The 72089-nt window shown below is 40.6% G+C and overlaps 1 protein-coding gene across 1 annotated transcript; it reads left to right on the forward strand.

The window, feature by feature from the left end:
• The first annotated feature begins 28950 nt into the window (after positions 1-28950).
• Positions 28951-49113, forward strand: LOC133367898 (transmembrane protein 170B). Its single transcript, XM_061591988.1, has 3 exons — positions 28951-29617; positions 40797-40967; positions 45101-49113. The coding sequence occupies exons 1-3, from the start codon at positions 29353-29355 to the stop codon at positions 45229-45231; spliced, it is 567 nt and encodes a 188-aa protein (XP_061447972.1). The 5' UTR covers positions 28951-29352; the 3' UTR covers positions 45232-49113.
• Positions 49114-72089: the final 22976 nt, after the last annotated feature.

A 72089-nucleotide genomic window follows, 5' to 3' on the forward strand; every position in this document is an offset into this window, starting at 1 on the left:
TGCAAAATGTGTAAACTTTGCAGAGACGCTTAAATATCTCTCCTGCTGTGCAGGAGCCGATGTCCAGGCACTCATTAAAACTTTACTGTATCGTTAGCTTGTTGTACAATGGTATTATGTGTCTACTTCAGAAGTCTCTTAGGCGTTTAATGGGGCTTACTGCTGGGTGTGTGGGTACAGGATGACAGGCTAGGCTTTGCATTAGGATTGGTACTGGGGAAAACAGGGTTCATGTGCATTTAACAGCTGTATCTCCAAAACCAGGACATAGCTGACTTCCCACAGTAAACACGAGGTTGTCGGGGGGGAGGGGAAAGGAAGTAGCAATGACTGGACTCTCTCTAATTTAGTGTTATGCCATGCCCCCCATGGCAGCCATTTTGTGGCTGCCCCCCCTCAGCACACTCAACATTCAAAATGTGTCCCTTGGTCCAAAAAGGTTGGCAATCCCTGATGTATATGAAAATTGGAAACCCCATAGCATGAACTGGAGGAACACCTTCCCACAACTTTCAAATACATTTGGATGCTCTGGTCTTTTGCTCTCCTTGAATGTGGAAACAGCTCTTCACTTCACCATTCAGGTTATACAGAACAAGAACTCCATAGCAACAGAAATTGCAATAGAATTCCTTGCCAAAATATCTGGGAGTATGCATTGTTCCCCTTCCTTTCTCTGGTTCCTTGGTCCTTCACTCTATCAAAGCCGATTAGAACAAAGCAATGGTTTTCACCCCACTTTTTTATTAGCTAAATCCCAGGACCCCCCTTTCCGCTAAAGCCAACAGGTTTCATAATGTACTTGCACAGAACCAGGGCTTACTATATTAATTGTGAAGTGATTAATACAACCATAAAAAAGAGGAAAAAACCCAAGCCCTTGGAACAAATCCTTGCCTGTGCTTTCTGTAAAGATGGAAAAAGATTTAAAGCAGAGATTTTTCCACATAATGAATACCAGAAGAAGGATGCTATTTAAAGTGAAGAAAGCAATGTGTGTGTTTTTTTAAAGAAAAGCTCAGCATAGATGTTGGTAATTGCTATAGAATGTAAAGCACTGCCATCTACTGGCACAGTTTGTCAGTGCTCATAAAACCATGCAACGGAAGTTCCATCCTATGATGTATACTCAGAAATCCCACTTACTTCTGATTTGGATTTCTAGCAGCTATGTTCATAGGACTGCAGCCTTACTTTGTCATCATATGTAATTTTAATACTGCTTAATGTACAAATTTGTTTCATATTCTTCCTATATGTTAAGACTGGAAGTGTATGGTAACATCGGAGGTGCATGGTCTAGCAGTGCAAGAAAATTCCATCTCCATGGCAGCACCTCTCCTCTAGAATTTGTCCGGGTGGCAAATGCTGCATTTTGGGTCAACCTGAAATTTTGGTGTGCCAAATATATTTTCATTGTTTTTATATCTCCTTTATGTGCAGATGCCAAAACCATATGATGCCACTCTGTAACCTTTACACAATAAGGAAATCAGCAATTTGATTAATAGTGCACTAAACAATTTCATCTTCTTCATCCTCTGGACAAGGTTTATGCTGCAACAAGTGTATGCCATGGGGCTGCATCCAGCATTAGTCATACTCAAAGAAGACCCATTCAAATGAATGAACATGACCTCAGGCTCTTTGGGGGGAAAGGTGGGATACAAATGGAATGAATGAATTAATCTCCTATGTGGATGCACCTGGAGAGAGAAAGGAGGAAATGAAAGGAGGGAATGAAAGGAGGGAGAGAGAGAAAATGAGTGGAGAAGAAAGCAGGACAGACAGGAAGGAAGTGGATGGGGGTCACATCCAGGTGGAAGGGAGTAATCCTAATCCTTCCCTTATTTGCTACAAATTCTGGCTGCTTTGTTACAATTTTTAATTTTTTTTACTATTATTATACAGTAGGGCCCCGCTAATACAGTGGCTTTCAATTAGAGTAAGGCCCCACTCATACGGCGCTTGTTCCACTTTTACAGCATTTTTCGGGCATCAGGCACCATTTTATTGACAGAGTTCCGCTTTTCGGCGGGGGTCCGGAACATAACCCACCGTATGAGTGGGCCCCTACTGTAAATGCTAATAATAATTAATAAGTATCCCACATTTCCCCCAAGGAACTCAAGGTGGCATACATGTCTCTCCCTCTCCCCCTTGTATCCTCACAACAATCCTGTGATATAGGTTAGACTAAGAGACAGAAACTGTGCAGCTGCCCAGTCAGCTTCACAGGTGAGTGGGATTTGAACTCTCAGCTCCCAGGTCCTATTCCAATACTCTTAACGAAGGGGTCACCAACCTTTTGCGGCTGTGGGTGTCAAGAACACCTGGGTTGTTAAGGTTGTTAACTAAAATGGTTCTGTGGCAAGGAATTGTGGGGGGAACATCTTGCCTGAATTAGGGCCTTTGGAAGGCCATGAGACACTTGGTTCTCACAGCTGTTAATCAGACAGTGAGTACGCACACTTGCTTATCAGCCTGAGAGTGGTACCTCAGAGCCGCATGCCTGGGAAGGTTGGAGAAGTACGTGACCATTAGGTGCGAAAGCTCTGGAAGATTTCATCCCGATTGGCTAATTAATTCCTGGCTGTTGCTGGGCTTTTCCCCATAAAAGTAGAACAAAGAGCCTGGGTTTGTTCCCCAGTGTTCCTTGGTACTACCTGACGTTGGGGTTCCATCTTCCAGCTGCTCTCCAGGCTATACATCTCTAGGGAAATGTGGAACCATCTGCTTGCCTTCCTATAATGTGTGAGTATAGGTTAGGCTAGACAGATTGGTAATTTTTGCTTGTGTCTTGAACTCTCTGCATTTTGTATTTTACCTAATCCTAGGAGTGTTTGATTTAAATAATTATTTTGCTGCTACATTTTTGCACTTATATTTTATTCTAATAAAGCTACCTCTTATTTACCAGTGTGCATTCATTTCAGGGGAAATTTGGCTCTGAATCCAGCACCTTGGCCAATTAGCCACAGATTACCATATAGTTGGGTATTTTGCCTTAAGGTTCCAAGACACGGAGTGCATCCTTGGCTCTCATCTTTTGGAATTCTTGGCAGATCTATTTCTGGCACTTCGAGTTTCCCCTGGGCTCAGAGTGGGTAACCAGGTTTAAGGGGTGGTGGCAGTCTACCTGCTTTGCAGGGTTGGTGTTGGTTTAACTCAGCCCTGAGTACGGGAGGCACAGATTGTGCCTGGCTGGGATCAATTGCTCTGAGCTTGGGAGCTGACCTCCAGGCGAGAATTCTTGACAATGGGTACATTTGCAAACTGCAGAAACTGTTGTGAGCACAGCACAGCACCAGATTTCTGTTGGCTACAATAGAATGCTTGTTTTAATTTTAGCAGGGGGAGGGCTGGGGAGGCAGGCCCCAGAGAAGGCCTCTGCAGGCATATGTGCATCTCTGGGTGCCACACTGGGGACCCCTGCTCTAACTACTGTACCACACAGACTGAGGGCTCATCCAGACGACTGCAAAATGTGTGACACGACCGCTATGTGTGTTCATTATTTTTCAGTTGTCCAAATTACGTCTTGCGCTGTTACGCATTTTCGCGGGTTAAATCCACTCCTTGCCATACCGGCAAAAATGCAATTTGCTGTTTAAAATCGGGAATCATCCGCTGTGCCTTCAGGAGTTAGGATGCAATACCACGGACTTTACAGCTGATGGGTGGTTCTTGGGCGTTTCCCCTTGCCCCTTCTCCTCATTCCGGCCAATCACGTATCTGCACTTTTGCGCATGTGCGAGAATAAGCCCGGGAAAATTGAACCAATCATCACAATGGTGGGGTGTTGGGGGGGGTCTGCAACTACTGCACAGATGCATTTCATTTTTTGCCAGCCTGCAAACTGGGCGGCTGCTCTGGGTGAGATCTGCAATGCACAGCAAGCAAGAAAGGGGGGGTGGTCAGTTTCAGCCTGCCTCCAAAAGCCTTGTCAATTTCATTCTACTTGCTGGGGTTTTTGCTTCAAATCAGAAAAGCATCCATTCCTTTAAGTGTAATATCGCAAATACAAACTTAGAAAAGGGCTGCTGGTCGGTTTCAAGCCTGCTCCAGAAAGCTTTGTCAATTTCATTCTCCTGGGAAGGAAAGGGAGAAGGAGGGTGTGTGTGACACTTTCTTGCTTTTTTGGAGAAATAAGTGCATTGCCAGCGTGTGTATCTCCTTAAATATCAATAAAGGCAGAAAAGCATACATTCATTTAAGTGTAATATCGCAAATGCAAACAAGAAAAGGCTTCTCCTGGGTTTCAAGCCTGCACCAAAGCTTTGTCAATTTCATTCTCAGTGGGAAGGCAGGCCTGAAACCAACTAGCAGCTTTTCCTTCAGAGGCAAGAACTCCTTTACAGCCATATTGTGCTTCGTTGCAAATGGGGAGAGGAGCATACGTAATTTTTTTGCTGACCAATTGGTTGATAGGGGGAGGTTTTAGAGGCGGAGCTTGGAAAAAGCGAAAAGAATGTAGGGGTCTTACCGCTGCGTGTGCGGGTGCAAAAAAGCGTTTTTTTTAATTGGGAAAGAGCGAATTAAAAGGCAAAGTGAGGACTATCAGATGACAAACCGAATATGGAAACCGTGGATTATCCCGCTCTGTTTGGATAAGCCCTAAGTGGCAGGATTCCACTTCAAAAGCAGCAAGGGTTACCTTTTCTCCAGGCATTAAGATGGTTGATGCCTTTTATGGCTGGTTTGTTCTCTTGTCCCTTCAGGGGAAAATGAAGAGATGAATCAAGCAATCCTGTTCTGAAGTCTTCTTGAATCAGAGATATGCCTCCTCCTTGCCCAGTTAGGCAGATTCTTATTTATTCTTATTCTTATTTATTTATTTATTTATTCAATTTGTATCCCGCCCTTCCTCCCAGCAGGAGCCCAGGGCGGCAAACAAAGCACTAAAACACTCTAAAATATCATAAAAACAGGTCTTAAAATACATTAAAACAAAACAGCATTAAAAACATTTTTTAAAAAAACAACTTTAAAAAAGGGTTTAAAACATTATTAAAATAACATATTAAACAATTCTGACACAGATGCAGACTGGGATTCTTGTGGGCCTCACAACAATACCCCATCAACATAGGTCTTTTCCTCACCTAAAGAATAAGAGGCAGTCCTATCCATCCCAGGGCACTGGGTCTTTGAGAGTTAGAGAAAGAGAATTACAGAGGGAGGGAGAGAGGGAGAGGGAGGGGATTACAGAGCATATTAGGGAGCTCATATTTTCAGGCCAGGGGATGGACTTTACACTTTCAGCAGCAATGTCAGAAAAGGATTTTCTTCTCCACCTTTGCAGAGCTCTTTTCTAGGAAGAAACAAATCAAGTTTTGGAGGACTTACCCTTGGTATGTCTCTTTGTTAAGAGGTTAAGAGGTTCTAAAGAATAGAATAGAATAGAATAGAATAGAATAGAATAGAATAGAATGGGAAGGTGAGAAACTGAGTTTGTAGGATCTTCATGCTCGATATCATTGCACTGAACTTGGGGCACCTGAGAGCTCCAGGTTTGACATAAGCTTACTGTCGTGAGCATCTTGTGGAGAATGCAGCAAAGAGTTGGACACAGTAAGAACATCTTGTCAAAAGACCCTCTGAAACTGGGAGATGGCCTTGTTCTAAATATGCCCACAAAAGAAAAGCCAGACCATTTCACTTGAAGCATTTAAACTGGTCCTGAGGACAACGTTTTGAAAATAATTTAGCCATGACAGGAGAGGAATGTCCCTTTCTGATTCTGAATCTTCGTGGATAGTGATAGAACCAGAAAACAGAAAGCACTAAGAAATCCTACTTTCATTTTAAAAGATGTAATGATTTTCTGTATCACTTTCTCTGACACCACAACTCCCTAACTAATGCTCTAGCTAATAAAATGACTCTCTAACTAATGCTACACTGCTGTAAATAACATAGCAATTCTCTAACGCAATAACTCAACCGATAGCACCCTAACTTGCTCTGTAACTCCCTAACTTGCTCTGTAACTCCCTCACTCCCTCTGTAACTCACTTTCTGTCTCTAACTCCCCTCAAAGATCTGTTCTTACCAAAGACCTCTGGCAAGTCATGCAGCAGGAGGACGTGTCACAATGGAGGATATGTCATTGTTACTTAGCAACCTTCCTTAACAATGGGCATTGCTCCTCTTAATATTAGTTTTTTATAGCTTGTAAATGGATTAAGCCATTTTATTTTATTTCTTTAAAAAAAAATAGACTACCCTATCTCCAGAGAATTCCGGTGCAGTGTCCAGTAATAAAAACACAATATAAGAAAACAACATAATATCCTTCAAACAAAAATTAGATTGAAAAGCAACAAAAATATATAACTATTGAAGCAGAACAGCAGCCACACAATCCTTGGGCAAATAAAATTTTGTAACCTAGTGTTAGAAAGCTTGTAGTGTAGTTGTAGCCAGCAGAACTGTTGTGTATTCCAAATGTGTTTTACCACATGACTACCAACTTTATTTGCCTTTTAGTGTCAGTTAAAGATGGCATCTTTTTTTCACAGGCTATTGGATGAGATGAGGTAATGTGGCCTGGTGTGGTCGTATGCTCCACAAATTGCACCTAAATTGTTTTTTTAAGGTTTGTTTTTGTCTACTTTTTTATGATAAAGGGAGGGTTCTGTGCGTGTGTGTCCAAAACAAATTGTCATACGCTGCTAACAGCATGTTATGAGTTTGCCTGAAGTGTCACTAGATGGGAGTCAGGAATTTATTAAAAATATATTATTTTTCTCTCAATAATTGCAGATGTTTTCCTGAATGGGCAGGAGCAGGTTCTAAGAGCCATGCAGTTTTGAATTAGGAGAGACAGAGAGATCAATAGGTTGGCTAAAGCATCTTGACGGTGCAGTAGCTCCCTTTAGGAATCTAATGCAAGTTCAGTTGTGATGGGTGTCTGCTGTAAGAGTGCCTAGGTGCTTTCAATAGCCTTTGTCAGTATATTTGTAAACAAAACAAATGTTACAAAATGAAATCATAAGCCTCCAGTGCTCTCTGATGCAAAGAAATCTAAATCACTGGGCCGGTCATCTCTCGCCACTTAGTGAAATGGGGAGTATTTAACAAGGGAACAGAATGTCAAAACCCCTTGCTCCCTAACCAAACCATTAATTCAGTGATGGTGAAGAAATGGGGGCAGGAAGTTCCTTCCACATAGCTTGGACTTCCTACAGCAGTTGCTCTATGGCAGTGTTCTCCAACCTTGGGTCCCCAGATGTTGGACTACAACTCCCATCACCCTGACCACTGGATAAGCTGGCTATGGGGATAACTGCCACAAGAGGGTTAAAGTATTTTTAGGGATGGAATGGCAACTTTTTGATAAATTTGCCATCTGAGATAGAATTGTTTTTCCATCTCATTTAGGTACATTCTTTTAGATGAAAACATGGCTGTTATGCATAGGGTGCTTCCTGGTGTGGACTTAATACTGTAAACAGGATGTTCAGATATCTCAAATGGGTTGTTTATTAATTTATATTATTTTAAAGTATTTATACACCACTTAATATTTCAAAAATATATAGCCAGTGTTGGCAATATTTTCTTTAATTTATCAGATTTTCCACAGAAAGGGTAAAGTCTAGATTAAATAGGAAAAATATGGGCTGATATTTTGATGCCAATGACATTATATGGATGCTACAAAAACTTGCATGCATAAGCATTACAGGTTCCACAATAAATATTCACCCTGGTGATTCCAGACTGGGGCTTAATATTGCAAATGGGTCATTCAGATATTGCAAGTGAGATGTTGGCAACAGTGGTTTTTTTAATTTATCAGATTTTTTTGTTGAAAGAGTAAATCCAGATTAAATGGAGAAAATACAGGCTGGTATTTTACTGCAGACAACATCACATGGATGCTGCAAAGGCTTGCATGAATCAGCAGAACTGCTCCCACAATAAATACCTGCCTGGAAGTGAAGAAGGAAAAGAAGCACAAACTTCTCTTTGAAATGGGATATATATCTCTACCCCTCAACTTTTTTTCATGTGAATGGGCTTGTTTACATGGGACCCCAGATCCACATTATAAATGCTGCTTTTCCCATCGCGATTGATTTTGACAGTTCACATACTTCCGCCCCCGCTACGAATAAATTGGCTGTTGTTCTTTGTAGCATTCACACGCATGTGCGTTTATTGCTATCAGCGTTTCCTTGTTGCCATGCCCACACATTAGCATGTTAACTGCGGAGGCGGGGAAGGGGAGGTGTTTCCCTAAACCAGTGGTTCTCAAACTTTTTTGGTTCCCGGCACACTGTAAAACATAAAAATTTTCTAGCGCATTTCGTATACAAAATTAAAAATATGTTAATATATTTTAAACTATGAATAAAAATAACAATAATAATATACTTTCATAATATTCGTAGCACACCTAGCCACCTCTTGCGGCGCACCAGTGTGCCCCAGCACACCATTTGAGAATCACTGCCCTAAACTAAGGGATAGGCGCTTGAAAGACAGGGAATTGCTCCCACCTGTGGCTGTTGGGCTGTCCCTGCACGAGATTGCTGTGCCTTTGGCACCCCGGGACAAGCCTCAGCATGCGTTCTGGGAAACATAAAACCCCCCCAAACAATTATCTTTAGAGAGACATTAAAAGCAGCTACTAAAGGAAGCATTGACCGTTTAATATTATCGTTCTCCGTGAGTGGAGCAGATGCTGGGATGAGTTGCTAAGGCAGCTCCCCTTTCCCCTTACCCCAGTGGCGCCTTCACCAGCCTCCTCTCGCCATGGCTGCGAATAGGGCGCATGCATCAGCCCAGGGGGGGAGAGATACAGCTTTGGGGGGGGAGCGGAGGGATGCTATGAGGCAGAAGAGGTCCTCCACACACACACTTTCTCACTCTCTCTCACACACACACACGCTAGACATAAACAACAGCGCCAAAACCACAGCTCCGAGGAAGGAGTTTTACGAGTTCCAGCCCTGCTACCCTCGATGAAGGGGTGGGGAATGCAATTTTATTTAAAGGAGTGGGGGAGGAAATGTATTGGGAGGGAAGCGGGAGTAAAAGGGAGAACCAGAAGTTGCTTCATCAACCGCAGGAAACAAAATGACGCCCCGAGACAGTGAAAGGGGAGGAGAAAAGGGAGGATCTAATGGTGAAAAAACTGTGCAGCCAGAAAAGGCGCTTAAAAGGTAATACACGGTAGAAGCAGGTGCGGATTTTAAAAGCAAATGCTGGTTTTTATCGCATCCATTTAATCCGGAGTTAAAGGCAAAAGCAGTAGTTTGCATGCACGCTGGGTAAAACGTCAAGTAAACGATCCAAATTAAAAGGATCTGCAAAAAGCAGCGGATGCACATTTTTGGGGCATGTAAACAGGCCCAATGTTACTTGCTTCACACCTCACTTCGGGTCTCTGAAACCCAAAGGAATAGGAGCCTTGATCATTCCCTCCTTCTAGAGAGCAGACCCAGCACCAAAAACTAGGTGAGACATGAGAGATCCAGGACTAGATCTCCTTAGAAGCTCCTCTTTGCTTAACAGCAGCGATGTCCCACATTGCATTTATTTATTATTAAATTTATATCCTGCCCTTTCTTCCAGAAAGAGCCCAGGGCACCAAACAAAACCACTAAAAGCACTTTAAAACATATTAAAATAGAACATCTTAAAAACATCTTTGAAAAAAAGTTAAAAACATCTTGAAAAGCAATTCCAGCACAGGCGCAGACTGGGATAAGGTCTCTACTTAAAAGGCTTGTTGAAAGAGGAAAGTCTTCAGTAGGCACTGAAAATATAACAGAGATGGAGCCTGCCTAATACTTAAGGCGAGGGAATTACAGAGTGTTGGCACCACAACACTTTCATTTGAGATTATGGCAATAGGGGAAGGGTGCCTTTAGCCCTTGCATCTACATTGCTGTCTCAGGGCTTATCCAAACGGAGCGGGATAATCCACGGTTTCCATATTCGGTTTGTCATCTGATAGTCCTCACTTTGCCTTTTAATTCGCCCTTTCCCAATTTAAAAAAAACGCTTTTTTGCACCCGCACCCGCAGCGGTAAGACCCCTACATTCTTTTCGCTTTTTCCAAGCTCCGCCTCTAAAACCTCCCCCTATCAACCAATTGGTCAGCAAAAAAATTACGTATGCTCCTCTCCCCATTTGCAACGAAGCACAATATGGCTGTAAAGGAGTTCTTGCCTCTGAAGGAAAAGCTGCTAGTTGGTTTCAGGCCTGCCTTCCCACTGAGAATGAAATTGACAAAGCTTTGGTGCAGGCTTGAAACCCAGGAGAAGCCTTTTCTTGTTTGCATTTGCGATATTACACTTAAATGAATGTATGCTTTTCTGCCTTTATTGATATTTAAGGAGATACACACGCTGGCAATGCACTTATTTCTCCAAAAAAAGCAAGAAATGTGTCACACACACCCTCCTTCTCCCTTTCCTTCCCAGGAGAATGAAATTGACAAAGCTTTCTGGAGCAGGCTTGAAAGGACCAGCAGCCCTTTTCTAAGTTTGTATTTGTGATATTACACTTAAAGGAATGTATGCTTTTCTGATTTGAAACAAAACCCCCAGCAAGTAGAATGAAATTGACAAGGCTTTTGGAGGCAGGCTGAAACTGACCACCCCCCTTTCTTGCTTGCTGTGCACTGCAGATCTCACTCAGAGCAGCTGCCCAGTTTGTAGGCTGGCAAAAAATAAAATGCATCTGTGCAGTAGTTGCAGACCCCCCCCCAACACCCCACCATTGTGATGATTGGTTCAATTTTCCCAGGCTTATTCTCGCACATGCACAAAACTGCAGATACGTGATTGGCCGGAATGAGGAGAAGAGGCAAGGGGAAATGCCCAAGAACCACCCATCAGCTGTAAAGTCCGCGGTATTGCATCCTAACTCCTGAAGGCACAGCGGATGATTCCCGATTTTAAACAGCAAATTGCATTTTTGCCGGTATTGCAAGGAGCGGATTTAACCCGCGAAAATGCATAACAGCACGAGACGTCATTTGGACAACCGAAAAATAATGAACACACACAGCGGGCGTGTCACACATTTTGCAGTCGTCTGGATGAGCCCTCAGTTTGAATCACTTCCATCCCAAGCTGCTATTAGTGTGGAGCTAGTATCTCCTTCCACACCAATATCAGTTTGTAGGGAGGCATTAAACTGGGGAAATATTATAAATCCCCCTCCCCCAGTGCAACAAGCCTAATTTAAAAGTCCTTTGCAGGCTGCTTTTAAGAAAAGAGACAATGGACACTGGATAATGACAGTAGATTACTCCTCTGAGAATTCCCATTGTCTTGGAAAGAGACAAGGAGAAGGTCTCCAGCATCCTCTCGGGAATCATCCTCACATACTTTGGTTCCAGACCACTAAAAATGAATTATTCTTCTCCATTGCCTTATGCTTTGGAGATGCCTGTGATCCTGCAGAAAAAAGAGGCTTCAGCCACCCAAATGAAATTTCCAAAATTGGCTTCCCAAGCACTAGAAATGTTTGCCCCAAAGGTTTTACAGAGCATATGCTCAGTGTTTCTTCTGTCATTTTCCTACCCACTCAACCCACCACAAACAGTGTGGAGGAGCTATGTACTTCTGTGGCACTTGGGAGCAATGAATGACAATCTGAGATGTACATTTGTACTCGTTGTGGTTGCTGTGTGGAATATGATTGCCTGACTTTTACAGGCACCTGTTGGGTGTTCTCTGCTCATAACAGTGAACACAATTTACAAAATGTGTGAAATGATTTTTAAAAGTGAGGATGCATAACATATCTTCAAAGGGAACAAGAGCGTGGTGTGAAATTTTTCTTACAGTATCCAAAACATTTCAACAATCTATTCCCAGTTCTAATAATTAGTACAATTTATCTTCTCCCTGATTTTGTTTGGGAGCTGTTTGTTTATTGTTTGTGTCTCAGTGGGGATCATTAACTGCCTAACTCTACCCTTCACAAACTCTTTATGCATTTGCTTCAGATAAGCTGTTTTCTTTTCACTACCTAGCAGAGCAGTCAACTTGGTGCTCTCCTCATGTTATTGGATTACAACTCCTGTTATCTCTGACCGCTGGCAATGTTGGCTGAGGCTGATGGGAGATGGAACCCAACAATATCTGGAGGGTGTCACATTGGCTATCCCATGGAAATATGTTAATGTACTCTTGCCTCCAGACTGGACATGGACTGCTAAAGAATGTTTATGGAAATTAATCTTCATGGCCCTCTCATAGAAGCTCATGTTTCAAGTTCCAGGTTACATTTTAAAGAGACAGAAAATGACCTTCTCTGTCTCTGTAGCCTCTTGTGCAACCTGAGATCTTTCTGCACCAACCATAGCCTAAACTGACTGAGTCTGCATGAAACGTCTCTCATTCCATTTTAAGACTATCACAGTCTGTAGACATGGGCTTTGCTATCTTCCCTTTATATTTTTTCTTTCACCCCTCCTTTTTATCTGTTTTATATGTAACATCCACCCTAATTAAGAGTTATGATAAACTCAAACAGTTGATCACTTCCTTGTGACCTTTTAGTTGATTGCACAACTTGGAGTTGCCAGGTCAGAAGCATCCCAAACCCTAGAGATGTCATTAAGCATGCTACATTAAGCATCAAGTACAGTTGCTTGGAGCATACCATTCAAACAAACAAACAATTCTGATTGGAAATTAAGATAGAAATCTTAGCTAAAAGAGGGTGTTCCCAGGTCCAGCTAAAGTGACAGGATCATTCCTCCTCATCTGCTTAGGGAGCTGGATAGTGAACATTTAATCTAACCTACCTGCCTCTGGCAAGAAGGGTTTAAGTGCTCTCAGGCCAAGCCAGTCACCAGAAGGCCACTGTAGGAAGAAGGGAGCCTAGTGTTGCTGATATGTTAGATGAGAGTGCTCAGGACTAAAGATGGATGTCCCTGAAGGCTGCAATTCTAAACACACCAAGGGACTAAGTCCCACAGAACTCAATAGGTCTAATTTCTGAGTAGATATGGTTAGGATTGTGCTGTTGGTAAAGATTGACTAGGGATCCTCTGCAAAGATATCCATATCAAAGCAGGGTTGGCAACCCCCTACTTGGAATGCCCTGCCCCTGCCTTTTAACGTGACTTCTCCAAACATCTTTACAGATTTGACACTTCAATGCAGAGAAAGGTTTGAGAAATGAGTTAAGAAGATTATCTTTTCCTGCCTACCCTCCGGGCTGCTATAAATTCACTTTGGCAGCCAACCCAGTTGCAGTGAGTAAATTGACAGAGAGAAAACGTGCATGGTGTGGTCTACCTTCAAAGGCAGTTGCTTGGGAAAAACAGCAACTGCAGTGCAGCCACACTTCTCAGTGTGTGAATTATTTTTTACCACTATTGGACAAGAAACAGTCATGCAAACAACAAAGTGCATCATCACTGGGTTTAAGGGGGTTGAGCTGAGTGCATGGAATCACTGTTGCTGCTTCTGTGGATGTAAGGGAGTGAGGCAAGAGGTAAATGAAATGCAAACAGAAAAACAAAAGATAGTGATGATTTTCTAAATGCAATGCCATACCAAACCCAACAAGATTCCTATGAATAAGGCAGAAAATAGTATCCCACAACCAATCAGGATTCCTAAACAAAACTAAAAAAATCCTGGCAGTCAGTCAGCCAAGGTCAGCACAACCTGATCCATGGGCAGCAACTAATGCAGAATGCTGTGGCATGATTGCTGACATGAGCGAGACCCTATCAGTACATAATATCTCTGCTGTGAAATCTGCACTGGTTGCTGATTTGCTACCAGGCCAAGTTCAAGGTGTGCTTTCCCTGTGGTATGCTCCAAGCAACTGTACTTGATGCTTAATGTAGCATGCTTAATGACATCTCTAGGGTTTGGGATGCTTCTGACCTGGCAACTCCAAGTTGTGCAATCAACTAAAAGGTCACAAGGAAGTGATCAACTGTTTGAGTTTATCATAACTCTTAATCAGGGTGGATGTCACATTGTAGTTGTTCTGCTCTTGTAAGAAAGCAGTCCTTTAGTGTGGCAGCACGTATGCTTTGGAACTCCCTGCCAATTGACATTAGGTAGGCACCTTCATTGAACTCTTTTTGGCACCTGCTAAAACCCAGGCATGTAGAAGCTATTATGTTTTTTATCTGATTTTAGCTCATTGTTGGTTTTATTATTTTGAATGTTTTTAAATACCTGTCTTCAGCTGTTTTTGCCAATAATTTTATTGTTTTAATTTCTTCTGTAAACCACTCTGAGTTTTTTTTACAATAAAGTGGTATAAAAATGTTGTAAGTAAAATACATAAATAAATTTCAGAGTCACTGTGGCCCTTGGGTCTCTTTCCTCTTTTAGGAACAAAGGAATCCGCCTTATACCGACTCAGGCCATGTGGTATCATCTAGCTCAATATTGATGACATGGACTAGCATTGGCTCTCCAGGATTCCAGGCAATAGTCTTTTCTAGAAATTAAATTTTGTTCCTTTGCATGCAAAGTGTGTGCTCTACCACTAGGCTACAGCCCTTCCCGTTTCAAAATATATCTTTTAATATTGTTCTTTTCAGTTCACTAATGAATGCACAGCATATCTCGGGCAGATCCACACCATGCATTTAAAGAATATTCAACACACATTTGAAGCACATAAATCCTACCAGAGAATCATGGAAACTGTTGTTTCTTAAGGGTGGTAGGAAGTATAACTGTGAGGGGGAAATTTCCCAGGGTTCGTTAGGGGAAAGTCATGCACTTTAAATGCAATTTGGATGCGTTTTAAATGTATTGTGTGGATCTACTTCATAAACTTTGCCTGCATGTAAATAATTTTAATTAATTTTAAAAAAATGGAAATCAACTACAAAATTTACTGGGTGACCATGGGCTATTCACAATCTCTCAGCCACATCTGCTCGTCAGGGTGAAAACAAAGGGGGACCATGACCACTCCAAGGAAGAATGGCACACTTAAAATGTAGAGGAAATAATAATGTACAACCATAGTGTGAGATGAGGTACTTATTGAGACATAGTATGAAGAAATATTTATATAAGCATGACTATCAAAAATGTTTATTATTTATACAACCTGTAACAATATTTATAGCACAATCATATGCATGTTTACTCAGAAGCAAGTCCCAATGTATTCAGTGGGGCTTACTCAAACCGGGAAGTATGTCCAGGACTGCAACATCAAGTGATAAGGAACTTCACTCGCAGAACCCAAAATTCAGAATGATGCCACTTTAAGCTGTTTTGCAACTGTTTTATTCTTGTTTTTATGGTTGCTGGATTTTAAAGGGATTTATTTCTTATTGTGAGCTGCCTTGGTTTCCAATCAGCAACCCGACCTTACAGGGTTGTTGGAAAGACTCCATATACACACACAATGGAGATGTAAAAATAGATACACCCCATATAATAGCTTAATGTCAAAACTAGTTGGTCATTGCAGAACTTAAAAAAAAATCAGTATTAGTTTCCTACCAAATACAAGTATTGTTACTGAAGTAAGCCCTGCCTAATTACTTTAAAAATAGGATTGGAAGGGGAGAGAAAGATCTACAACACAATCCTTTGCTACATTCACTCAAAAGTCCAATTGATTTACAGCACAATCCTAACCATGTCTACTCAAAAGTCCTATTGAATTCCATAGGGTTTACTTCCAGGTATGTGGGATTAGCATTGCAGCTTTACTCCCAGAAAATTGAGTACAGGATTAAAGCTTCATATTGGGAAGGTTTGGAAACAGGCTATGAATTAAACAAATAAACTACACTCTTCAGTAGCCCAGGAAAATTTAAATTTATTTGACTCCTTTTAATTAAACAAGCAAGCAAAAGCAACTATTTTCAGGACATGCAATGGATTCTAGGTATTGCCTGGAGGTCAATAAATCCTCATCAATCACAATCCCAACTTCACTTATTGGCTAAAAACCTGAAAGGGCAGGGATTAGAGGAGCCAGCAACTAGCTCATTTAACAGAAGTTCCAGTGGGGGAGCTGCCATTTTGGTGTATATCTCTCTTGAACCCAACCACCTAGGAACTTTTTTTTAAAATGAAAGCTAAGAGTATGGAGACTGGGGTGACTTACCTGGAGAATACCCCCCAAAACTGGAATATCTGGGCAAAAAACAGAGACCTGGTAACCTCATCTCAACTGTTTGATACTTTTTTAAAAAAATTAACTAAATACAGCAAAAATATCAACCAAACATATATACTGATTAAAATTAAAAGGTATCAATAATGTAAGACATTATTATTCATCTAACACAAGGAATGGGGAGTCTGAGGCCCCCCAGTTGTTGCTGGACTACAGCTCCTATCAGCCCCATCCAGCATGGTCAAAAGCTAGGAACAATGGAAGCTGTAGTCCAGCAGCATGAGCAGAGTCACAGATTCTCCACCCTGCTGTAACAGATCAGCCATCACATCAAATACTCTGCCAACTAATATTCCTTTAAAGATCTCACATATATTCACATTTTTAAAAATTACACCACTGAATTATTAACAGAGTAATCCTAAGTATGTGCACTCTGGAGGAAGCCCCACTGACTTCAGTAAGACTTACTCCCAGGGAAGTGTGTATGGGATTGCAGCCTGAATCTAAACCCTCAAACAATAGTATTCCTTTTCTCAGTCTTGGAAGTAACTATCCAATGTCTTTATATTATCAAAGTATCTAATCCTTCCTTCTCTATAATGCAGCATATAGATCAATTTTAAACATCTTAATGCTGACCAGAACTTGTCTCCCTATTGACTTATTGATGACATTTCTGCTCTCTTCTAAAAGCAACAGAATTCTAGCCACCGTGATCAAGTGAAATGTATGCTCAATCTCATATTCTGAGCCTAACTCGTATCCCAGCATATCCCTTTATAGAATCTTTGGCAGCGGCAAATTTCCAACATATGCCAGTGCATAGGCAGTTGCAATAAGCCCATTCCAGTTGGAGCCAGAAGAGCATAAGATTGCATTGTAAAGGGCACAGGTATGATAACAGTAACTATACACAAATAGAGGAAGGATTTGGATCTTTGAATATCTCACCTTTTTGCCTGCAGGAGTAGAATATAAAGTCTTGGGTTATGGGGTCACACTGCTGACAGTAAAAGACACCTTATCACACTATTGAAGCACTATGAATTGACTTTTGATCCTGTGTTGAAACAAAAGCCATTCACCAAGCACAGGTGAACAGTCTTTAACATGCCATAGCAGCTGACCAAGAATTATTCTCTCTCTCTCTCTCTCCAGTCAAAGAAAAAGGGACCATGTGGCCCTCCAGACATCCCTGTACAATTCCCATTATCCCTGACCATTGGCCATGCTGGTAGAGCTCATGGGACTTAAGAGTCAACAACATGTGGAGAACCACAGGCTCCGAGCCCCTGCTTCTACTTCTGCCAGAGCCCGTCCCCTCAAGGCCACTAAGGTCCTATGAGCTCTCTGCTAGATGACCAGGGATGAGATGTAGGCGATCACTTGACCAAAGGAGAGAGATTTGGGTTTGTTCTGGCCTGACTAACCTGCATAGCACTCAAAAAACCAACACACTCACAGGCATACTTGGCACTAATACTGAAAAAGCATTACCACTGTTGTTCACCTCTGTGATACTGCTCAGTGTCTGAGTTCACATTCACAGTGCACATGTGCATTCCATACTACAAGTGATATCACCAACCCAGTGCTATAACAGATCACAAATCTGCAGTAAAAGCAAAAATTTATTGGTTGGGTTTATTTTCTGTCTTTGCCCCTTCAGTTTTGGCAACCAGACAAACAGGTAACATTCCGATTAGACCTATAAAATTCTGACTAAAATGTCCGTGTGCTTTTAAAAAATAAGCATCTATGGTGTGAAGATGCATGGAGAAACAATCTCATCATTACGTTTCACCTTTGCCCCAGCTTAACTCACAGGCAAAGAAAAGGAAATATTTCTTATGGAATTGTTTACTTCAGCTTGCAGAGATGGCAAGTAGCTAAGATGTTTTCAAAAACTGGACAAATTGATGGAATGTAAGCCTATCAACAGACTATTTAATCGGTTAGTAAAAAAAAATCTGTTCACTCAGGCCTTCCAGGGGTTTTGATATGTGATGAAACTTTTGATAGTATCTTAAATATGGCAGATGTAAACTTTTATACTATGATGGTGTTTAAAGCATTTTAGTGGATTGCTTTATTATGTTGTACACAACTATGGTAACTTCTGATAGTATATACATTGTTTTAATAAATCCATAAGTAATAGTAATTTGATTAACCACATGGAGCCTCCGTGATTAGAGGTAATGTACCTGATAGCTGGATACTTAGGACAACAAGATAGCATTCTTTTATTATTATTATTATATTATATTTATTAGTTGCCCATCTGGCTGGTTGACCAGCCACTCTGGGCGACGTACAAGATAAAATACATTGAACATTAAAAAATTAAAATTTAAGAACCCAACAGTAAAGCTTAATCCATTCCAAAGGCCTGCCGGAAAAGCCAAGTCTTCAAAGTCCGGCGGAAGCTCATCATAGAAGGGGCATGGCAGAGATCATTTGGGAGAGAATTCCATAGGGTGGGGGCCACCATTATTCTTATAACATAAGGCACTATTTTCAAAGCATCTGCCTGGATGGTCACTGCTGGGATACAAAGTACTGGATAAATGGATCTTTGTGGTTCTGCGGTCTGTGAAATGGTTCACCTTATGATGATGGACTTGGGAACCTGATCTTTGATGCTGATTGGGTGAATAACCTGATGGTTACTGAGGGGCACTATAGCCATTTTAGTGATTTTTCCCACTAAATCTAGTATTTTAGGCCTGTGCCTGGTGGTGAATTTTCTTGGCTAGGGGCTAGTGGGAAATCTAGTGGGAAGTCAAACATTTTATGGTCAGAATCTGGTGGCTTTTATAAATACTTCAATCTCATTTTTTCCCCTTTATTATGTATTTCATGAAACTGTCTAGCCAAAATCTAGCCTCTTTTTTTAATTTTCTACTTTTGGATAAGATATTTTCTTGTATTATTCACTGTTTGCATTTCTGTTACTATGAACAGTCTCTAAAGTGTTACTTGACTTTTATTTCATTTCTACTGTAAGCCATGGCTAGTTGGCTACCCCTTTGATTGAAAGAATACTAGAGTAATGAGCCAGGGACAGAGTGGAGGATTTTTAAGTTTATTTATTTATTAATTATTTTTATTTATTACATTTGATTTATATCCCGCCCTTCCTCCCAGTAGGAGCCCAGAGCAGCAAGTTGTTGTTGTTGTTGTTGTTATTAACATTTGTATACCGCCCCATAGCCGAAAGCTAAGTTAAATCTCCAGATCCTCTGGTATGCTTGTTTTTAAAGGTATAAAGACAAGGAGGTTGTCAGTTGGTTTACTGAGAAGGAAAATGTGCAGGCAATATTCTCCCCAAAGTGTGGTGCAACCTAAACATCACCAACTCCTCTGCACAAATCACAGTGTCTGTGACAGACATGAACAGAGGAGCCATGATGATTAGGAACATTAAGACTTAGAAATAAATGGCAAGAGCATGCACAGAGTGCACCTGTCTCACCAATGAGGAGCCTTTGTATTTAATAAGATGATTCCACAACAGGTATCCTTTGTATAAACAGTACATCTAATAATCATCACAGGAAGAGCCTGCTGGATCAGGCCAAAGCCCATCTCATCCAGCATCTTGTTCTCAGGGTAACCAGCCAAACAAACACACACCATTTTAAAAAAAGTCCAGGAATGCAAACGCTCTATACTTCTCTCAAATCTAAATTTGAGAGCTGTCCGCTCCACAGTAGTTTTACCCCCGACCAATAGTTGCTAGCACTTTTGAATTCTATTATCCACCTTGTTGAGCAGTTCCTCATAAAGACCATCTTACCCCTTATATATCCAGTCGATCACTGCTCTCTGTAGGTGAGGGCCTCCTGCAGATACCATCTTAGCAGGAGATCTGTTCCGCACAACATAGGAAGTGGATCTTTAGTGTAGTGGTGCCTATCCTTTGGAATTCCCTCCCCTTAGACAGTTCTCTATCATCTTTTCAGCACCTACTGAAGACCTTCCTCTTTCAACAAGTCATTTAAGTAGAGACTTTATCCCAGTCTACATCTGTGTTGGAATTGCTTTTTAAAATGTCTTTAAAGCTTTTTAAAAATATTTTAAAAACTTTTTTTAAAAGATGTTTTGTTTTAGTATGATTTTGAGGATGTTTTGTTGTAATATATTTTAAAGTCCGTTTTTATTTTATTTATTTATTAGATTTATATCCCACCCTTTCTCCCAGTAGGAACCAAGGGCGGCAATTTTTATGAAGTTTTAGAGAGTGTTTTTAGTGCTTTTGTTTGCCGCCCTGGGCTCCTATGGCAGGAAGGGCGGGATATAAATCCAATAAATAGTAACAGTGTTTCACAATTAACACAAAAATGTTATCAGACATGATGTCTAGCAGGTTACGGTCAGATTTTGGTGGATTTGGGGCGTGGGTCTGGTGGGGGAAAATGGTCGATATCCCAGTCACCACAAGCGCTTAAGAGATTTACATCAGGCGGGGTCAAATGACAGCAAATATAGGCACGCAAAATGTTAAACATGAAAATGGTGACGACCATTGTCGACAGCCGCACAACCCCTGATCAAAGATAATAGCCAATGAGAGGAAAACTGAAACTCGTCCTCCCCCTCCCCCTCCCCCTCCCCATATACTGTAACGAATACCCCTGGCTTGCTTCACCCCGTAACGTCGATGCGCCTTCTCGCTCATTGGCGAGTGCGCATGCGTCCTTCTCGCCTCCTTCGTGAGGGCGGGGGAGAAGGGGCGCTCGGGCGCTTTTGGGGCAGCTGCTGTTCGATTAAGTGGTCCGCGAGCGCGCGTTCACCCGTGGAGTCTCGTGCGCAACCACGCAGGAGCTAGCCGTTAGTCGGCTAACCGGCCGGTGGGAAAAGGCGGCGGTTGCTCTCTGTATCTTACGGGTGCTTCCCCCCCCCCGCCCGCCCGCAGTTGAGGTTGGCGGCTGAGGGGGCCATGAGAAGGCGACTTCGAAAGGGGGCGGTGATGGCCGTTGTTGCCGCCGCCTGGCATCTACCTCTGTCTCCCTTCCTCTTCTCGGCCCCAAACCACGGGGCTCTCCGCGCCTGCCAGCCCTGAGGAAGGCCTGAGACCCACCATCACCGGTGGGAAGCGGACAGCGAGCGAGCGTGCGCCTCCTCCTCCTGGCTTCTACCTCTGTTGTCCTCAATGTCTCCCCCGCTGCGGGGAGCCCACCCCATCCGCGCCCCTTCGGCCCACAGCAGCCCCGTGGGAGCCCGGCCTCCCCTTCGAGACTGGTGGCGGAGTCAGCCACGACTTCCCGGGGGGCGGCCCAGCAACGACGGAGCCGGCCAGGCCGCCTCCACCGCGGCGACAATGAAGGCGGAGGCGGGGGACAGCAGCATGATCAACCTGTCGGTCCAGCAGGTGCTGAGTCTCTGGGCGCACGGTACCTCGCTCCGGCATCTCACTGGTAAAGACCGGGCAGGCGCAGCGCAGGGGGAGGCTACGGCGACCTGTCTTATATGGTGACTAGGGAGCACATGCTGGGGGTGTAGGACATGCTCCATCTCTGGTGTCGCCAGCTGAAAGAATCTCGGTGGGAAAAACCCTAGAGGGCCGCTACAGGGCAGAGCAGAGAATACTAGGACAGATGGTTCAACGGTATAGTTGTATCCAGCAGTATGTGGGTGTAAGGTAGCTCCTGGGTCAAAAGGGCAGGTAAAAACGTGTGATCATAAATGGGGAGTACTATACAAGATTGGAGGCTAGATGTACTTTCTGAACTCTTGTCTCTGTAGTATGGAGTGCTTTCAGGTCCCTTGCTTTCTATAGGATCATAGATGTAACGAGACTTTCTGTGTCTGGCTTCCTTTGCTAGGATGTCCCTGAGGGTACGTTTAATATGTTGTTTTCTGCAGTCCAGATCTGTGGGATCTGACTCCTCTATTTCCTCTAGGACTAGGTGCCCAACACGCACAGAGTATATGTTGTCTGATGAAACGTTGCCTCAGTTTAAGAATTTTTGGGGTGACTAAAAAGGCATCTCCCACATCAGTGAAGCAACAGGCTTCTTAAAAATATAAATTACCTTTAATACAAGCAATTACAAAAACTACAGTTGGCAAGCAGAACCTTAGAAGAGCCATCCTCCCTTCATTACACAACAGGGGAAGCCTCTTTTAAGATGAGATATTCCACTTCATGTACGTGTCACCAAACTATGTCTTTTTCTTCACAACTGCCATTTTATTCTTACTAAAATGTAAGGTTTAATAATTATGTAGATTTAATAAGTAATTGCTTATTCAACTCAGTTTCCTTTAATTTGGTAACATCCCTCTTACTATGGTGCTGCCAAGTAGAGAAGGTACATGCCTTTGGCTAGGACAGTTTTCATGGCCCTAGCTCTTGTTCGGTATTATAAAAATACCAGAGAGAGAAGAGATCTAAGTCTCCTTTCAGAAATCCCATTCTTCTCTGGAGTATGACTGAAAGTGCTCCTGTGCAAAATGCCTTGTTCCTCCAGGAAACTTTGTGTTTGGTGCAATATAAACTTTGTAGTGCTTTCGGCTTCCTTTCAAATTTTGTGCTCACCATGGAGATATATTTCTTCAGCATCTCATGCGCTTGACTCTTGTCCTTCAATAAGTAAGTCACACAGTACCTTGAAAACTCATCCACAAAAATTAGAACATATCTATTCTTCCCAAGTGAGGGTACATTAAATGGTCCACAAAGGTCACTGTGTATGAGATCTAGCACCTTGGTGCTTCTCTTTTCAGTCCTTGGTGGAAATGAGGGCCTAACACCCTTTTCCTCAATGCAATTTACGCACCTGCTTCCTTTATAATGGTTCTGTTGGTTTACCTTGATACCTGTGGCAAGGTTCTGCTTTTGTAGCTGTAGGATCTCCTTTGGATCGCGATGTCCCAGTCGTCTGTGCCAAAGTTCTAGGCTGGTTTGTTCCTTGTCCACCATGGCTGTGTTTGCTTGTTCAGCTGTAAGACTCAGTTTATAAACACCATCGTTTTCATAAGCTAGTGCAAGCAATTCATCATCTTTGGTCACTGTACACTTTCCATCCTGGAAATGTATTGCAAATCCTTTCTTGTCTAAAGCTGAGACGCTCAGCATATTGCAATTTAAGTCTGGGACATATAAAACATGATCTGCCACATTTACTATGGTTTGATCAGATACCTTGCACCTAAGAGCAATGGATCCAGATCCATTAATGTTCATATATTGACCATTGGCAGTCTGGATTCTTCCTTCAGTATCACTGTTTATTTCATCAAATAAATCTTCATTATAACAACTGTGGTTTGTACATCCACTGTCTAAAATCCAGTTGTTTGATTTTTGCTTATAATTATTAGCAACAAGACTCTTATGAGTTAAAAGGAAATTTCTTCCTCTCTGAGGTTCCTGCTTTTCCTTTGAGAAAGCATGCTGCCTTTGTTCTCTTTGTTTAAAATTGGGAGAGCTGCCATTGGCTGTTCAACTTTTGGGTGAGTCACAGTCCCTAGCCAGGTTTGTTTGTTTATTAATAATAATCTGTATATAGCCATTGGCTGTTACAGAAGCATTACAATTATATATACATAAAAACATAAGAAAATAACAACTCAGAATTGAAATTAAGAACATGATTAAAACATTATTTATGTTAACCATTTTTAACATAACTGGCTCTAAGCTTCTTTGCTGGCAGCGCGAAATTAGCTATTGAAATTATTATGTGTGGTTGAGCTGATGATAATAAAAAAACCACTGTCTGGGGCCCACTTAGGTCTTTATTCTTATGGAGCATAGGAAATAAAATTTTGTTCTCGGGAGATGGAATAATGGACAATCTAACATATAATGAATCAAGTCTTCAGGAACCTTGCAACCTGATACACAAAGACGTTCGACAAAAGGAATACCCAGATATCTGCCTTGTAAATTCGCAGACGGCATGACCTGAAATCTCAATTCTGTATAGGCTCTGTGAAGGGGGGCCTGTGACGCCCTTCCCTGGCTCTCCCTGTCAGGTTCCTACCTGCTCGTGGCTACTGCCTGTCACTAGGCACCACCAGGGACTCCACCAGTCTGGACTGTCCTTTTTTATGGTTTCTCTCCCTGCTCTAGCACAGATCTCAACAGATCCCCCTGCTAGGCATCACCACCAGTCACGTCCTAATACCAGTATTCCCAGAGACTCTGAATACTTGTATTGTTATTCTCTTCACCACTGCCACCATTTGTTACAGTTTCCCTTCAGCCTTGGTCATTACCTTACCCTCCCTTCTGGTCTGTGAAACCCCAGCCAAGGATCAGGCCTTTGGTAAACCAAATTAAGTATTTATTAAATATAACAAAGATAACAAGATTTCTTCATAAGGCACATAAGCATATGGTTTTATCTAATACTAATACGAACTCCACCCCCCTCCTTCTCCACGCTCTCCTGGCAAACAACTCTCTAAAACCCACCAAAACAACCCACTCACTTTCATCACATCACATCCACCCAGATTCCACTGTCACTCTTCCTTTTATACGCTCAGCCATTTTAAACACTCAGCCAATCATCCAGCATTCTGCTGCCCATTCACTCCCCCTCCTCTTTCACTCCACTTACCATGTATCTTCTATTCAAACAGAACTTACCCTATTTACACTAATACAGGATCATCACAGGGCCCTCGTCAGTATATCCAGATACGGGGGCCACACGTGATTGGGTTTAATAAGGGGGAACCAGCTGGAAAAAGACGATGTGGCGATCACTGCTCTGTCATGTTCTGCGTCATGATCAAAAATCTGATTGCGCAGTGCCTTAGAATTAAGATTTCTAAGCAAATTAGCTGTTAGATGGTAAGTTGGGCCTAAAACAGAGAAGTTAGCCGCTCAACCCTCATTCTCCAGCTGGTCCTCCCAACATAGTTTAACAAGAGAACGTGAGTTGGCTGCTGAAAGTTTCCTCCAATAGCGTAAAAACGCTAGATCTATCCTGGCCGCTAAGGAAGGAGAATTGAGTTCAGCTCTCAGATGGGCTGCCGGAGTTCCTTTGGGCAAGCCCAGGATTTGCTTAAAAAAGGAATTTTGAATTGGCTCGAGGGCTGAACGTAAGGAAGGGCCCCAGATCTCAGATCCATACATAATTGTTGGAAGAATTTTTACTACATAGAGTTTGGACAATGGTCTTACCAATTGTCCGCCCCTGGAATAAAAAAAAAAATTCAGTTGCCCAAGGGCCCTGAGAGCTTGTAATTTGATGTATGCTAAATGATGGGACCAAGTCAAATTGTTATTAATATGGATTCCCAAATATTTGAAGGTATATACCTGTTCTATACTATGGCCATTTAAATGCCAAGTGATTTTGGATCTGCTGTATTTCCCACAGACCATTATTTTGGATTTGGTATAATTAATTTGCAGGAGTTGTGAATCACTATATTCTTGGAGACGGAGGAGCATACGTCTAAGGCCTATCCTGTTCGGAGACAGCAGGACTAGGTCATCTGCATAGAGAAGGATCGGGATTTTCCTCTCCTTAATCGACGGTGGGAAGAAAGCAGGAGAGGCCATTGCTGGTACAATATCATTAATAAAAAAATAAGAATGGGGCCAAAATGCATCCTTGCTTGACTCCTTTTCTCGCTGGGATCTTTTGAGAAAGGAGACCATTTAAGCCAAGACGGACTCTTATAAAGGTATCATAATGTAATGTTTGAAGCAGCCATAAAAGTCTTTTATCAATACCGGCACTATCAAGTTTCTTCCAGAGTAGGGGGCGATCTATCGAATCGAATGCAGCTGCAAAATCGATAAATGCCAGATAAAGTGATAGAAGCGGGGCCTTTTTTTTTTTTTACTTTCCTAATGAGATGTTGTAAAATAAACACTTGATCGATCGTGCTGGTCCCTTCCCTGAAACCAGCCTGGACCTCGGCTATGATGGCATGTTCCCTTTCCCAATCTCGAAGTTTGATTAAAAGGTATCATCCATATAGCTTTGCTGCTACATCCAGAAGGCTAATAGGTCTGTAATTGGAAGGAATAGCTGGGTCACCTTTTTTAAATATCAGAATCACTATGCTTGTTCTCCATCCTTGGGGGATACAGCCCGTTTCATTGATTTTAGTAAATAAAGCTGCCAAGATAGGATGGCACCATAAGGCAAACGCTTGATATAGGTCCGGTGGAATCATAACTTGGCCTGGGGCTTTCCCCGAACTCAATGACATAATTAGGTTGTCAATTTCAGCTCCTGAAACCGGGGGCCAAAATGGACAATCAGTGGGAGGGGCTGGTGGGCAATGTCGCGATGGGGATAAATCTCCAAACATGGTTTGAAAATAGGCGATCCATGTTTCCGGTAATATCGGGGGAATTGAAATGGGCGGTCTGTCAGATAAATTACCGTGGACCAAACTCCAAAACTCCCCGTGCTTCCCTTGAAGAGCTGCTAGACCAAGGCGTTGCCAAATCATGGTAATATATGATAGTTTTTTTTGTTTTAAGAGAGTATTGTATTCCCTTTTAAGTTTTAGAAGTTTAGCAATGGCTGTTTCAGAAAAATGAAGTCTGGTAAAGCGCGTTTGGAAGCAAATTTACTTCTTTTTGGCCAGGCAAAACTTATCAAACCACGTCTTAAAGCCTGGTCGAAAACTGGTAGAAAGGGGATTAGATGTAGTAACTAACGGATGGAGCCGGGTAATAATCTGTTCAAATATCCCCCATATATCATTTGTCGGAAGGGAAGCTTTTTAACACATCTCGATCATCATGGAGGACATTAGAGTGTGTTTAACCTCTTCCAATAATGAAGGGGACCACCTTAGGCGTCTTGACCGCTGATAGACATCTAAGTCTGGCAACATCATGAATTGAATCGGCTGTATAGATGAATTGGACATTTTCAAAATCAGTGGTAAATGATCACTATCGGGCCTATCTCCTATGGAAAAATCTTTAACATAATCTATCATTTGTGGGGAAACCAGTATGTAATCCACCACACTGGCCCCTCTTTTGGTAATAAAAGTATAGAACCCTTTTGACGTGTCAAATCTTGATCTATTAAGGCACAAAAGATTTGCACTAATCAGGCTCCTAAATAGGGCATGCCCGTTTTTATTAATCAGTTGTCTCGAGAGATACGAGGTAATGATGTCATATCCGGAGTGAATAGGTCCGAAAAATCAAGGGGTCGAGGGAAACTAACGCCCATCCTAGCATTAAAATCTCCACCTATAATTAAACTATACGTGGGGTACTTTTGGTGAATTAAATCAATAAATTCCTCGTAATCCTGCCAGGCTTGAGCCCTTAACCTAGAGACATAAGGAGGGAAATAAACGTTAATGCATATGAGAGGGTGGAGTGGAGGCTTAGGTGTTATAATTAAGGCTTGGCAAGTGCCAGGAACCGGGCAGAATACCTCTGAGGCTGACACATCCATCTCAGTAGATATTAGAAATGCCAAACCTCCACTACCACGACCTTTCAGGGCCGAGCGTTTTGCAGGCTTAGTCCAACATTTAAATCCATCTACAACTAGCGTATGTTCTTCTGTTAACCAAGTCTCTTGAAGGCATAAGATGTCAAACTGCCAAAGATAGGACTGTAGCTCTAAGTCTGCAGCCTTATTATTCCAGCCAGCAATGTTCCAATATATTATGCTGGAAAAAGGAGGGGCAAAAGGTTCTAGAGGCTCAAGTAGGCCTGACAGTACTTGAGTGCAGGCATCATGAGAAGTATAATTTCAATTTTTTGAGTCATTTAAAGAGTGAATTTGGTCAAGTTCTGGTCGTATCACACTTATTTATTTATTTATTTATTTATTAGATTTATATACCGCCCGACTAGCAATAGCTCTCTGGGCAGTGAACATAAAATAGCATAAAAAATACAATAAATAACAAAATAATACTAAATAATACAATCGAAAATCCAATACAATAACATTTTTAAAAATAAATCAATTTAACTTAAAATGCTTCAGAGAATAGGAAGGTTTTGACCTGGCGCCGAAAAGAGAGCAGAGTCGGCGCCAGGCGTACTTCCTTGGGGAGACTGTTCCATAGTTCAGGGGCCACCACTGAGAAGGCCGTAGATCTCGTCACTACCCTCTGGGCCTCCCTGTGAGTTAGAACCCAGAGGAGGGCCTTCGTAGCAGAACGTAGTGTACGGGCCGGTTCATATCGGAAGAGGCGTTCCGCAAGGTATCGTGGTCCCGCACCGTATAAGGCTTACATTAGAGATGGGCAGTTTCCCCATCCGCAAGAGAGGACGGGGTAACTGTGTGGACTGAGAAGTTAGATCTATCTCATTTGAAGCCAAGTATCGCCTTTCCGTCCAAGAAGGGGAGGTTGGAACTACGACACCTGGCTGCACTAAAATACAGTCACAGCCTGAATTTAGAATAGGCCGGGAGAAAGGAGGAAAGGACAACTTTTGCTGGTGGTGTAGGTCAGCCTTCAAGCGATCGAGCCTATTAATTATTTTAGTTTGCTCTTCTAAAGTGAGATCGGGAAAAACTTCTATCAATTGGAGATCTTCTGACTCGCGGGATTCGTTATTTATACTCTTTGGAGAGCACTGATACTCTAAAATTGAAGGCTGTGAAAGAACAGCTGGCTCAATAGAGAAATTGATAGAATTACTTATAGACATTCCTGACAAAGGTGGTCTGGTAACCAGTGGAAATGGAGGGGCCACAACCCCTGATCAAAGATAATAGCCAATGAGAGGAAAACTGAAACTCGTCCTCCCCATATACTGTAACGAATACCCCTGGCTTGCTTCACCCCGTAACGTCGATGCGCCTTCTCGCTCATTGGCGAGTGCGCATGCGTCCTTCTCGCCTCCTTCGTGAGGGCGGGGGAGAAGGGGCGCTCCGGCGCTTTTTGGGCAGCTGCTGTTCGATTAAGTGGTCCGCGAGCGCGCGTTCACCCGTGGAGTCTCGTGCGCAACCACGCAGGAGCTAGCCGTTAGTCGGCTAACCGGCCGGTGGGAAAAGGCGGCGGTTGCTCTCTGTATCTTACGGGTGCTTCCCCCCCCGCCCGCAGTTGAGGTTGGCGGCTGAGGGGGCCATGAGAAGGCGACTTCGAAAGGGGGCGGTGATGGCCGTTGTTGCCGCCGCCTGGCATCTACCTCCGTCTCCCTTCCTCTTCTCCGCCCCAAACCACGGGGCTCTCTGCGCCTGCCAGCCCTGAGGAAGGCCTGAGACCCACCATCACCGGTGGGAAGCGGACAGCGAGCGAGCGCGCGCCGCCTCCTCCTGGCTTCTACCTCTGCTGTCCTCAATGTCTCCCCTGCCGCGGGGAGCCCACCCCATCCGCACCCCTTCGGCCCACAGCAGCCCCGTGGGAGCCCGGCCTCCCCTTCGAGACTGGTGGCGGAGTCAGCCACGACTTTCCGGGGGGTGGCCCAGCAACGACGGAGCCGGCCAGGCCGCCTCCACCGCGGCAACAATGAAGGCGGAGGCGGGGGACAGCAGCATGATCAACCTGTCGGTCCAGCAGGTGCTGAGTCTCTGGGCGCACGGTACCTCGCTCCGGCATCTCACTGGTAACGACCGGGCAGGCGCAGCGCAGGGGGAGGCTAAGGCGACCTGTCTTATATGGTGACTAGGGAGCACATGCTGGGGGTGTAGGACATGCTCCATCTCTGGTGTCGCCAGCTGAAAGAATCTCGTGGGAAAAACCCTAGAGGGCCGCTACAGGGCAGAGCAGAGAATACTAGGACAGATGGTTCAACGGTATAGTTGTATCCAGCAGTATGTGGGTGTAAGGTAGCTCCTGGGTCAAAAGGGCAGGTAAAAACGTGTGATCATAAATGGGGAGTACTATACAAGATTGGAGGCTAGATGTACTTTCTGAACTCTTGTCTCTGTAGTATGGAGTGCTTTCAGGTCCCTTGCTTTCTATAGGATCATAGATGTAACGAGACTTTCTGTGTCTGGCTTCCTTTGCTAGGATGTCCCTGAGGGTACGTTTAATATGTTGTTTTCTGCAGTCCAGATCTGTGGGATCTGACTCCTCTATTTCCTCTAGGACTAGGTGCCCAACACGCACAGAGTATATGTTGTCTGATGAAACGTTGCCTCAGTTTAAGAATTTTTGTGGTGACTAAAAAGGCATCTCCCACATCAGTGAAGGTACATGCCTTTGGCTAGGACAGTTTTCATGGCCCTAGCTCTTGTTCGGTATTATAAAAATACCAGAGAGAGAAGAGATCTTAAGTCTCCTTTCAGAAATCCCATTCTTCTCTGGAGTATGACTGAAAGTGCTCCTGTGCAAAATGCCTTGTTCCTCCAGGAAACTTTGTGTTTGGTGCAATATAAACTTTGTAGTGCTTTCGGCTTCCTTTCAAATTTTGTGCTCACCATGGAGATGTATTTCTTCAGCATCTCATGCGTTTGACTCTTGTCCTTCAATAAGTAAGTCACACAGTACCTTGAAAAATCATCCACAAAAATTAGAACATATCTATTCTTCCCAAGTGAGGGTACATTAAATGGTCCACAGAGGTCACTGTGTATGAGATCTAGCACCTTGGTGCTTCTCTTTTCAGTCCTTGGTGGAAATGAGGGCCTAACACCCTTTTCCTCAATGCAGTTTACGCACCTGCTTCCTTTATAATGGTTCTGTTGGTTTACCTTGATACCTGTGGCAAGGTTCTGCTTTTGTAGCTGTAGGATCTCCTTTGGATCGCGATGTCTCAGTCGTCTGTGCCAAAGTTCTAGGCTGGTCTGTTCGTTGTCCACCATGGCTGTGTTTGCTTGTTCAGCTGTAAGACTCAGTTCATAAACACCATCATTTTCATAAGCTAGTGCAAGCAATTCATCATCTTTGGTCACTGTACACTTTCCATCCTGGAAATGTATTGCAAATCCTTTCTTGTCTAAAGCTGAGACGCTCAGCATATTGCAATTTAAGTCTGGGACATATAAAACATGATCTGCCACATTTACTATGGTTTGATCAGATACCTTGCACCTAAGAGCAATGGATCCAGATCCATTAATGTTCATATATTGACCATTGGCAGTCTGGATTCTTCCTTCAGTATCACTGTTTATTTCATCAAATAAATCTTCATTATAACAACTGTGGTTTGTACATCCACTGTCTAAAATCCAGTTGTTTGATTTTTGCTTATAATTATTAGCAACAAGTCTCTTATGAGTTAAAAGGAAATTTCTTCCTCTCTGAGGTTCCTGCTTTTCCTTTGAGAAAGCATGCTGCCTTTGTTCTCTTTGTTTAAAATTGGGAGAGCTGCCATTGGCTGTTGAACTTTTGGGTGAGTCACAGTCCCTAGCCAGGTGACCGCGCCTCCCACATGAAAAACAGCATTGTGATTGGCTCTTAGGAGGGGCTTTTCCCTTCCTTTTATCTCTGCTAGTCATGTAATTTGATCCATTATCATTTGAGTCTCTTTGAATCACACATTCCTCTCTTAGTTTTGCCAGAGCTTCCTCAAACTGAATCTCAGGATTGTGGTTTAAAAGAGAAATAAAAGGATCAAATCTCTTTCCAAGAGATCCCAAAAGAACACCCAATTTCTGTTGGTGATTAAAATCAAGTCCAGCCAATTTCAATTTGTTGAAAATAAGCAACAAGGAAGTGATACGTTTTTCACAATTTTCCTTTGTCTGCAATTTTAAATTCACTATCTCTCGAATCAGCATTGTCTGACATCTAAAACTTTGAAGTCCAAAAGCTATCTGGAGTTTGTCTAGCATCTCCGAGGCAGATTTACACTCATTCACATAAACAAGCTGATCATCCTTCAGAGAATCAAATATTATAGCTTTTGCAAGAGAATCTTTGTCTTCCCAAGAAGCTTGCTTCTTGATCATTCCCTTCTGGTTTAGGATTTTCAATACAGCACCAAATTTTCTCTGGTGCTAGGATAATTCTGATTCTACTTTTCCACTGGTCAAAGTTAACAGCGGATACTTCAGGCATTCTTCTTGAAAAACCTCTGCTTTGCTGATACATGCTTCCTGGTCTGAGAATAACTTTTGTTATGCTAAAACAACTCAAGGAAGTAACAGCAGCAAAAATAGTCTCCTTTAAAGCTGGTGTCTTGATACAGAGCAAAGGGGGAAAACAAAATACGCCAAAAAATACTTAAAATAAAACCCAAAAAATCTGGTTTAATTCTCAACTATTTCTGGGCAACATAACCTGTTTGGTATTATAAAAAAATACCAGAGAGAAATAAGAACTAATTTGGTTGGTCCTATTTCTTAGCAGAGATATAAAAAAACAAGCAGCAGAATGAGAATGTAAACCAGGCCCACCTTTCTCTATGTAAATAACAACAGACACAATCTTCTTAGGTAAAAGATAAAACATTTACTCACGAATTCTTCATATGTTCAGAAACATAGGCTCTAGCTTAGATGAAAGAAAATGGTCTCAGTCCATCTTAGTCTCTAGTATTGATGCTCTCAGCAGAGAGAGCATCTGCCATGCGGCCTCTCCCAATGGTGGATAGATCAGCAATGGAGAATATGCAAGAAATCCCCCAGGACAAAGGAGGAGGAAACCACGTAACTAACCCCACCCACTAGGAAGTTACATCATGGTAAAACAGGTACATGGGATATTCCCCAAATATCCCTTAAAGGGAACGTGCAACATTTGCCTATTCCAACAGCTCTATGCTGCCATGCCAAATTAAGAGTGTGAAATCCCCATGTTCCTGGAGGACATGTTGTGACTCTTTAGGATATTTGCCTCTTGTGCTCTTATGTCCTAATCAGTTCACAAAGATTTTTGGAAATGTACCCCAAACTAAGGAATTATTGTATCTTTTGTGAAAGTCTTCAACATTTAATGAAACCTTTTTGGAAAATCATATAGTTTCAAGATTATTGATAGTGAAAGGCTGTAATGGCAGCAACTTCTGTGAGATCAGTTCTGATGTACAGTTTTTTTGAGGGGTGTTACCTGCCTGTGTTAACAAACTGGGAGTATTTTATATTTAAAGATAGTTTTATTCAAGGACAGTAAACACTTTTTTTTATATAGCTCAGTGGTACTGCTGTGTGGTTAAAAGTGTGAGGATCTAGCAAATGGCATCCTGTATTCACTGATACCTCATTGGATGATCATATAATCCTATTTTATGTCCTCTAATGACCTGAACTGTTCATTGTGTTCAGGTAAAATTATTAGTAGTTATACGAGCATGAACATTTGCTTTTCATCTTGTGGAGAAACACTATTTTGCACAGAAGCTACAAAACATTGCATCTTGAAAGTTCTGCATACTTACAACTATTCTGTTTACTCTGAAGTAAATCTTATTTTTTTCAATGTGATTTACTTCAAAATTAGTATGCATAATTGTAGGCGAAGGATTGCATTTAACACTGCTGCTGTGCAAGCAGAATGAATTCCCTCTTGCATAATAGGACTTTCTCTTCCACCCTGTAGCTTCCTGGGCACCCTCAAAATCTGATCCAGGTTTGGGGGTTCAAGCAGGTCTGCAGGAAAAGAAGAAGGAAGCCCCATGTGAGCAGAAGTCTGCTTGCACAGTGTTGGATATGATCCTGAGACTGTAATCCTAAGTGATCTTTTATAGTGTCTTTGCATGTTTATAGACAGGATTAGACAGAATTCTTGCCTCTAAATTATGCAGTGCAAAAGGCCACGTGGGCTACATGATCAAAGTTTTACTTTTCAGTGCACAAAAAAAACCTAAGGGAGATTTATGATAAAGGTTTATAAAAGTATGTATGGTAGAAAACGTGGATGAAGATTTTCTTTCCTTATGGCCATTTCATGAAAATTATTGGCAAATCAATTGATGCAGTGAATAATTAAATTTACTGCTGCAAGATGTGGTGATGGTCACTGATGAAGGGGATTAGACAAATTTATGGTGGATAAGTCCATCAAATGCAATCAACAATGATAATAAAACCTCATGGTTCAGAAGCAAGATGCCTCAGAATGTCAGGTGCCTACAGCAAATAGTAGAGAAGAGCTTGGAGTCCTCATTCCCTCTTTGTAGACTTATTGGAAGCATCTGATTGGCCATTCCCAGTAATGTGATTCATGACTAAGTGGATCCCTGGTCTTATTCAACAGGACTTTTCTTAAGTTCTCAGACTGAGCTCTCAATCTCTAATAATAATATTCTTTCTGATAGTGATGTTAGAACTGTTACTGATCTCATTTATGTGGAGCTCTTTAAGCACTTAATAAAAGTGCTGTAAAAGTAGCTGGTATAGCACAGGGGGGAGGAGAGCCTAGCTGGGAGTCCAGAGTCTGTGAGTTCAAATCCCCGCTCGTGTCTCTTGGGTGTCAAGGGCCAGCTAAAGATCATCCCCACAGCGAGTGGCTCAGGCATTACGTGCCCTGCCACCTGTGCAGTCATGGGCAAGCTGCATAGTCCCAAGGAGCCCCGTTGCCCCCCAGCTGGCAGTTGGGAAAAGGAAAGGGGCTGGCTTGTGCAGCTGTAGCAAGCTGAGCAGGCCCTAGCCAGCTGGAGAGGACTAGCTTCAGAGGGAGGCAATGGTAAACCTCTTCTGAATACCGCTTACCATGAAATCCTTATTCATAGGGTCGCCATAAGTCGGGATCGACTTGAAGGCAGTCCATTTTTTTCATAAGTATTACATTGGGAGTAAAGCACCAATGCATGTTACAAGTAACCTGAACCAGTGGGAGGCAATAGACAGAAAAGCAATCTATTCTTCCTTCTGCTGAAACCTCCTCTAAAGTGTGTGTTATTTTTACTTTGCTCCTTCCCCTCCTTAAATTCCTGTCTTTGTTCTCAGTTAGTAATAGCTCTTTGAGTGCAGGCTGCATGGTTGTTTCAGCATGTATGACTTTATCTATTTGTAGTAATAAACCTGAAGTTTTTTTTATTCTTTATTCTTTCAAATACCAGTCTTAACAGACCAGTTATTTCTGCACTTTGCTGCAGTATATATCTGCCAAAAACTCTTTTAACAGATTATGGGCCCAGCTTATTAACAGTGCAGAAAGTCTGAATGAAAGAATAATGGTGCAGACAGGTATTAATGGATGTGCCTTGATCCCAAGATTGGTACCAGAGAATTTCTGTGCATGGTTGTACAGAATTGAGACTCAGCTGGATGAAGGAGGACTTCAAGAAGTCCTGACAGAAAGATCCATGGAAGTAGCTGAGAGCATCACAGGATGGTATTCCAAAAATCGTAAGGCAAAAACCTTATTACTCCAGTGTTTGGCCAATATGCAGCTTATACATATGAAGAATGAAGGAACTGCTAGAGACATATTATTGGCCTTGAAAAATCTATATGGGAAAACTGAGGTGCAAGATCAAATTCAGATTTACAGAGAACTGTTTTCTGCTTAAGTAAAGGGGGGGACCCCTTGAAATATATGGAAAAGTTATTGTGAATCAGTTGCATGCCTCAGGAGGGAAATTTGATGATGAACAGAAAATTGCGATTTTGCTGGCATTCCTATCACAGGAATACTCTGCTTTTATTTCTGCTGTTGATGCTAAGGCAGACCCAGACTTTAAACTAGCCTTAGAGCCTAGGGAAGAGTGAGATACAGTAAACAGGCAGCTATTAGATTAAATTACACAGTCAAGGGAAGACAAAAGGAAAGGAAATTTGCATGCATGCCATCCAAGAGCCAGTCAGAAAAGGGCGCTCAGCCTGTGTTTCGACTGTGGTCAGAAAGTACTGTTTAAGTGCATGGGGTGCACAGGGGGAGGAGAGGGGGAAGTTCAGTTGCGCAAGTGGACTGTTTAACAAAAGAGACTGTTTAGCAGCCAAAGAGAGCTCTCCCTGCATGTTCCTTGACCCTGAGCTACCCATCCAATACTGGGGAGAGACTGTGATGACAGCTACCTGCAGAATCAACTATGTCAACAGGCAAAGCTCCATTTGAACCGTGGCACAGACGAAAACCAAGCGTACAGCGCATCAAAAGTATTTGGATCCAAGGCTTATGTGCATGTACCAAAGAGAAGAGGTCAAAACTGAATGACAGAGCTGCAGAAGGAATAATGGCCAGCTATGCTTCAGGGAGCAAAGGTTATAGAATATTGGCTGTAAGAACAGGCAAGATCACAGTGAGTAATATTGTCTACTCTAATGAAAGTGACAGAACCAGTACAAACCATGATGATGGAAAGTACCCAACAGAGGAAATCCACAGTCAAGAAGGGGAAATAAAATTCCAGTATGCAAAACTGAGGGTTACCTACCTGCATCACTAGCCAGAAGTGGTGATGCAAGGGCAGAAGGGAATGCAGGAAAAGCAGAAGAGAATGCAGGGCCGAAAGTCACTATGCAAGCAGATGGGGCTCCTGAGCCAGAACTCAGACTTTCATCCCGACCCAACAAAGGCATACCAGCTACACAACTATCCTACCTTGCAAAGGCAGCATGAACCCTCAGCATGGGCAGAGATTGAGAGAATGCCTGCAGTAGAAACCAGTGAGTGGAGAAAAGCTGTACAGGAAGAAATAGAGGCTCTACACAAAAACCAGACTTGCACATTCACAGAACTGCCAGCATCCAAAGGTCTGTGGGGGTTGTAAATGGGTGTTCAAAGCAAAGCAAAATGCAGAAGGGAGATGCAGAGATAAAAACCCAGACTAGTAGCCAATGGCTATTCCCAGAAATATGGGGAGGACTACAATGAAGCATTGGTTCCTGTAGTAAAGTATACCACAATAAGGACAATTTTAAGTGTGGCAGCATCAAGGAAAATGCATATTGAACACTTAGATGTGAAGACAGCTTTCTTACATGGAGAAATTGAGGAAATCTACATGAAACAACTTCCTAGATTTGAAAAATCAGGAGACAAACCACTTGTGCGCAAACTTCACTAAAACAAGCAGCAAAAACATGGAGTGAAAAACTGAATCAGATGCTCATCAGAGAAGGTTTCAAGCAAGGTAAAGCTTATCCCTGCCTCTGCGCATAATACAGAAATGGTAGATAGATGTGTATGCTAATTTATGTTGGTAATCTACTTTTGAGTTACGAAGATGAAACTGAGCATGAGGAAATTATACATCACCTGAATTGAGAGGCAGAGGTGCAGCAACTAGAAGACATTACCCACAACCTTGGGATCCAAAAAGAAAAAGAGGAAGATGGAAGCTATGCCTCAGCCAGAATGGACAGATCTCTGAAATACTAGAGTAGCTAGAACTCAAGGATGCCAATCCAGTGGCTGCATCCATGGAGTCAAATGATTTAAAAGGAGATGAGAACAGTAACTCTTCCACAGAATGACAAATACAGGTCAGCTATAGGAAAGTTGCTGTATGTGGCAACCACAGCAAGACCAGATATAGCCACAACGGTAGGAATACTGTGTAGAAAGACCAGCTCACCAAGGGAAAGACATTGGACAGCTGTAAAGAAAGTGGCCAGCGGACTGTATTTAAACGGGACTGTAAACCTGAAACTAAAGTTATAGGCCACCTATAGTCCCAGACTAGTAGTTTACACAGATGCAGATTGGGCCAGAGACATAGCAGATTGCAAATCCACCAGTGGAAACTTGTTCTCTATGGAGATGGAGCAGTTAGCTGGACAAGTAAGAAGCAGGATGTATTGGCAGCCGCATCTACTGAAGCTAACAAGGGCTTATTGCATGATTACAGATATTCTCACTAAGCCACTTCCCAGAGACCACTTTCAACATCTGAAGAGAGAAGATAAATCTTGTGGACTTGAGCACATGTTGTTGATATGGGGCGTTGGGAGTAAAGAACCAACACATGTTACAAGTGACCTGAACAAATGAAGGGCAATAGACAGAAAGTCAATCTATTCTTCCCTCTGCTGATTTCTCCTCTAAAGTGTTTGTTGTTTTGCAGGCCTGTTCCTCCCTTTCCTCCCTTATTTTCTTGTTTTTGTTCTCAGTTAATAATGGCTCCATGTGTGCAGGCAGCGTGGCTGTTTCAGTATGTATGACTTTACCTCTTTGGAGTAATAAACTTGAGTTTCTTTATTCTTTCTACTACCTGTCTTAACATACTAGTTATTTCTGTACTCCACTGCAATATATATCTATCAAAAACTCTTTAACATATTATGCATCTAGCTATTCAGCACTGTAGTTGACACAGATAAAGATTTGCTTGAGTAATAAACCATATCTGAAGTAGTCCTAAGTTACTATTGGTAAAAAGATGGTTCATTTAAACAAACATGAGTGCTGAATGCACAGAATACAGTGACCCTAATCATTAACCAAAGCAGTATCTGACTGGAATAGATGTGGAGGTGTTCAGGTGAAACTGTGTGTACAATCAAAATGTGTCATACTTTTCACTGGTAGGCTACTTAATACATTAGGTAACATCTATTCTTTGGAACTCCCTGCTCATTAATATTAACTAGTTGCCTTCACTGTATTTTTTTAGTGCCTGCTGAAAACATTTTTGCTTCAGCAAAAAAGTAACGTCATTTCACTATGCATAATTATATTAAATTGCTGAAACTATTTGTATTTAAATATTTTGTTAACTTGTTTTTAATACTTGTTTTTATTAATGTTTTAATGAATATTTTAGATTTTTCTTTGTAAACCATTTAGAGATCTTCTGTTGAGTAAGTGAAGTGATATGTACATTTTGTGAAATAAGTAATGCATCCCGTCAGCACAAGCATATCTGCTTCTGCAGTGGGACTTTCTACCCTCCTCCCCCCATGCATGCCCTCCTTAAATCTGCTCTGGAGGATTGGGAGAACCCTTTGTACAGATTTAAGGGGTGCAGAGAAGAAGAGAAGGGTTGAAGTTCAATTATACAAGTGGAAATCCTTGTGCTGATGGGACTGTGACGTAGGACTACATTGGATAAAACCCAAAATAACATTAGCCTATTGATTTATAAATAGTAAACAATAAATGTTTCTAAGTATATTACTATTTACTGGTTTATCTTAAATATTTGCTTTTCTTGAATTTTCTTCTTTTACTACTTTAGCACATTGACTGAGGTTTCCACTATAATTCCAAGATCTTTTTTGTGTGTGGGTATAATTCAGATCCCATCACTATATATGTGAAGTACCATGGTTTTTGCCCCAGTACATACTGCCTTCCATTTACTTACCCTGGCTCTCATCTTCCATTCTATCTGATAAAGTGGATGCTAGTCCACAAAATCTTAGGCTATAATAAATTTTTAATTTTAAGATGCCACAAGACTGTTATTGTTACAGCAGACAAGCAATGTTCTTTCTTTGGAAATTGTCTTCTATTCTACTGCCTAATCAACTAGTCTGAACATGTGAAGGCTGTGGCAGGGCATGCTATACCCAGGGAGAGCTATCTGCAACAAGATTAGGGTTCTAAGGAATCTGATGGATTCACTGAGTACCATTTAATTTATAAATTAAATCTCATGAATCACCATGCATTCTGTCATACAGCAAGCTAAGATCCCTGTTTAATCACTTAACCTGTAAACACTGCTCTTATAGCTTCAGTGGCTCCAGTTCGCAAAGATGAACACTTGTTAATATTTGTGGTATACCTCTGCCAACTGTGCTTGGTTGTCTCTGCTTTGGCATAGTTCATTTTTGGAAATAACTCCACAAATGTTTACTATTTGTTTACATTTTATCTGATAGTCACTTGTAGCCTAAACGGGGGGGGGGGGCAAATCAAACAGAACCAATTTTTGGAAATATTCCCAGCCTGATTGCTTGGGAAACATTCAACAAGTATGTTACTTAAATTTTGTGGATTTTATATTATTTGTTGTAAGGATCTTTGAACAAAAGGATGCAAGAGGGATATATTTAAATTACTTAAATAAACCAGGCATAGTATAAGGGATGGAAATTAATACAAGTGGTGTAATGTAATTCTGAACTTTAAGAACCACCATCTTAACATGGAATAAGTTTGTTAAAGCAGCCTTTGACGAACCTAGGTTTGCGTATGAGGCAATTGTTTCTCTGGCAAAATACGACTGCTACTATACAACTAATTCTGTTTCCTTTTGAGACCATGTGCTGCTTCATAGCAGTCCCCCATTAACTAATTTCCATTTTCATAGTTACACAACTTTCTCACAGTTTTCCTCAGAGATAGTAGCATTTAACACTAAAGAACAAAATCTTATTTTTATCCAGCATATGTACAATATGTCCTAGAAAGATGAAAGATTATTTGGGACACTGACTGATGGAAACAATTGTTGGAATTTCCCACATTTTAAAATTGGTCAGGACAGCACCATATAGCACTAATTCAGTCTTCATTTTTTCTAAACCCCCCCCCCCCACTGCTTTCAACATTGACAACATCCAGAAGCAATGTATTCATAACTAAAACGTTTTTGGCATAATCTGGGCAAAAGCTATTAGTTTGGCAGCTTGCTAATATTAGAGATGCTGACATCTTTGAAGGTGAACTACCAGTAAAATATCAGAAGGAATTAGTATTGTTCCTTCCTAGATAGTTTTCGGAAATTGGTTTAGTAGTAGCTTCATAAATATAACATAGATTAAAAAAAATGGAAACATTTTAATCTGCTAAAAATTACTAATAGGCTGACCTGAAATGTGTAGAGAAATAGGCAGTGGATATTATAATAGAAAGTGGAATAAAATAAGTTGTTGTTTGGCTAGGGTTATATCTGTGCATACTTTTGTATCTCTTTATAATTTGTCAAACCATGATAGGGATTAAATCAAATAAAGACTTTTTTCTCAGAAATGTTAACCTTCTATTTGATTGCTTTTTTCCAGAAATGTGGTACTGGGTTTTCCTATGGGCTCTCTTCTCCTCTCTCTTTGTCCACGGTGCTGCAGGAGTTTTAATGTTTGTGATGCTACAAAGGCATAGACAAGGGAGAGTAATCTCTGTCATTGTGGTCAGCATTGGATTTCTGGGTTCTGTAACTGGAGCTATGATAACCAGTAAGTCTTAAAACGTTTAAATACAGTCATGCTTTTTAAAAAATGATAATTATTAGCTATTTTAGTAACTGCTTATTTTAGTAACTGCTTATACTACTAAAAAAAACCTGCTACTGTTTTTTTTTGTTCATAACACTGGAGTTCTGGAAGGTTGTTCAGTGGTTGAGGGAAAAGGCCATATAAAATTTGCCATATTTTTCTTATGTCTCAATTTCAGAAGGAAGAGAGGGGCCTAGTACAGGATAAGAATTACTTATATTCTGTTCCCATCATTAGGAGGACTAACATCCTCTGGAGAGCTGTCTTGGAGATAACCACTCAATTTTTGTACTCTCTGGCTGTGTAGCAACATTAGGTACCCACATGCTCAGGCAATAATAATCCTTTTAGATAGGTAGTATGCCAGAACCACTGCAGAAACAGTCCTCAAGAGCAAGCAGCAGGGCATCACAGAACCAGGCACCTGGCAGCATTACTGTTCCTTACCAGGGTGATTTTCTTTCTAAGACAAGACCTCAGTACATAATGCTAAGGTTTGTTAAACTACAGTTTATTTAAACCATGGTTTGCCTGATCCTCTGAACCTAGGAGATTAACTATGGTTTGTTTATTGCCAGCTGACCACATTCTAAAGCCATGGTTTAAATTCACTTATGAATCTTGGTTTGTTTTAATGATGGCTTGGTGTTACATGCACCCTTCCTTAGCTATGATTTGTTTGGCCACCCCAACCCAGACTGTCATTCTTGTGGCTAACTCCTGGTTTGTAAAATATGGCTTAGCATTATGTGAGAACCAGACCGAGTGCTTAACTTCTCAGAATTAGAATTAAAGATGAAACATTTCAAAAAATGTTGAAACCATGAGAAAAAAGTGTGCCTTTTTTGGAAAAAACAAAAATGTTGGGGAAAATTGAAATATATATCATTGCTAGCTACTTATCAAACCTAGATTTATTTTATTGTTCTAACAATATAAAATGCATAATCTTTTAACTTAGCATTGTACTACTTGGCATATTTATGGAATTTGCAGAGTCTGTTTACTCTGTTTAGTGGATTTTACCCCCAGGTATGTCCACATAGGATTACAGCCTCAAAAGTATAAACACCTTACTTTTGAACAAGCAAAATTGTAACTATACCCAATACTAGAGATGGAGAGTTGCAAATTGCTGCACACTATGCAAAGCACATGTTTCATCGTTTTTGTCATCTGAGAAGAGGGGCAAGTTGAAAAACAAAAGACTGGTTTCTTAATTTGTGTATTATTTGGACAGAAACTATCTAATTTAGTCATAGTATTAAGGACTAGCAGCATATTTTAATATCAAGTGTAACTTAAACAATACTGAAAATACTGAACTCCAGGTGCAGAAATGGATTTGAGTGTTGTATATGTCTACAGTATACACAGTAATTATCATTCTTTAATGTCTTGCATTAAAATCTTCATACACATTTTGAGTGAATAAAATCTTGGTGATTACCTGTGACAGAGCCTTCTCGGTGGTGGCCCCCAATTTGTGGAATGCCCTCCCTAGTGAGGTGCATCAGTCTCCCTCACTATTAAATTTAGGAGAAATGTAAAAACATTTCCCTTTACCCAGGCATTTGATGGCTGAAAGTCCTGTCCTTGGCAAACCTGAAATTGTTAGTTTGAGAATAGATTATTGCTTTGAGGAGATTTTAACTGTTTTTGAAGGCTATTTTAAAACTGTTTTCAGAAGTTTTAATTGTAATGTTTTAGTATTGACATGTTTACTGCCCTGGGCTCCTTTGAAGGAAGGTGTGGGATATAAATTTAATACATAAGTGCATTTGCCATTTCACTTATTGTAAAAGAAAAAATATTATATAGGAGGCTTTTCAGTGTTCCCCAAAATGTCCTTTTTTATTTTTGTTTGAAAAAATGAGAAGAATCCTTGGGGTGGGGGAAGGAAAGATGATGTTTCTTCAATTTTTCCCATTTTTTTCTTGGGCGTTCTCATCTCTAGATTATCTTCTGTGGGGGGAGGAGGGATCATGTGATCTGCCTCTTTTTCTGAACAGAAGCAATATTTTGCCCATGACGACGTACTAAGGGCATCTTAGTACATTTAACATATTATGGATTCAGTGTGTTCTACAGCATTCCAAATGTTGTATCTTTTCAGAATTCCCTGTCCTAAGCAGCTCTGCTTAACTACAGGGTCATCTTTACACTGTTAAATACGATATAATGGAATAACATGCAATGGATTCCTCACAGGGTCTACCATTTGTAGAAGAAAACTGCTTTGAAAAGCATAATTTGCTGAGTTAATGTGGAAGCTGCAGTGAAGTGGCTTCTTCTCATACAGAGCATGCCAACACTTGCATGGGAGTTACCTGTATCAATTCCTTTCAAGATCCCTACATTATGGTACAAATGTGGTATGAGAAGGAGCCACATCTTCATGGCTGTTACACTGTGAAGAAGTGGAACCAGTCTGTTATGTGTCTGTGTCATTTTATAGATTGGTTCTATTGTAGCTGTTTCCATGAACTTACTAAATTAAATAACTTTTTGAAATGTCACTCATTTCTCTGCCATTATTTTCTACACCTTTGTAAAATAATTTATGAAGCATGGCTAAAATGTAGCATATGAAAGGTGTTTACAAGAATGTCAACTGACACTGAGTGGTCACTTTTTCAGATAATTTTCTGTTCTTTAATACATCCCTTTTTATAGAGGCACGCATGGAAATATAGAGAGTGGGCTATATCCAAAGCAGTGTGAATGGAGTTCTGCTAGCACTTCTGTTTCTTCTCATTCCCCTGCACACCCCTCAAATCTGGTCTGGATGGTCCCCCAACCCTCTGGTGCTGATTTTGAGGATGTGTGGGGGGAGAAGGGGAAAATTCTGTTCTGCAAGGCAAGTCTCTTGTGCTAGTGAAAGGAAGTGTTTGATGCCACCCAGTATTCCCAGATTACAATTTGGGCAAACCTCTAACATGCCTTCATTAGATCACAATATTTTCCATTACCCAGCCTTTTCATCATTGACTGTGGCAGTATCTTGGCTCAATAAGCTGAGATATAAATGAGCTCTATACCCACAAATGCAGCTCCTTTCCTCCTCCCTTTGCAGCACATTGAATATAATGTGTGGATTGCCTTTTATTCACAGTTTACTGTTTTGTCGAAACCATGAAACTGTGGATACCAGCTTCATCACAAGCTAGGATCTTAAACCATGGTCTGAAGTTGGCTTAATAGCCTGGCTTGTTACAAAGCTGGTAACAATAGCTTCATGGTGTGGACAAAACGAGAAACTCTGGTTAATTGGCTACTTCCATACTGCATTCAAGTGTGCTATGAAGAGAATAGGGAAACAGCTGTACCTGCAGGTGCAAGGCTTGTTCCTGTTTGAACTTACTACGCCTTGATTGTCTGAATTGGGTCAAAATCCTGTTTATTCCTAAGCATATCTAGCAACTAAAAGGTATGCTTGCCATAATATCCCAGTTGATGGTGTTTGATAAAGGTGTGTTCCCATGCCCAGGTCTCCTTAATAGAGTAGCTTGGCAAGATTGTTTTGAAGAAGTTGAGGGTGGAGAAATAGATTAGGCTTCAAGGGAGTTTAGACTAGTTCAACAAAAACCATGCAATGTGATTAATATCTATTTCTGAATGTTTAGGGTATCTAAATTTAGTTATACCACATCAGCAGTGGTCATTGTAGAACTGAGTTCTCTCTTAGGAAAATTCAGGCTGAACCAAATCCAACACATTGTCAATTAGCTTATTGTGTCAGCCTTGTAATACTGATTTTTTTGAATAGGGCATGTAAACTACTAATTAATTTTATCATTTATTATTTATTTGTTATATAGCCACCCATCAATAAATATTTCCTGGGTGGCTTACAATGAAGTATTAGATGTAGTCTAGACAAAGATAAGCAACCCCATTAATTTGAATGGGAGAGTCAAGCATATGTGTCTCCCAGTGAGATGAGCGGACTTTATATTATTGGACCATGCCTAATGTGGTGTAATAGAACATTAACATTTGAGAATTTGGATGCTGAAATGTCTTCTAAATAAAAATATATTTTAGTATTTCTTGTTTTAACCTCTTTTTCCCCTCTCCTTGTGACTCTCTAGGTGCAGCAGTGGCTGGAATTTACAGAGTAGCTGGGAAAAGCATGGCTCCTTTAGAAGCACTGGTGTTTGGAGTTGGCCAGACTGTACTGACACTAATTATATCCTTTTCAAGGATTCTTGCTACACTTTGAAACTTCTGTGAAAATTTGGTTTTTTTTATAAAAAGGAAACAGTCTGCAGTGACGCTTTCCAGAAGTCATTTCAGTAGCTGATGGATTTGAATTGCAAGGAGAAATGTATGGTATGTGGACTTCAAAGCTAGAGGTCCTGTCCTTTTAGAAAGGAGTTCCCTCTAGAGTCCAAAAATGACGCACTACTGCACTGCACCTAATGTGCCTCTGTCACAGGCAAGGTGTGATCAGTTTAGGAGAAGCTGCAAGATAAAGCACCTTGTGGAACTGCTAATCAGGCAAATAGTGATGTGATCATTGTTCATAACAGTATTGAAGAAAATACAGGGGCATATCTGAAGAATGGATAAATGTGCCAAATGCAAAATTGATTTGTTTTTTAAAAAAATATAAATATATATATATTGATAGTGTGACCATTTAAATGTGTAGTATTTGAGTGCTGCAAACATAGTTTTAAAAATTCAGATATACCAAAAAGGCACTTGTTTAATATTATAATAACTGAATCCAACCCAACACAGAATATTAACAAGCCTATGGAAGAAAAGTTGCTTGAGTATTAAATTTACATATGAGCATTGCTGGGATTCAGTGACTGAAACAAAAGTCTAGTAAGGATGTGAATGTGGCTGACCCAGTATAGGAACTCTTTTGAAGAAATTTAAGATATATCACATTCACTACAACCAGCCTTTTAGTAACATCATTTCTGTGCTTTTGATACTTTTATCAAGTTATATACATGTCTCAAATTCATGGTCACAGATTGGAATAAAAGCTGGATCAGTTGACTAAAACTAGCTTACAAAATGAAACCTAAATTATTCTGAAGACTTAATTGCATTGATAATGACTGTTGAAACATCCAGTAATGTTATTTTAAGACCAGGAAGAGCCATCAGTCTTGAAAAGCACACGTTTACAGTATTGTCTGATCTAAAGTAAGACAAAAATAGTGTGGAAACAAAAAGGGAGGTAGTTTTTCTATGTGATTATGCCCGAATTCTGAACAAAACATTTATTCTGGTACATTATCTGTTTACAAAAAAAGGAGAGAACTTAAAATATTTCTATTCTTCCAACCTTGAGCTAATTTGGAGATGATTATATGTGTCTTTCATATGCTTAGCTTCTAGTAGACATGTTCTGTGTGTGTTGTTTCAGCAAGAGCAGTGGTGGTGTGACTAATGTCTTTACTGTAAAATGTTATGAAGTGACTACAAAAACGACAAGACACTATCTAAATCAACAAATGTAAGTACTGGTAAGGAGTGAATAAATCATATCTTTGGGCTGATTCACACACTGTCTACTCAGTGAGGATGCACATGAAATCAGCACGCACACATAGTCTGCATTAGAATGTGAAAAAAGGGAGCAGGCTCCCTACTTCTGAATACCGGTACAGGTGGCAGTAGCTTGAGAACCCACATGAGCATTTACCAGAGATTGCTAGATACTGTCACTGCCCAACCACTGCACCCTTTTCAATAGCACCTCATTCACTCTGGCTGCAGCTGCTCTTCCCTGAGTTAGAGTAGCAATATCCAAGAATCTCCTTATTGGGAATTTGGGAAAAACAAGGCATATGCAGAAGAGAGGAGGGCTCTAGCTGACACTGCCTTTACTACTACTTCTGCTCTATTTCTGGTTGCTGTAATATTGGTGGTGGTAGGGCTTGATTCCATGTATTCCTTCACTAAGAGCGTAATGTCTGAATTAGCCCTTAGTTTCTGTTTAAAATTGGCGGCCTGTGCATGTCTACCTTCCTTCTAGGTGTATGACCACAGGTTGTCATGACAGCAGAAGTTAATGCCTACAGAAATCATAACTGCAGCAATAACACTTTGACAGCACAGTGCTTTGTTCCATAGCCTTTCTAAATATTGTGGTAAAATCACTATTTATAGTTGTATATATTAATAAATTACCACTAGAGGTTATTTTGCCTACTTTGGTCTAGAGATAACACTTTTAGATGACGTTCATTTTTATTCTGTCTTCATCTTTAATATTTGTAGTGATAGACTGCTATCCTGCAGGGACCTATGTCTATAACTGGAGCTTCTTCATTGTTGTGTGACTGCAGAATTTTGTTTACCATACCCACAAATGGAAGCTTCTTGTTTACCCAAAGCTCTAAATCAAAGTCATAGGGGAATGAAAATAGTATTAATACTAGGTATTTAAAGAAACATTGGCATATTTTGTTCTTTGTTTCAAGTAATTTAATTTAAATACCAAGGTACATTCTAACACTAGTATAAAATGATACATAATGTATAGTGCCTTGAGTATACGTTAGAATGCTTTTTTTGGCCCATTGTCAAATTTATTGCTGTTCTGTTTTTGCCATTAGGTTAACTGTTTGATGATAGCTTGTGGTAGGGGTGTTAACATTAAAGTAGGAAAAAAGTTGGAAACAATTGCTAGTGCTACCCCAGTTCAAGTCAGTGCAGAAAGGTTCTTGATTTTTTTTTAAATAGTCTTAGTTGGCAGAAGTATTAAGCACTGTATATCTTTAAGACTTTAGAGTTAGAAAACTCTTAACTTGTTTCATATTTTATTGAGGATCAGAACATGCTGTATGTGATACTGTTGTGAATGTTGTATGTAATGTTGTCTCTCGTGTTGTATGTAGTAATTTAATGAAGCTACGAAGCAAGCATTTCTCCAGCCCTGGTACTGAAGGTAGTTATGAAGACTGGATATGTAAATTTCTAAGTCTATTGACTTTAGGGCTATATGAAGAAATGTATTTCTGTACTTGAGGCTCAGATGCTTCCTATGTTTTCGGCTGCCTCATTCTGACAAAACTCTTATACTTGTCACATGAAACAAATCCCATCAGTATTAAGGCCAGGTTGGGAACAATTTATAGGCTAGATATGCACTTAAAATATTGCAACATGTTTATTTGGCAACAACAATATAAAGGGGTCTGCCCAGAAGAACTAAGCAGAACTGTTTTGCAACAGGAAGCAATTGTAGATCATGCCTTGTAACATTCAGAAAATGAGTTGTGTTCTAGGGTAAATCAATGTATACAATGACTTTTTCTATGAAATATGGTGAAGAAAATCTTCTCTTTCAGGCAGTGTTCAGAAATGGATATTAAAAGTACTGTATATGTTTTAAGAAACAGTGAATACATTTCTGGCATTATGGCTTTGAACAGAGTACATGAAATTTGTATTTTGAAGTGACTGCAGAGTTAGTTGTTTGTTGCATTTAAAAAAAAATAATATAATAAAACAGTAATGAAGTAACCAAGGAAAAGTGTTCATGATAGCAATATTCTGTATTCTGTTTTGAAAGTAATGTGTAAGGAGTAATGTTACTAGGGCATATTTTTTTTATCTGCTAAAAAGCGTGAGTTTCTTTGTAAGTAGATTCTTTCTTGCAAGCGTATAGTGAAATGTCTTTGTATGAATGGCATTAAAATTATACCTTCAGCTGCTATAGGAGATCTACACCAATACTCAAAACTTCATCTGAGGAAATGGCTGAACATGCTACTTTTGAGAAGTGTTCTCAAAAGCGTCCAGTGTAAAGTTTATGCAATACCAGTATTTGACCATGAACTGAATTAGTTTTTGAGGGGCATTGAAAATTTCATATTATTTAAGAAAAATTCTTCCAGATAATCTTCAGTTTCTTAACAACAGTTTAAGTTTCATGAACTGTTCTCTAACATACTTAGCAATTAAATTGTAAATTTTACTTACACAGAGCCACAAGTAACATTATGTTGGTTTAATTTATGAACATATGGACCAAAGAGGTGGTTAAGTATTAATTGTATTTATCTGTAATATAGCATTTTAAATATATTTTTCTTGATTAAATCTGAGGAAAGTAGTAGCTATTCCTCTTCAGTTTTGCACTTTGCTATATTTTGTTTCAGTATGATAAACTTATTTCTACTTGAAGCTTGCATATTTTTGTTGTATTGTAGTATAATCAAGCAATCATGTTTTCGGTATGATTAAACTGATTTTTAAAATTAGTTATGTTTGGATTTTGTTATCTATTTGAATGGATAGGTCAGTTTTCTTAAGTCTTTCCCCAAAATATGTTTAAGCCTAATATTTTAAGGCATTACTTTTTAGCTTGTCATCCAAATTCTTGCATAATTGTATACAGTGGATTGGATCCAGACTTAATCATGTTTAAAGTAGACACATTTAATTTCCGTGGGTCTACAGTAAGCATGCCTATGCATGGATGCAACTCAATAGTGAATATGAGAAATGTAGATCCTGATCTAACAAGCACAATGGTCTTTTTACTACTTTAAAATATGCTCCTTCAGGCTTTCATGTTTACTGTTATTGGGGGTAGGGAAGAGACTTTTAAACCTCTCTGCTATATGGTTCTTTCCTTTTGACCTTGGCTAGATTGCAGCCTTAAAAAAGTGTTCAATATTTCTGTTTGAGATCAAAAGTGAGATACACAAGTTGGTTCTGTAGAAACTGCTATGCAGAGCATCAGCTCCTAAACCAGCATTGTCATACAGAGCAATGGTCTTCAGTTGTGGCTGCAGGTCCCAGAAAGTGAATAGTGGCCACAACTTTGAAAACTAGCATTTTGTATGGATCCTGGGGCAACTGTGTTCCTCTTCCATTCAGGTTAATGGAGTTGAACTAGTGAAGGGGTGACAAGGGAAAAAAAGGAAATTAGTTAATTTGCCCTTTACTACAAAGCCTCAAGATAAAAGAATGTGGACAAATCTCCCAACATTTAACAAATTGCAGTCCTTCCTCTACAAGTCAAGTTAGTACATTTACTTCAAAGAGATGTGTGAGAGAAATGTTTGGCCACCTTTGAGAAATGACAGGTTTGACTAATGCAGTTTAAAGCTAGGCCACTGCTGTTAAAATGTCTTCATACATAGCTTTATTTCCTATTTTGTGCACATTCGTTTTCAAGAACATGAAAATGTCACTTTGCTCCTTCTATACTTACATCTTCAGTCTCTTAAATTTGCCTGATGTGGGGGTGGAGACATCACATTGGAGCTCTTCCTTGGAGGGAAAGAAATGAAAACCTTTTATCCTTTCTCTTTAGAGATGCATTGTTCTAAGTGACCTCACATGTTGTTGGTCAGGTGCAGCATAGTAATGGAAAATTGCTTCATTGGATCATCGGACAGCCTCTGCATGTGAAATGGAATTCTGGTTGGAGGCCATTTTAAATTCCTCCCTGTTCTGTATGTGGTTACTCAGCGCAATGATCAGGTGATTTTCTCTACACAGCTGCCGTAAATGTTTGCAATGTGAGGAGAAAATACTCTTAAGTTATTGAGTTAATGGTTCAATCATGGAGGAACAATGTAATATTTTCACTAAATTCTAAATGTCTGAAAGTGGTTTGAAAAAAATTATTCCCGAAAAAAGCTGAGCAGGGTGACTTCCGGGAAGGATTGCTTTGCTTGTCCCTGCCTCTGAGACGAGCTCTCGTCTCAGAGGAAGCTTTTTCAGTTTTAAAACCAGTCAAAAGGTTTTTTTTGACTGGTAAAAACTTTCTCCCAGGCAAGGGAGAAACGAAGAGATCATCCACAAGCTTCATTGTGTTTGTTGGGGGACTTGAATTCATTAGGATCGCCTATGAACAAAGGACCAGCCAGCAACGTCGGACGGAGCCAGGGAATTTCAAGCAAGCTCAAACTGATTAAGCGAGACGTTTTTCTTTTCTTCAAAGAAAAACAGATTTTAACAGGCAAGCATTCTTCTGTCTATCCCTATCATTTGGCTTAAATTGTTGCAGTAAAAGAGATTTGTTAAAAGAATCAGCAGTAAAGAATCCCTGGGGGAGTTATAACTTTTCTCTTTTATACACAGAATTAAGGTGGAAGGAAATCGAAATAGCTTATCTTTGTTTTTATTGCAAAAAGCTGGCCTGGAATTGAGCATTATAAAGATACAAACGGATGAGGGGCATCTAATCTGAGCAGAAAATTTTTGATTTATATGAACTTTTGAGTATTATATGTCTGGGACTATTTTTTCTGGTCTACTTCATTTTGACAAATCTGCTTGTTCTTTATGCCACTAACTATTTGGATGCTGTGAACTAAATTTGTTTTGCATTCTTGGACACATAAGAGATAAGGCAGTTTGTGCTGTCTACATTATGATGTCATCAGGTTTGGAATATTAACTCCTTTGTTGCTGGAAAAAGAAATAAATTGTTCTTTGCTTGGGAATAGTGCTATATTGGAAATTGAAGGGGTTTTTTTCTTCTTGGTTTTAAGAATGACAATTAAGAAAGTGGCTGAGACCCTGGATGTAAATATGTTTCAGAAAATAATGGATGAGATTGAGATAACGAAACAAGAACTGAGACATGGCAAACGAGATGAAAATTGAATTTGGCAAAATGAAGCAGGAGCTGAAAGAAATAGGGGATTTTATGAGAGAGGAGGTTGATGAGATCAAAGATATAACTAGACAAGCAACAGAAGAAGAAAGAAAAATTAAAGGGAAGATGCAAGTCCTGGAGATTGGAACAGATATATCAAATGTGGAACTGGAAAAAGATTTGGAGTTTATGGACCCTAGAGATAAAGATTACTGTTTGGAATTCAGCGGTGTCCCTGAAGAAATTGATGAAGATATCAGAGATAAAGCTATCAATGTTTCAAAAAAATTTCTGGACTGGAATGATGTGATGGAGCTTGAAATAGAGAAAATTTATAGAATTAATTACAGATATGTGACAATGGAAAAATTCTCAAGAGATGTGCTAGTGCAGAGATATGACTTTACAACAACATTTCAGTAACGCATTCAGAATTGATGGCAAGGAAATATTTGTGAGGAAGGAACCCATCAGACTCTTTATTATATGACTATGACTATGACAGCAAGATTATTATGGGTGCAAGGATGGAAGATGGAAGATGGAATTAACACTGATAATGGAAGAATGGCTATCGAAATTACTGGACCTAGCAGACTTGATGAGATGGATTAATTGACATGTTTATTTGGAGAAAAATCGATGGATATATTTCTCAAGGAGTGGAAACCTCTCTTTGACCTTTTGCGGAAAGAATAAAGTGATGTTAATGAGATTTGATGATTAATTAAGATAACTACTGGAGGAAAGTGATTTTGTAATATATTAAGAGACAGGTTTGTTATATATTATAGACCTATAACTGATCTGTGACAAATCGGAAGTCAACATTTTATTTTATTGTATTAGTTATTAATTTGTTTTTTTTTTTGAAACTTTGAATAAAAATTAATGATAAAAAAAAAATTATTCCCATAATCTATATCAGGTTTATTTTCCACTAGCTCTGAAATGAATAGCAGTTTGAAAATATGATGAATTTATACTAAATACTATAGCACAAATTGTTTTACATGGTTTGTGATGGTTAAACTTGTTCCTATGCACTGTTGCCTCTGTTCTAGAACAGGATTCCATCTTTGGCTTTTTTGTGAAAAATATTTTTTGTCATTTTCTAAATGTCCACTAATGTTTGACCACCTGCTTCCAGAAATATTTTAATTTCACACATCCTAATTTATCCTTGGCAGAAACCAACTTGCTCGCCCTGGTGGATTATCTATCCTGGGGAATGAACAGGAGAGCAGGGGAGATAGTATGAGCCTTTTGGTTCTCCTGGAATTCTTGGTGGCTTTCAGTACCACTGGCCATGGTATCCTTCTGGATCTCCTCTTTAGAATGGGTCTTGGAGGCACAGTGTTACAGTGGCTTCAGTTCATTTTGGAGGGATGGGACCATAAGGTGTGTCTGGAAGACATCTGTTTCCATCTCATGACCACTAGCCTTTGGGGTGCCTCAAGGGTGTATCTGATCCCCCATGCTTTTCAACATGTAAATGAAAATGCTGGGAGAAGTCCTCTGGAGGTCTGGGCTGCAGTATAGTTGGCATGCAGATGACATGCAGTTCTACTTCTTTTTCATCATCTAATCCCAGAGAAGTGGAAAGTTCTGAATGTGTGTGTTTGGAGACAGTTTTGGGATTGATGAGGGCAAACAAACTGAAGCTTAATCCTGACAAGACATAGATTGGGAAATCTGCTGATCTTAATGAAGGTTTGAAGCTGGTCTTGGACAGGGTTGTACTCCCTGCAGGTATGCATTCTGGGGTTTTCCTGGACTATGCACCCTCAGTAGAGGCTTAGATGGTAACCGTGGCCAATAATGGTTTTCAACAGCTTTGACTGTTTGTTAGCTTTTGAAAGTAAACCTTGTCTCAGTGACACATGATCTGGTTGCATCCAGGCGAGATTACTGTAATATGGTCTACTTCAGGCTTTAAGACAATTTCAAAACTTCAGCTGGTATGAAATGCAAGAGCAAAATCACTGGGGGAGAGGCAGGTGGTCAGAGCACATTACATCAGTTCTTTTCAGACTACACTGAGTGCCTCATCTTCTGCCCAGTTTCAAGTGCTGGTTTTGACCTTTGAACCTCTAAGCACTTTGGAACATTACCTGAAGGATAAGATCAGCTACACTCTGGGCTGTTGGTTTGTTTATTTATATTATTTAGTTTATATCCTGCCCTTCCTCCCAGCAGCAGCCCACTGCAGCGAACAAAAGCGCTAAAAACACTTTAAAACATCATAAAAACACTTTAAAATACATTAAAACAAAACATATTTAAAAACATATTTTAAAAAAGCTTTGAAGACATCTTGAAAAAGAAACAAGGTTAAAAATATTGTTTTTTTTAAAAAAGGTTACAAACTATTTAAAAAGCAATTCCAACAGACTGGAATAAGGTCTCAACTTAAGACTTGTTGAAAGAGGCAGGTCTTCAATAGGCGCCGAAAAGATAACAGAGATGGCACCTGTCTAATATTTAAGGGTAGGGAGTTATCAATTATGTTGATAATGCCAAATTGATGGGTATGAGGGTCAAGATTTTTATGGTGGTGGCCCCATATTTGTGGCATTGTCTTCTCCAGGAAATACATGTGGCTCCTTCATTATTAAGACATTTTTATTTCACTCGGCATTTATTAACTGCTGTGCCATGGACTAATTGTTACTATTCATTTTTAAGGGAATATAATGTTTTATTGTGTGTTTCCTATATAATTTGTAAACTGCCATACCAGGGCAATGTGCCCTTAAAGGCAGTTTAGAAATCTTGTAATACATTTAAAATGTGTTAACTTACGCATTTAATTGGAGGCATTAGGCGACATTCTAAGCAAACTTACTTGTAACTAGGTTCATTCAAAATAATGAAATTTATGTGTAATTATGTGCACTCTGAAGTGTACATCTGCAAGGCCTGGTCCTATTCTGAAGGAATGTGTGCATAATTCTATAGCTTTCAGTGGGGGCATCCCTTGTCGGTGTGGGAGCATCATGTGCATTGGGATAACTGCTTGCTCAGGTTTACCTTGTTTTTTGGATAAGGTATTCATTCAGTCATTTGAAGGAAATATTTTGGATTATGCTTAAAAATCTTATACAGAAGTGTTCCATAATGTGGAAGCCTGAACTTGCTTCAGCAACAAGCAGACCCATTCTCTTCAGTGATTCAAAGAAGGCATAAAAACAGTTCCTAACGTGTAATATTATAATGGAAAATAACTTGCAAATAGCTTGATTTTGTGAGAATAACTTCTGAAATGCATCTATTTAATCAAAATAAAATCATTGCTGGTGAGGATCCACTGCAATCTGTGTTCTCCGTTTTGTATGATTCTTGGGCTTTTTTCCAAACAGTAGCTGTTTTGTTAGCTAAATGATATGTTCAGTTTGATGCTTCACTGAAAGTTAACACAAGGAGTTGTAGTCCATACCATATCATGGGATCACTCTCTGTTCCTCGCTTTCCTAATGGGGTGTGTGCAATACAAAAAACTGCCTCTCATTAAAGAGGTTTACAAGGCTTTCTGAATCTATATGTACAACTCAACACTTAGTCTTTATTTAATTGACATCTTGCCATCAATGACCATCAATGGGTGATGTGTGAATGAGGGAATGCAAATATGTTGTACATGCAACTGTTTCATATACTTGGATCACTTCTGTGTATACATTGTATGAAGTGTCACATTATGAGTGCATGTATTTTATTTGCTATATGTACATGCCACAAAATATTTAAGCATTTGCCGCTTATACTCTACACATTTTGGTATAGTGGATGCATCTGTAAAATTGATTTGTAAAGCAGGCATTAGACCATCAGCTGTACGAAGAGCCTCAGGGAGCTTGGAAACTGCTGTTTGTCCTTTACAATTTAAACAGTTCACAAAGTGTAATCCAGCTAATGATCATGCTTCTATTCTGCTTCACCTGTTAATCCCACAAAATGGGGACACAAAAACGGGGGTGGGGGTGACTTCTAGGAGAACTTTTAAAAAAATAGCAGTGCGTCTAGTAATAGTGAAATGAATGAAGGTGTTTCTCTTGCCTTTGCTCCAGTTGGGAAAAAAAGACATGAATGAAACTTCATTTGCATTTGTAAAATCTAGATAAATTAGTGTGGGTCTGATCCAATGGAAGGAGCTCTTCCATTGAAATGAATGGAGGTGCTGATGTGTACATGTAAGTTTTGTCTATATAAGGTCTAACCTATGTGTACTGAAGTGCATGCAGTATGTGGTTTTTGTTTGTTTACCCCAATTGAGAACCATGGAGTCAGTCTGAAGGTAAGAACTCTTAAAGTGGGAAAGTCATTTTAAAGTATAAAGAAGTTCATACTCTAGAATAATATATTGTACAAACGTAATGCTTTCATTATCCTTTTCAGCTATATGTTACCTAGTGTGTTGTCCTACATTGCATGTTTATATAATAGTTTAGATCTAAAGAAAAAGGGATAAAATGTTTTTGTGTATAATGTAAATGTATATTTTTTTTATTAAAGCAGCTTTTTAAATTTTTCAGTCTGTACAAACTACTATATAAATAACTTCCTGTAAATAATTTGTTGAACAATAAATGTTTTCCATTGAAATGCTTGGCTTTTTTTTAATTAGGTATTTTCCATAATGATGTGTCTTGAAACTTCATACAGTATTGAAAGTTAATTATTTTAAACTTTTTTAAAAAAATCAAAATCTTCCTAAAAATTGGTGCTCAAGGGGACTTCATGCTACCCCACCTTTAAAAGTTATGCAATAAACTCTATAAAGCCAAGAAGCCATGGAGAATTGATATACAGAAGAGGAAAACAATGGGTCGTATTCCAGAAAGGTCTTTGCCTACCACTAAAATATTTATTCTGGGACAAAGAGTTCTACAAAGTAGATACCATGAGAGAAAATCTCAACCTGCATTGTGACCAATCCATTATTGTATTTATTGTATTTGTTAGTTAACCTGTAACTATTAACTTAGTGGAGAGGGAAGTGCTTGTAGGTGTTAGCTCCTTTTCCATGCCCTGGGCTCCTACTGGGAGAAAGGGCGGGATATAAATCAAATAAATAAATAAAAATATGTCACATGCTTCCAAAAACTTGTTCAGACCCAATTCCCAGTTTTATATCAACTTTTAGAACAACTTTTGCCTTGTGTCAGTGGACTTCATTTGACAGTGGTTCAAATTAGAAAAATTGTGGTTCATGGATCTGATGTTCTAGATAAATTCACAAGATATATCGCTGTCTCAGAATCATGTCTCCATTTCACACTGTTTGCCACTCCAAATGCTGGTTGCTCTGGTGCAGCAAACAGCTCTAGTATGTAAAGCATGAATATAATAAAAAATGAATAGTCCCTGGGTGGGGCTGCTTCCACAAATGTATTCCAAGAGGAGAGGAACAGGAAAGAAAGCAGAAGTGCTCTGTTAGGCTCCCGAGCATTTTAGTAGGAAAATCCCAGATTTTTCTAATTTCCTGCAACTTCAACCTCCTGTTCTTTGTGAAGAATGGGCCTTTGTTCTGGTTTTAACCTGATAAATTTGTTATGTTGCTCACTGAAATTATGTATTTCCTAATCTAGTGAGTAGATCTTTTATTAGTAGGGTGTGCATGTAAATGAAGGTGCAAAGTTTTAAATCAAAGGTTATTAGTGGGATTTGGAAAATGTAGCATGTGTGACCAATTAGCCCTGGAAGAAACTACAGGGCAGCAAAACTACAATTTTGAAACCACCAGTGTAGGAAGTACCATGATGTAGCAGGCAACCTGGTTGTTTGTTTGAATGTAGGTATCCAAAATTTACAAAAGGCTCAGTTCTAGGATAGGGATACCTGGCTTGGTAGCAATTCATGTGAAAGGATCCAGGGCTGTTAGTTGATCACAAACTGAACATGATCCAGCAGTGCAACATTGCTGTTTAAAAAGTGACGACAATCTTAGGCTACATTAACATAAGCATTGTGTCCAGGAAGTAAAATAGTTCCACTCTGTTCTGCGCTGGTCAGGCTGTGGAGTACTGTATCCAGTTCTGGAGGGTGACTGGAGTGGCAAGGGGAGACATGATGGCAGTCTTCAAATAATCTGTCGTGCCAAGAATGGAGCAGACTTGCTCGCCATCCAGAAGGCAAGATTAGAAGAAGTGGGTAGAAATTACAGGGAATTGGATTTTGGCTAAGCATTGGTATAAACTTTCACTGTCAAACAGCATGTTCTGTTAACTGTCCATCCTGGGAGGTAGTGGCTCTCCTTCACTGGAGATATATAAACAAAGACTGGACAGCTATTTGCCAAGGGTGATTTCTTTGCCAGCAGCTTGGGTAGTGATTTCTAGGACTGTGCAGAGATTCTGCATTGAGCAGGGGATTGGAGTAAATGACCTCCAATGTCCCTTCCAGCTGATTTGATTAGATGCTTTTACACAGAGAAAATATGCCTAATGAGTAATTTGAAGAATAAAAATAAATGAACACTTGTTAGCTGCAGCGGATCCATTAAGCCTTAATTATTAAACATTCTGATTTGTAGGGTAGGCAATCTGTCACTAGGTGGTGCACTTTGCCTATTTCACATATTTCAAGGCACTGAAATTAATCACAACTCAGTTGATTAGTTTGCTTGCTACTAAATGTGTAGTGATAGTGCTCGTACATAATTCAGGCACTATTTCATTCATCTTGTTTATCAAGCTTTATGTCTTTATAAGAAGAGTTGTGCTGGATCAGGCCAAAGTTCTATCCAGTCTAGCATTCTGTTCTCATAGTGGGCAACTAGATGCCCACAAAAAGCCTGTAAGCAGAACCTGAGTCCAACAGCCCTCTCCTCGCTAGTGATTCCCTGCAACTGGTATTTAGAGGCATTCTGACACTGGCAGTAGAAAATGGCATTGTGGCTAGTAGCCATTGATAGCTTTATCCTCTGTGAATTTGTCTAATTGTTTTAAAGCCATCCACTTTGATGGCCATCACTACCTCTTGAGGGAGTGAATTTCATAATTTAACTCTGTGCTGTGTGAAGAAGTACTATTTCATGCCACAGATACGTTGGACAATGTTACCCAACATTCAGAGGAGATTCCATTCAAAAACTTAGTTCATCATTACTAATGGAGAGGCACGGAGGTGACAAGGTGCTGCATCTTTAAATTCCGTTATAAAAGTCACAAAAGCATCCTGGCAACGTAAGAAGAAGTAGGGACAAGAAGGGATCATCCATAGGCTGCCCTCCAGATGTTGTTGGACTACAACTCTTAGCATCCCTGACCATTGGCTACGTTGGCCGGGGCTGATGAGAACTGGATCAAGAATATCTGGCTGGCACCACATTGGCTACCTCTGGAATAGTCAAAGACTACCTGGAGCTCTTCTGCTGTCTGAGAGTAGGTCAGGGGCTCCAAGGAGGAGAAGGGCCCTTCTCTAGTGGTGCTTTACCTGTGGAAGTCCTTGCTGAAAAAGGCTGGTCAGGCCTTGCCATTTTTCATAGGCCACATGAAATACTTCTATTTATACAGTCCTTTTGGAAGCAGCTGATAAGGGTTGGTGTTCCATGTTTCAATGATGTCCACTAGGCCTATTCCTTTTTAATATGTGTAAGTCACCTTAATAAAGTGTTTATAAAATGAAACAGCAGAGTGTAAACTGTAAAGCCTTTGCACTGTTTGTGCAGGTAGAGTTTGTTTTAAAACATTAATGAGAGGCTGGGTACACACCATACATTTAAAGCACACACCATACATTTAAAGCACATTGTCCAAAGATTCTGGGAACTGGACTTTGTTAAGAGTACTGGGAACTGTAGCTCTGTGGTGGGTAAAGGACAGTTCCCAGGATTCTTTGGGGGAAATCATGTGCTTTAAATGTATGGTATGTACACAGCCAGAATTATCTGTGTGCCGAGAAGAAGAACTTAAGAGCCATGCTGGATCAAGCCAAGGGCCCATCTAGTCTTGCATCTTGTTCTCTCAGTGGCCAACCAGCTGGCTACGGGAAGCCTGCAAGCAAAACCTGACTGCAACAGTGCTCGCCCCACTTCAGATTCCCAGCAACTGAGGGCCTTCTCTATGAATTTATCTAATATTTTGAAGTTGGTGGCTATCACTATATCTTGTGGGAGCAAGTGCCAGCCTTTGATCATATTATTGGCTTTTAATACAGCTAAAAATGAAAGGCCTAAGCCAATCAGTGCAAGGAAATTTTGGGGGGGGGGTGATTGGTTATAAAGTGTTTCAAGATTCCTACCATGTTTTTGCCCAGTGGGGCAAAGCCACTGAAAAAGCCTCCCAGCCATGCTGCTCCTGCTGCTTGCTGAGAGGGGGCAGTGGCAGCAGCAAGTTTAGGGCAAAGCAGACACATGGCCAACAGTGCTGGATTGGCTCCATAGCCCTAACCTCCCAACCACCTCACCCCTCCTAGTAAGCGGAAACACCGCACTTGCAGGAGGCTTTTTTGGTGGCTCTGCCCCATTGGATGAGCCGTTCCTGATGTTTGGAATGTTTATATTTTTCCCCAAGGATAAACTCTCCATCATTCCAAAGCCGTCATATTTTAGTAGGGATTGTTTTGATCTGTAAATCATATTCCTCAGATGTTGCAAAAGAGGGGTTAAATTCAAACAGCTGTACATTCACACCAATTACACTAGGTAGTCATAGGGAAATGTTCTCCAAGTCCGTCTGGCAGTTAACATCCCTGTGAGGTAGACCACTCAACTGGTTCAAATATCCATGCACACCACTTGATTACAGTACACATGATGCTTAGCAAGTGAAGGTGTGAATTGAAAAGCATAATGGATGAGTTGGCATGAAAATCCAGTTTGTGGTGTTGTATCTTGATCTGCTGCTCATTCTGATAATGCAGTCCACAAGTGAGGAACATACATATATAAACCAGCCCTCACTTAACATGCATGGAACTGGGGCTAGGAGATACTGATTTTAGTTGGTTGGCTGGGATAGTTTCCCCTGCTCTAAATTAGTTTCTTCCAACTTCATGTGTTTCTTCATATTAGTAATGTCTCACAATGCCGTTGTGTCTACTCACATAATTGTATCATATTCATTCATTCATTGGTGATCACTTGTGGCCGAGTAAGATTGTCTTACAAAATAAGGTGTTTAATGGTGGGTCCATAAGTGACTGTGGAGGCCAATTCTAGATCCACACAACCTCCCACAATGAGGACATAGGGTTCCAGATAGAAGACAGTCACAATGAGAATTTGCTTGACGTGCCTTCTGCTTAGCTTGTTTGTCCCTTTCGTCCTGTACTCATGCTTCAAAGTGCATAGCATCTTTGATAATAGCAAACCTCCAGTTGGGACGCTCATGGGCCAAGACTTCCCAGGTCTCAATGCTCATGTTACATTTTTGTAGATTAGCCAGTCCAGCGAAGTTGATGTTGAAGGATCATTGTTTCAACATTGGTAGTCTTTGCTTCTTCCAAAACACTAACATCAGTCCGTCTGTCTTCCTAAGTAATTTGTAGAATTTTCCGGAGGCAACGTTGGTGGAATCCTTCAAGAAGTTGGGGTGGCGTTTATAAATGGTCCATGTTTCACAGGCATACAGTAAGGTCGATAGTACAATGGCTTTGCAAATTGTAAATTCGTAAATAGGCATTTTGGTCTCCCTGTGAATATCCCGATCCTCAAACACTCTGTGATTCATTCGGGAGAGTCTGAGCACTTGCAGAGCTCAGATGATATTGAATTTCAGCATCGATGTCAGCTTTTACAGAGAGATGGCTGCCAAGATAGGAAAAGTGATCAACATTCTCCAGCATGCACCATTAAACTGGATTGATGGTGCTACAGAGGGACTAGTTCGCACCTGTTGATGAAGCACTTTCATTTTTTTTTATATTAAGCAAGAGCCCAAGCTTTCCATATGCTTCTGCGAAGACATTTAGGGTAGTTTGAAGATCTTTCCCTGAATGTGCGGAGACTACATTAGCATTGAACATAAGAAGAGCCTGCTGGATCAGGCCAGTGGCCCATCTAGTCCAGCATCCTGTTCTCACAGTGGCCAACCAGGTGCCTGGGGGAAGCCCGCAAGCAGGACCCGAGTGCAAGAACACTCTCCCTTCCTGAGGCTTCCGGCAACTGGTTTTCAGAAGCATGCTGCCTCTGACTAGGGTGGCACAGCACAGCCATCATGGCTAGTAGCCATTGATAGCCCTGTCCTCCATGAATTTGTCTAATCTTTTAAAGCCATCCAAGCTGGTGGCCATTACTGCATCTTGTGGGAGCAAATTCCATAGTTGAACTATGCGCTGAGTAAAGAAGTACTTCCTTTTGTCTGTCCTGAATCTTCCAACATTCAGCTTCTTTGAATGTCCACGAGTTCTAGTATTATGAGAGAGGGAGAAGAACTTTTCTCTATCCACTTTCTCAATGCCATGCATAATTTTATACACTTCTATCATGTCTCCTCTGACCCGCCTTTTCTCTAAACTAAAATGCCCCAAATGCTGCAACCTTTCCTCGTAAGGGAGTCGCTCCATCCCCTTGATCATTCTGGTTGCCCTCTTCTGAACCTTTTCCAACTCTATAATATCCTTTTTGAGATGAGGCGACCAGAACTGTACACAGTATTCCAAATGCGGCCGCACCATAGATTTATACAACGGCATTATGATATCGGCTGTTTTATTTTCAATACCTTTCCTAATTATTGCTAGCATGGAATTTGCCTTTTTCACAGCTGCCGCACACTGGGTCGACATTTTCATCGTGCTGTCCACTACAACCCCGAGGTCTCTCTCCTGGTCGGTCACCGCCAGTTCAGACCCCATGATCGTATATGTGAAATTCAGATTTTTTGCTCCAATATGCATAATTTTACACTTGTTTATATTGAATTGCATTTGCCATTTTTCCGCCCATTCACTCAGTTTGGAGAGGTCTTTTTGGAGCTCTTCGCAATCCCTTTTTGTTTTAACAACCCTGAACAATTTAGTGTCGTCAGCAAAGTTGGCCACTTCACTGCTCACTCCTAATTCTAGGTCATTAATGAACAAGTTGAAAAGTACAGGTCCCAATACCGATCCTTGAGGGACTCCACTTTCTACAGCCCTCCATTGGGAGAACTGTCTGTTTATTCCTACTCTCTGCTTTCTGCTTCTTAACCAATTCCTTATCCACAAGAGGACCTCTCCTCTTATTCCATGACTGCTAAGCTTCCTCAGAAGCCTTTGGTGAGGTACCTTGTCAAACGCTTTTTGAAAGTCTAAGTACACTATGTCCACTGGATCACCTCTATCTATATGCTTGTTGACACTCTCTTTTTTTTTTTACAATAATTTTTATTCAAATTTTCATAAAACATAGAAAACAAAATCATAAGACATTCAAAGACAAAAAACAAAACAAAACAAAAATGATTAAACAAAAAAAATAAAATGTTGACTTCCCATTTGTCACATATCAAATCAGTTATAGGTCTACAATATATAACAATCCTGTCTCTTAAATCATATTATAAAATCTCCTCCAGTAGTTATCTTAATTAATCATCAAATCTCATAAACATTACTTTATTCTTTCCACAAAAAGTCAAAGAGAGGTTTCAATTCTTTAAGAAATATATCTATCAATTTTTCTCCAAATAAACATGTCAATTAATCCATCTCGTTAATAATTATAATAATCTTATAACCATAGTCCAAATAAACATTTCGATTAATCCATCTCATCAGAATCTGTTAGGTCCAATAATTTCAATAGCCATTATTCCATTATCCCTATTAGTTCCATCTTCCATCTTCAATAGTCCTGTTAAGTCCAGTAATTTCAGTGTCCAATCTTCCATTATCAGTATTCCATAATAATCTTGCTATTGTAGCCATAGTCATATAATAAGAGTCTGATGGGAATTTCCTCTATCCCAAATATTTTCTTGCCATCCATTCTGAATAAGTTGCTGAAATACTGTTGTAAAGTCATATCTGTGTTCTTCTTTTTTACAAAATGCACTGGCTCATCTCTTAAGAGTTTTTCCATTGTCACATGGCTGCAGTTAATTCCATAGATTTTCTCTATATCAAGCTCCATCACATCATTCCAGTCCAGAAGATTATCCAAGCCATTGATAACTTTATCTCTAATATCTTCATTAATTTCTTCAGAGATAACGTTAAATTCCAAACAGTAGATTTTATTTCTAAAATCCATAAACTCCAGATCTTTTTCCAATTCCACATTTGTTCCAATCTCCAGGGCTTGTATCTTCCCTTTATTTTTTCTTTTCTCATCTCTGATCTCATTCTCCTCTCTCACAGGATCCCCTATTTCTTTAAGCTCCTGCGTCATTTTGCTCAGTTCAATTTTCAGCTCCTTACTGCCCTGTCGCAGGGTTTGTTTCGCTATCTCAATCTCATCCATTATTTTCTGAAACATAGTTACTTCCAGATTCTCAGCCACTTTCTTGATTGCCATTTTTAAAACCACGAAAACAAAGCAAAACAAAAATAAAGAAGAACCACTTCTTATTTCAGCAACAATTGGGTTAATATTCCAGGCTTGATGACATCACAGTATAAACAGAGCAACCTGCCTTATCTCTCTATGTTCAAGAATGCAAAACAAATTTAGTTCCCAGCATCAAAACAGTTAGTGGCGTCGTGAAGAAGCAGATTCGTCAAAATAAAATAGACCAAAAAGAGAATAGTCCCAGACAATATAATATTCCTCGGAATAGAAATCAGGAATAGAAATCCCTCTTCTGTTTATATCTTTAGAATGCACTTCCAGGACAGCTTTTTGCGACAGAAACAGAGATAAGCTGTTAATTTCGTGAATAACAGAGAAGAGTTATAGCTCACCCAGAAGTTGTCCAAAGCCGATCAATCTGACAAATCTCCTTTTGCTGCAACAATTTAAACCAAGTAAAAAAAATAATAGAAAGAAGGGTGCTTGCCTGTTAGTCCGTTCTCTCTTTAAAGAAAAGATAAACGTATCGCTTAAACAGATAGAGCTTGTTCGGAAGTCCGTCCGGCATTGTTGGCTGGACCTTATCTCATAAATTAATGAAATCCAGTCCTCCCAACAAAAACAGGCTTTTGAGGTTAATCTCTACGTTTCTCCCTGCCCGGGAGAAATTTCATCAGTCAAAAAAAAAAATGTTCTGACTGATTTATATCTGAATAAGCTTCTTTTGAGGCGGGAGCCCGTCCCAAAAGCAGGCACAAGCGAAGTCACCCTTCCCGGAAGTCCGCTTGTTGACACTCTCAAAGAATTCTAATAGGTTACTGAGACAGGACTTTCCCTTGCAGAAGCCATGCTGGCTCTGCTTCAGCAAGGCTTGTTCTTCTATGTGCTTAGTTAATCTAGCTTTAATCATACTTTCTACCAGTTTTCCAGGCACAGAAGTTAAGCTAACTGGCCTGTAATTTCTGGGATCCCCTCTGGATCCCTTTTTGAAGATTGGCGTTACATTTGCCACTTTCCAGTCCTCAGGCACGGAGGAGGACCCGAGGGACAAGTTACATATTTTAGTTAGCAGATCAGCAATTTCACCTTTGAGTTCTTTGAGAACTCTCGGGTGGATGCCATCCGGGCCTGGTGATTTGTCAGTTTTTATATTGTCCATTAAGCTTAGAACTTCCTCTCTCGTTACCACTATTTGTCTTAGTTCCTCAGAATCCCTTCCTGCAAATGTTAGTTCAGGTTCAGGGATCTGCCCTATATCTTCCACTGTGAAGACAGATGCAAAGAATTTATTTAGCTTCTCTGCAATCTCCTTATCGTTCTTTAGTACACCTTTGACTCCCTTATCATCCAAGGGTCCAATTGTCTCCCTAGATGGTCTCCTGCTTTGAATGTATTGATAGAATTTTTTGTTGTTGGTTTTTATGTTCTTAGCAATGTGCTCCTCAAATTCTTTTTTAGCATCCCTTATTGTCTTCTTGCATTTCTTTTGCCAGAGTTTGTGTTCTTTTTTATTTTCTTCATTTGGACAAGACTTCCATTTTTTGAAGGAAGACTTTTTGCCTCTAAGAGCTTCCTTGATTTTGCTTGTTAACCATGCTGGCATCTTCTTGGCCCTGGCGGTACCTTTTCTGATCTGCGGTATGCACTCCAGTTGAGCTTCTAATATAGTGTTTTTAAACAACTTCCAAGCATTTTCGAGTGATGTGACCCTCTGGACTTTGTTTTTCAGCTTTCTTTTTACCAAGCCCCTCATTTTTGTGAAGTTTCCTCTTTTGAAGTCAAATGTGACCGTGTTGGATTTTCTTGGCAATTGGCCAGTTACATGTATGTTTAATTTAATAGCACTGTGGTCACTGCTCCCAATCGGTTCAACAACACTTACATCTCGCACCAGGTCCCGGTCCCCACTGAGGATTAAGTCCAGGGTTGCCGTCCCTCTGGTCGGTTCCATGACCAACTGGTCTAGGGAATAGTCATTTAGAATATCTAGAAACTTTGCTTCTTTGTCATGACTGGAACACATATGCAGCCAGTCTATGTCCGGGTAGTTGAAGTCACCCATTACTACCACATTTCCTAGTTTGGATGCTTCCTCAATTTCATATCTCATCTCCAGGTCTCCCTGAGCATTTTGATCAGGGGGACGATAGATCGTTCCCAGTATTAAGTCCCTCCTGGGGCACGGTATCACCACCCACAACGATTCTGTGGAGGAGTCTGCCTCTTTTGGGGTTTCGAGCTTGCTGGATTCAATGCCTTCTTTCACGTTCTATGCCTGCAGTTGTAATTACCTTTTTGCTTTCAGCCTACTGAGATTAAAAAGCTTTCCATCTGTTTGATATATGATTTCCACACCAGTAGGAAGTTTCCCCTCAATAAGGTGTAGAATCATAGCAATAAAGATAGCAAATAAGGTTGGAGCAATGAAGCATCCCTATTTTACGCCTGATCCAACTGTGAATGGATTGCTCTGAAAGTCATTGTTATTCAAGATTGTCGTCATGAAGGAGTTGCAAAATATTTACAAATTTATCAGGGCATCCAGTTTTCAGAAGGATGGTCCAGAGAGTGGACAGTATCAAAGATCAATAAACACCATATAAAAAGGTTGATTCTCCTCCCGTCATTTTTCTTGAAGCTGTCGTGCAGTAAAGATCATGTCCACTGTCTCCCTGGAAGGGTGGAAACCATTTTGGGATTTGGGGAGGATATCTTCTGAGATAGGTAGGAGGATCCTTGCAAGGATTTTACCTGCAGTAGCAAGAAGAGAGATGCCTTGATAGTTCCCACAATCTGTTCTATCACGCTTCTTAAAGTCTTCCCTAAAGTCTTCCGGAAACTCCTCCCTCATCCAGATTTTTTCCATGAGCGTATGAAGTTATGTAACTTTATGTAAAATTATGTTCAGGCCCACCTTCTTTAAAGACTTCAGCAGGAATCCCATCAGGTCCACCAGCTTTGTTATTCTTCATTTGATTAATGGCTTTACTGACTTCATCCAAATTAGGGGATACTGCAAGCTCATCTCTAGTTTGTTGTTGTGGAATTTGCAAGAAGACATCACCAGCCACAATAGAGTTACGATTAAGGAGGTCGTGGTAATGCTCTTTCCAACACAGTGCAATAGACTCTTTATCCTTAAGAAGTTTGGTACCATCCATTGAACGTCAGGGATTTGTACCATAATTTGTTGGTCCATAGATGGCCTTTGTGGCATTAAAAAAGGCCTGTGCATCATGAGCATCTGCAAAATGCTGGATTTCTTGAGCTTTCTTTATCCACCAGGCATTCTTAAGTTCTCTAGTTCTTCTTTGGACCTCAGCCTTTGCACTGGCATAGATTTTTTTTCTTAGCAGCACAGTTAATGTCTTTCTGCCATATCTGGAAGGCTTTCCTTTTCTTGTCGATATGTTCAATCTCACTATCATTCTCATCAAACCAGTCCTGATATTTCTTAGTTTGGTATCCAATAGTTTGTTCACATGCTGCAATAATGGAAGTCTTCCATTTAATCCAGTATTCCTCAACGTTTTCAGGGAGTTCCGTAGGTAGATGTTTCTCGAGAGTTGTTTGAAAGCAAGCTCGCTTAATAGATTCTTGAAGGGCATGGATATTCATTTTACGCCTTGGTTTTCTTCCTTGGAGCCTACGTTGAGGAATAATATTAATGGCCATAGTGGATCGAATTAATCAGTGATCTGTCCAGCAGTCATCAGCACTCGTCATGGCCCTAGTGAGGAGTACATCACGACGATCTTTGGCACAGAGAATTACATAATCCAGGAGATGCCAGTGTTTCACCAGAGGATGCTTCCATGATGTTTTAAATTTATTTTTCTGGTGAAAGAGTGTGTTTGTAATAACAAGATTGTGCTCTGCACATTTAGTCAGAAGCAGAATTCCATTCAGGTTGCTATTGCCAACTCCTCCTTTCCCAATGGTTTCTGGCCATAAATGGAAATCATGCCCAACCCTTGCACTGAAATCACCCAGGAGGATAATTTTATCCTCCTTGGGTATCTCTGATAAGATAGTGTCCGGTTGGGTACAAAATGTTTCCTTGGTGCTCTGAGTGCCTTATGTAGCCAAAAGAGTGCCACTTACAGGCAAATGGGAGGCGGCGGCAGGCTTGGGGAAACCTCCAGATTTGCAAAAGTACAAAAACAGAAAGGGATACTCAGCAGAGGTTTCCAAAGCAGCCCCCTGAGGATTGAGATGCTCATTGGGAGCAGGATGCTGAGTCTGGAGGGGTGGGGAATGGAAACCATGAGCATGGAGGAATGGAACGGAGTATCCCTCTGCATGGCATCATTCTGTTGCTGATCCCACTTGCTTCTCAGGATGTTTTTTAAAAGAAATAGTTCTTTAGGAGTTTGACCTATTTCCTTAGGACTCTGATAAGAATTTGTGTTAGCAAAAGTCCTGCTCCTAAATTTTTGGACAGGACAAGCTGTCAATCCATTCAGTAAACATCATTAAAATTTCCTGTGGAAACTTCCAAGGGAAGCCCAGGGTAAGCTGGGGAGCCCTTGCTGCTCTAAAGCGGCAAAAAGGATAAGGCTGACTCCTCCCATCAAATTCAGAATAACCTTTTCTGGCAGTTGGGAAATGCAAGATCGGGATGTACTTCCTTGAGAATTTCACTGAATGAGGCTTGGGGGCCTACTTAGCGCAGCAAGGGGAAGCATGCAATGGAGAGAAACCTCAAAACATCAGTGGCGTGTTATTGTACTGCCTTTTTTTTAATGATGTGAAAAACACTGAAATGCACAGAACATTCTGTATTCAAACAGGTAACTCTTTTCCGGGTCTTGTCTTAAATGATGAGTTTAGACCCATGTGACTTTATGATACAGTTCCCACCCATTCCTCAGCCCAGTGAAGCTAGTTTATATCCACCAAAAGCCAGTTTCATACCACTTGAAGTGAATGGACCGTTGTAAGGGTTTTGTGGATGTTCTCTACAGCATATCATTAACACAATAATAATGCGTTGGTGGTTTGTTTATACTGGGCAGTCCATACATCATTTTGCTTTATTAGTTGTTATACCAGGCTCCCCCAATGTTATTGCATTGTTGCTGTCTGGAAGGGCCCTCTTGTGCTACAGCACCACAAAATTGGGGGGGGGGCTCCATAACAGTGGTGGTATACAAGGTTATGGGATTTCAGTAGGAAGCCAGGGACCTACCCTAATTGGAAATAAAACAATTGTTCCCCTTGAAACTTTTAAAGGTGCAAACAGAATTGAAAGTGGGATTCCTGATACCATCAGCACAAATAATCATGAACGCACAATGTAAATGTAAATTGTAAATGTAAATGTAAATTTAATTTTTAGGTCGCCTATCTGGCCGAAGCCACTCTAGGCGACGTACATATCAAGTAGCAAGCAGCAGCTGGACGTAGCCAGGATGTCTGGACAAGGATGTCTGATGTCTGGACAGAGCTTGGAAAAATTACTTTTTTTGAACTACAACTCCCATCAGCCCAATCCAGTGGCAATGCTGGCTGGGGCTGATGGGAGTTGTAGTTCAAAAAAAGTAACTTTCCCAAGCTCTGCCGATATGGCCTTTCCAGGTATTCTCTCTGATGAGTGGCAAGGCGTGCTAAAATGTCACACCAGACACCTGAGATCCCAATAGGCTACCTGGTCAGCATGAATTCATATTTAAAAGCATATACATAAGCAGAAACATCACATACTATCAGCCAGTGGGGCTGCACCCTTTGTGGTAATACCATGATTGAAAGCTTCTCTGAAGACAAAGACTTCTCCAGGGGAAGAAAACACAGCATATAACGGAGTTCACTAGGCTAGAATCCTTTTCTTTCATGTGCTGATTTTCTAAGAGCAAAGGTTTAAAAACAAAGAAATTGCAACTTTCAAACATGCAATTTCCCCTCCTGAAGTCTGTATAGCCTCAGGTGATTATTCTGAATTTGAATATCAGCTGTTATGGACAACTTTGAGTAGTACAACAGACTTTCAGGTGGAAAAAAACAAAAAGATATATATATAGCTATATGTGAGGCAGGGGTAGCCAAGGTGATGCCCTCCAGCTGTTGCTGGACTTCAACTTTCATCAGTCTCAGCCAGCATGGCCAGTGATCAGAGATCATGGGAGCGGTAGTCCCACAACAGTTGGAGGGCACCACCTTGGCTACCCCTGGTGTAATATGTCATTACATAATGACTTTTGTATTGGACTTCAAGGCTGAATGAGTCAAACTTCAGTCTGCTAGCCCCTTGCCAGATGGCAAGCAGGAGTAGCAGCAGTGGGCTCAACACCTATGTGAAAATATGACTGCCTGTAACACTATCTACCCAATTACTTCCTGCAAACAGAAGATGGGTCATGACCGGGTTAAACCAATTGATCTTTTTCCTGACAGTTGTAGAATAGGAACTGAAAGCAAACCTCCTCTTTCCATCTTAAAACCCACAAGCACGTCACTTAATGGGGACATGGCTGGATTTACCATCTTGTTCAGTCATGTGCCCAGGATGCTTCAGAAGCATAGCCTGTCACTAGAATGTAATGGTATACAAACTGTAAGCAAAGCCCAAACACTCACCATCACACAGGAGTCAGTCTGTCAGATGCTGATTACGGTCCACCAACCAATAAGATAAACTATCAAGTGGGGTGGGGGGAGACTTGCCTGAGATGATTTGTCAGCCACCCATCCACAAACTGGAGGTAACAAGAAATCCATTCCTCTGCTAGAAAGCGAGGAGCTGAAATGACAAAGACAAAATAATCACTCATGTTGTGTCATCATCACAATATAGAAAAATGGCAATAATGACACAGTGAGAAAACCCTAATCCTATAAACATATCAGGGTGCATGCAACATATACTGTAATTAGAAATATCAAGGTCTACAATCCAAGAGGGGTGTAAAATTGCACAGAAGTCTTTAATTCCTTTTCATAGTCTGAATAAACCCTGATGGAAAGCTTGCACATTAATCAGTTTTGGATAATCCTTTTTCCTAGCAAGCATATCACACGCACACATGCACACACACACACACCATAGTCACACAATAAGAATTTGAATAGTTTTCTTCAGAAATGGATGCAAAAGTTTATTTTAGATGTCATATTTTTGCTTATAGTGCTACTGGACGTAGCACTTGCGTAATAGCAGCACAGTGCTATAACCTTTACTTTAGCACAGAAGATCAAGCACTCATCTATCCTAACATGTTGTTTCCCAGAGTGACCATCCAGATGCTCCTGGGAAGCCCACAACAAGGGTGTGTAGGCAAGAGCCATCTTCAGCTGTCATTCCCCAGCCAATGGCATTCAACAATGTAATTCCTTCTGGAGGTTCCATATACAGTGTCGTGAAAAAGTATTTGCCCCCGTCTGATTTTCTGCGTGGTTGCATATTTTTGGCACTGAATGGTGTCAGAGCTTGAACCAAAACCTAATATTAGAGAAAAGGGAACCTGAGTGAACAAACAACACAAAATGTTGATACTTATTTCATTTATTTATTAAAGAAAATTAAGCAACACCCAGTGCCCCCGTGTGAAAAAGTAATTTCCCCACTAGTTAACTCAACCCAATGAAAGGGATTATTAGGGCCAGATGTTTGAATACCTTGGTAAACAATCAGGTCTGATTTGAGCCAGCCCTGCCCAACATAAATCCAACTAACTTTGGCCCTTGCCATCAGACTGAAGTTGCCAGCACACAGGTCCCAAAGCCACATCATGCCATGATCCAAAGAAATTCCTGAACACCCCTGGAAAATAGTTGTTGATGCATATCAGTCTGGAAAGGGTTACAAAGCCATTTCTATCACAACTTAAGGTACATACTGCAGTCACAAAGGAAATGAATAATGCCAGCTAGCCGCTTGGAACTGAACCAAGATAAGGAAAAAGGGAAGTTGTGGTCAGGAGGATAATTTCACAGAGTAAGGTGTCTGGAGTAAACAGGCCGAAAGTTGTTGATGGGAGCCACTCTTTGGACGGCACCCAAGGTTTCATAAGAGGGAAAGTACCAACTTGGCACATGGATGGGCAGGGCAACAACG

The sequence above is a fragment of the Rhineura floridana genome, chromosome 1 (assembly GCF_030035675.1).
Source record: "Rhineura floridana isolate rRhiFlo1 chromosome 1, rRhiFlo1.hap2, whole genome shotgun sequence".
In the NCBI taxonomy this organism is placed as follows: Eukaryota; Metazoa; Chordata; class Lepidosauria; order Squamata; family Rhineuridae; genus Rhineura; species Rhineura floridana.

Excerpts from the sequence above, each read along its gene's own strand:
- LOC133367898 (XM_061591988.1), top strand. The coding sequence starts at position 29,353 with ATGTCTCCCCTGCCGCGGGGAGCCCACCCCATCCGCACCCCTTCGGCC. Across the intron at positions 29,618-40,796 it reads CTCGCTCCGGCATCTCACTG|AAATGTGGTACTGGGTTTTC; the intron begins GTAACGACCGGG and ends GCTTTTTTCCAG. Across the intron at positions 40,968-45,100 it reads AACTGGAGCTATGATAACCA|GTGCAGCAGTGGCTGGAATT; the intron begins GTAAGTCTTAAA and ends GTGACTCTCTAG.